Source organism: Triticum urartu, chromosome 4A (assembly GCF_056163025.1).
Source record: "Triticum urartu cultivar PI428250 chromosome 4A, HENAU_Tu73, whole genome shotgun sequence".
NCBI lineage: Eukaryota > Viridiplantae > Streptophyta > Magnoliopsida > Poales > Poaceae > Triticum > Triticum urartu.
Genome location: NC_141876.1, coordinates 150,568,187 through 150,639,341, shown reverse-complemented (window position 1 = coordinate 150,639,341; position 71,155 = coordinate 150,568,187). Strand labels below are relative to the sequence as shown.

The following is a 71,155-nucleotide window of genomic DNA, read 5'->3' as shown; positions in this document are numbered from 1 at the left end:
ATAAAGGAGCTCTACAGGTGTCTCCAAAGGTACATGTTGGGTTGGCGTATTTCGAGATTAGGATTTGTCACTCCGATTGTCAGAGAGGTATCTCTGGGCCCTCTCGGTAATGCACATCACATAAGCCTTGCAAGCATTGCAACTAATGAGTTAGTTGTGAGATGATGTATTACGGAACGAGTAAAGAGACTTGCCGGTAACGAGATTGAACTAGGTATTAAGATACCGACGATCGAATCTCGGGCAAGTAACATACCGATGACAAAGGGAACAACGTATGTTGTTATGCGGTCTGACCGATAAAGATCTTCGTAGAATATGTAGGAGCCAATATGAGCATCCAGGTTCCGCTATTGGTTATTGACCGGAGACGTGTCTCGGTCATGTCTACATTGTTCTCGAACCCGTAGGGTCCGCACGCTTAAGGTTTCGATGACAGTTATATTATGAGTTTATGAGTTTTGATGTACCGAAGGTAGTTCGGAGTCCCGGATGTGATCACGGACATGACGAGGAGCCTCGAAATGGTCGAGACATAAAGATTGATATATTGGACGGCTATATTCGGACACCGGAAGTGTTCCGGGTGATTTCGGAGAAAACCGGAGAGCCGGAGGGTTACCGGAACCCCCCCGGGAGAAGTAATGGGCCATATGGGCCTTAGTGGAGAGAGAGAGGGGCAGCCAGAGGTGGGCTGCGCGCCTCCTCCCCCCTGGTCCGAATTGGACTAGGAGAGGGGGGCGGCGTCCCCCCTTTCCCTCTCCATCCGCACTTCTTTCCCCCTCCTAGTAGGAGTCCTACTCCTACTAGGAGGAGGACTCCTCCTTGGCGCGCCATAGAGGGCCGGCCGGACTCCTCCCCTTGGTCCTTTAGATACGGGGGCAGGGGGCACCCCTTGACACAAGTTGATCCACGTGATCATATTCTTAGCCATGTGCGGTGCCCCCTTCCACCATAGTCCTTGATAATATTGTAGCGGTGCTTAGGCGAAGCCCTGCGACGGTAGTGCATCAAGATCGTCACCACGCCGTCGTGCTGACGGAACTCTTCCCCGACACTTTGCTGGATCGGAGTCCGGGGATCGTCATCGAGCTGAACGTGTGCTAGAACTCGGAGGTGCCGTAGTTTCTGTGCTTGATCGGTCGGGCCGTGGAGACGTATGACTACATCAACCAAACGCTTCCGTTGTCGATCTACAAGGGTACGTAGATCACACTCTCCCCCTCTCGTTGCTATGCATCACCATGATCCTGCGTGTGCGTAGGAATTTTTTTGAAATTACTACGAAACCCAACAGTGGCATCCGAGCCTAGGTTTTATATGTTGATGTTATATGCATGAGTAGAACACAAGTGAGTTGTGGGCGATATAAGTCATACTGCTTACCAGCATGTCATACTTTGGTTCGGCGGTATTGTTGGACGAAGCGGCCCGGACCAACATTACGCGTACGCTTACGCGAGACCGGTTCTCCTGACGTGCTTTGCACATAGGTGGCTTGCGGGTGACAGTTTCTCCAACTTTAGTTGAACCGAGTGTGGCTATGCCCGGTCCTTGCGAAGGTTAAAACATCACCAACTTGACAAACTATCGTTGTGGTTTTGATGCGTAGGTAAGATTGGTTCTTGCTTAAGCCCATAGCAGCCACGTAAAACTTGCAACAACAAAGTAGAGGACGTCTAACTTGTTTTTGCAGGGCATGTTGTGATGTGATATGGTCAAGACATGATGCTAAATTTTATTGTATGAGATGATCATGTTTTGTAACCGAGTTATCGGCAACTGGCAGGAGCCATATGGTTGTCGCTTTATTGTATGCAATGCAATCGCGCTGTAATGCTTTACTTTATCACTAAGCGGTAGCGATAGTCGTGGAAGCATAAGATTGGCGAGACAACAACGATGCTACGATGGAGATCAAGGTGTCGCACCGGTGATGATGGTGATCACGACGGTGCTTCAAGGATGGATATCACAAGCACAAGATGGTGATGGCCATATCATATCACTTATATTGATTGCATGTGATGTTTATCTTTTATGCATCTTATCTTGCTTTGATTGACGGTAGCATTATAAGATGATCTCTCACTAAATTTCAAGATAAAAGTGTTCTCCCTGAGTATGCACCATTGCCAAAGTTCGTTGTGCCCAGACACCACGTGATGATCGGGTGTGATAAGCTCTACGTCCATCTACAACGGGTGCAAGCCAGTTTTGCACACGCAGAATACTCAGGTTATACTTGACGATCCAAGCATATACAGATATGGCCTCGGAACACGGAGACCGAAAGGTCGAGCGTGAATCATATAGCAGATATGATCAACATAGCGATGTTCACCAATGAAACTACTCCATCTCACATGATGATCGGACATGGTTTAGTTGATTTGGATCACGTAATCACTTAGAGGATTAGAGGGATGTCTATCTAAGTGGGAGTTCTTAAGTAATATGATTAATTGAACTTAAATTTATCATGAACTTAGTCCTGGTAGTATTTTTGCAAATTATGTTGTGGATCAATAGCTCGCGTTGTTGCTTCCCTGTGTTTATTTTGATATGTTCCTAGAGAAAATTGTGTTGAAAGATGTTAGTAGCAATGATGCGGATTGGATCTGTGATCTGAGGTTTATCCTCATTGCTGCATAGAAGAATTATGTCCTTGATGCACCGCTAGGTGACGGACCTATTGCAGGAGAAGATGCAGACGTTATGAACGTTTGGCTAGCTCAATATGATGACTACTTGATAGTTTAGTGCACCATGCTTAATGGCTTAGAATCGGGACTTCAAAGACGTTTTGAACGTCATGGAGCATATGAGATGTTCCAGGAGTTGAAGTTAATATTTCAAGCAAATACCCGAGTTGAGAGATACGAAGTCTCCAACAAGTTCTATAGCTAAAAGATGGAGGAGAATCGCTCAACTAGTGAGCATGTGCTCAGATTGTTTGAGTACTACAATTGCTTGAATCAAGTGGGAGTTAATCTTCCAGATAAGATAGTGATTGACAGAATTCTCTAGTCACCATCACCAAGTTAGTAGAACTTCGTGATGAACTATGATATGCAAGGGATAACGGAAACGATTCCCAAGCTCTTCGTAATGCGGAAATTGACGAAGGTAGAAATCGAGAAAAACATCAAGTGTTGATGGTAGACAAGACCACTAGTTTCAAGAAAAGGGCAGAGGGAAGAAGGGGAACTTCAAGAAGAACAGCAAGCAAGTTGCTGCTCAAGTGAAGAAGCCCAAGTCTGGTCCTAAGCCTGAGACTAAGTGTTTCTACTGCAAAGGGACTGGTCACTGGAAGCGGAACTACCCCAAGTGATTGGCAGATAAGAAGGATGGCAAAGTGAACGTAAGTATATTTGATATACATGTTATTGATGTGTACTTTACTAGTGTTTATAGAAACCCCTCAGTATTTGATACTAGTTCAGTTGCTAAGATTAGTAACTCGAAACAGGAGTTGCAGAATAAACAGAGACTAGTTAAGGGTGAAGTGACGATGTGTGTTGGAAGTGGTTCCAAGATTGATATGATCATCATCGCACACTCCCTATACTTTCGGGATTAGTGTTGAACCTGAATAAGTGTTATTTGGTGTTTGCGTTGAGCATGAATATGATTTGATCATGTTTATTGTAATACGGTTATTCATTTAAGTAAGAGAATAAATTGTTGTCTGTTTACATGAATAAAACCTTATATGGTTACACACCCAATGAAAATAGTTCGTTGGATCTCGATCGTAGTGATACACATAATCATAATATTGAAACCAAAAGATGCAAATTAATAATGATAGTGCAACTTATTTGTGGCACTGCCGTTTAGGTCATATTGGTGTAAAGCGCATGAAGAAACTCCATGCTAATGGGTTTTTGGAATCACTTGATTATGAATTAGTTGATGCTTGTGAACCATGCCTCATGGGCAAGATGACTAAAACGCCGTTCTCCGGAACTATGGAGCGAGCAACTGACTTATTGGAAATAATACATACTGATGTATGAGATCCGATGAGTGTTAAGGCTCGCGGCGGGTATCATTATTTTCTGACCTTCACAGATGATTTGAGCAGATGTGGGTATATCTACTTAATGAAACACAAGTCTGAAATATTTGAAAAGTTCAAAGAATTTCAGAGTGAAGTGGAGAATCATCGTAACAAGAAAATAAAAGTTTCTACGATATGATCGCAGAAGTAAAATATTTGAGTTACGAGTTTGGCCTTCAGTTAAAACAATGTGAAATAGTTTTACTACTCACGCCACCTGGAACACCACAGCATAATGGTGTGTCCGAACATTATAACCGTACTTTATTAGATATGGTGCGATCTATGATGTCTCTTATCAATCTACCACTATCGTTTTGGGGTTATGCATTAAAGACAACTGCATTCACGTTTAAAAGGGCACCATCTAAGTCCGTTGAGACGACACAATCTGAACTGTGGTTTGGCAAGAAACCAAAGTTGTCGTTTCTTAAAGTTTGTGTGATGCTTATATGAAAAAGTTTCATCCTGATAAGCTCAAACCCAAATCGGAGAAATATGTCTTCATAGGATACCCAAAGGAGACTGTTGGGTACCCTTCTATCACAAATCCGAAGGCAAGACTTTTGTTGCTAAATTCGGAGTTTTTCTAGAGAAGGAGTTTCTCTCGAAAGAAGTGAGTGGGAGGAAAGTAGAACTTGATGAGGTAACTGTACCTGCTCCCTTATTGGAAAGTAGTTCATCATAGAAATCTGTTCCTGTGACTACTACACCAATTAGTGAGGAAGCTAATGATGATGATCATGTAACTTCAGATCAAGTTACTACCGAATCTCGTAGGTAAACTAGAGTGAGATCCGCACCAGAGTGGTACAGTAATCCTGTTCTGGAAGTCATGTTACTAGACCATGACGAACTTGCGAACTATGAGGAAGCGATGATGAGCCCAGATTCCGCGAAATGGTTTGAGGCCATAAAATCTGAGATATGATCCATGTATGAGAACAAAGTATGGACTTTGATGGATTTGCCCGATGATCGGCAAGCCATAGAAAATAAATGGATCTTCAAGAGGAAGACGGACGCTGATAGTAGTGTTACTATCTACAAAGCTAGAATTGTCGCAAAAGGTTTTCGACAAGTTCAAGGTGTTGACTACGATGAGATTTTCTCACTCATAGTCTGTCCGAATCATGTTAGCAATTGCCGCATTTTATGAAATCTGGCAAATGGATAAACAAAACTGCATTCCTTAATGGATTTCTTAAAGAAGAGTTGTATATGATGCAACCAGAAGGTTTTGTCAATCCTAAAGGTGTTAACAAAATATGCAAGCTCCAACGATCCATCTATGGACTGGTGCAAGCATCTCGGAGTTGAAATATACGCTTTGATAAGTTGATCAAAGCATATAGTTTTATACAGACTTACGGTGAAGCCTGTATTTACAAGAAAGTGAGTGGGAGCACTACAACATTTCTGATAAGTATATGTGAACAACATATTGTTGATCGGAAATAATGTATAATTTTCTGGAAAGCATAAAGGAATATTTGAAAGGAGTTTTTCAAAGAAAGACCTCGGTAAAGCTGCTTACATATTGAGCATCAAGATCTATAGAGATAGATCAAGATGCTTGATAAGTTTTCTCAATGAGTACATACCTTGACAAAATCTTGAAGTAGTTCAAAATGGAACAGTCAAAGAAAGAGTTCTTGCCTGTGTTGCAAGGTGTGAAATTGAGTAAGACTCAAAGCCCGACCACGGCAGAAGATAGAAATAGAACGAAAGTCATTCCCTATGCCTCAACCATAGGTTCTATAAAGTATGGCATGCTGTGTACCAGATCTATTGTATACCCTACACTGTGTTAAGCAAGGGAGTACAATAGTGATCTAAGAGTAGATCACTGGACAGCGGTCAAAATTATCCTTAGTGGAATAAGGAAATATTTCTCAATTATGGAGGTGACAAAAAGGTTCGTCGTAAAAAGTTACGTCGATGCAAGTTTTGACACATATCTGGATGACTCTAAGTCTCGATCTAGATACATATTGAAAGTGGGAGCAATAAGCTAGAGTAGCTCCGTGCAGAGCATTGTTGACATAGAAATTCGCAAAATACTTACGGATCTGAATGTGACAGACCCGTTGACTAAAATTATCTCACAAGCAAAACATGATCACACCTTAGTACTCTTTGGGTGTTAATCACATAGCGATGTGAACTAGATTACTGACTCTAGTAAACCCTTTGGGTGTTGATCACATATCGATGTGAACTATGGGTGTTAATCACATGGTGATGTGAACTATTGCTGTTAAATCACATGGTGATGTGAACTAGATTATTGACTCTAGTGCAAGTGGGAGACTGAAGGAAATATGCCCTAGAGGCAATAATAAAGTTATTATTTATTTCCTTATATCATGATAAATGTTTATTATTCATGCTAGAATTGTATTAACCGGAAACATAATACTTGTGTGAATACATAGACAAACAAAGTGTCACTAGTATGCCTCTACTTGACTAGCTCGTTAATCGAAGATGGTTATGTTTCCTAACCATAAACAAAAGAGTTGTTATTTGATTAACGGGATCACATCATTAGGAGAATGATGTGATTGACATGACCCATTCCATTAGCTTAGCACCCGATCGTTTAGTATGTTGCTATTGCTTTCTTCATGACTTATACATGTTCCTATGACTATGAGATTATGCAACTCCCGTTTGCCGGAGGAACACTTTGTGTGCTACCAAACGTCACAACGTAACTGGGTGATTATAAAGGAGCTCTACAGGTGTCTCCAAAGGTACATGTTGGGTTGGCGTATTTCGAGATTAGGATTTGTCACTCCGATTGTCGGAGAGGTATCTCTGGGCCCTCTCGGTAATGCACATCACATAAGCCTTGCAAGCATTGCAACTAATGAGTTAGTTGTGAGATGATGTATTACGGAACGAGTAAAGAGACTTGCCGGTAACGAGATTGAACTAGGTATTAAGATACCGACGATCGAATCTCGGGCAAGTAACATACCGATGACAAAGGGAACAACGTATGTTGTTATGCGGTCTGACCGATAAAGATCTTCGTAGAATATGTAGGAGCCAATATGAGCATCCAGGTTCTGCTATTGGTTATTGACCGGAGACGTGTCTCGGTCATGTCTACATTGTTCTCGAACCCGTAGGGTCCGCACGCTTAAGGTTTCGATGACAGTTATATTATGAGTTTATGAGTTTTGATGTACCGAAGGTAGTTCGGAGTCCTGGATGTGATCACGGACATGACGAGGAGCCTCGAAATGGTCGAGACATAAAGATTGATATATTGGACGGCTATATTCGGACACCGGAAGTGTTCCGGGTGATTTCGGAGAAAATCGGAGAGCCGGAGGGTTACCGGAACCCCCCCGGGAGAAGTAATGGGCCATATGGGCCTTAGTGGAGAGAGAGAGGGGCAGCCAGAGGTGGGCTGCGCGTCTCCTCCCCCCTGGTCCGAATTGGACTAGGAGAGGGGGGCGGCGCCCCCCTTTCCCTCTCCCTCTGCACTTCTTTCCCCCTCCTAGTAGGAGTCCTACTCCTACTAGGAGGAGGACTCCTCCTTGGCGCGCCATAGAGGGCCGGCCGGCCTCCTCCCCTTGATCCTTTAGATACGGGGGCAGGGGGCACCCCTTGACACAAGTTGATCCACGTGATCATATTCTTAGCCGTGTGCGGTGCCCCCTTCCACCATAGTCCTTGATAATATTGTAGCGGTGCTTAGGCGAAGCCCTGCGACGGTAGTGCATCAAGATCGTCACCACGCCGTCGTGCTGACGGAACTCTTCCCCGACACTTTGCTGGATCGGAGTCCGGGGATCGTCATCGAGCTGAACGTGTGCTAGAACTCGGAGGTGCCGTAGTTTCTGTGCTTGATCGGTCGGGCCGTGGAGACGTATGACTACATCAACCAAACGCTTCCGTTGTCGATCTACAAGGGTACGTAGATCACACTCTCCCCCTCTCGTTGCTATGCATCACCATGATCCTGTGTGTGCGTAGGAATTTTTTTGAAATTACTACGAAACCCAACACTACCCACAAATATTGCGTGAGTGTTAGCAATTGTGAAAGACTAAAAGATGGTTGAGTATGTGGACTTGCTGAAAAGCTCTTATATTGACTCTTTCCTATGTTATGATAAATTGCAATTGCCTCAATGACTGAGATTAGAGTTTGTTGGTTCTCAATGAAGTTTATGATTCATACTTGAAATTGTGATTGAATTTTTACTTTAGCATAAGAGATCATATGACAATATATATGTATGTTGTTGTTCTAAGAATGATCATGATTCCCTCATGTCCGTATTTTATTTTTATCGACACCTCTATCTCTAAACCTGTGGACATATTTTTTGATTTCGGCTTTCGCTTGAGGACAAGCGAGGTCTAAGCTTGGGGGAGTTGATACGTCCATTTTGCATCATGCTGTTATATCGATATTTATTGCATTATGAGTTGTTATTACACATTATGTCACAATACTTATGCCTATTCTCTCTTATTTTACAAGGTTTACACGAAGAGGGAGAATGCCGGCAGCTGGGATTCTGGGCTGGAAAAGGAGCAAATATTAGAGACCTATTCTACACAGCTCCAAAAGTCCTGAAACTTCACGGAAGTTATTTCCAGAATATATAAAAAATACCGAGCACAAGAAGTACCAGAGGGGGGCCACCCACTAGCCACGAGGGTGGGGGCGCGCCCTACCCCCCTTGGCACGCCCCCTACCTCGTGGGCCCCCTGGTGGCCCTCCGATGCCCATCTTATGCTATATGGAGTCTTTCTAGAGGAAAAAAATCATAAGCAAGTTTTCGAGACGAGACTCCGATGCCACGAGGCGGAACCTTGGCGGAACCAATCTAGGGCTCCGGCGGAGCTGTTCTGCCGGGGAAACTTCCCTCCAGGAGGGGGAAATCATCACTAGCGATCCTCTCATCGGAAGGGGGTCAATCTCACCAACATCTTCACCAGCACCATCTCATCTCAAACCCTAGTTCATCTCTTGTATCCAATCTTTGTATCCAAACCTCAGATTGGTACCTGTGGGTTGCTAGTAGTGTTGATTACTCCGTGTAGTTGATGCTAGTTGGTTTACTTGGTGGAAGATCATATGTTCAGATCCATTATGCATATTAATACCCCTCTGATTATGAACATGAATATGCTTTTTGAGTAGTTATGTTTGTTCCTGAGGACATGGGAGAAGTCTTGCTATTAGTAGTCATGTGAATTTGGTATTCGTTTGATATTTTGATAAGATGTATGTTGTCATCCCTCTAGTGGTGTCATGTGAACATCGACTACATGACACTTCACCATTGTTTGGGCATAGAGGGGGGCATTGGGAAGTAATAAGTAGATGGTGGGTTGCTAGAGTGACAGAAGCTTAAACCCTAGTTTATGTGTTGCTTCGTAAGGGGCTGATTTGGATCCATATGTTTCATGCTATGGTTAGGTTTACCTTAATACTTCTGTTGTAGTTGCGGATGCATGCAATGGGGGTTAATCATAAGTGGGAGGCTTGTCCAAGTAATGACAGCACCCAAGCACCGGTCCACCCACATATCAAATTATCAAAGTACCGAACGCGAATCATATGATCGTGATGAAAACTAGCTTGACGATAATTCCCATGTGTCCTCGGGAGCGCTTTCCTTCATATAAGAGTTTGTCCAGGCTTGTCCTTTGCTACAAAAAGAATTGGGCCATCTTGCTGCACCTTATTTACTTTTATTACTTGCTACTCGTTACAAATTACCTTATCACGAAACTATCTGTTACCGATAATTTTAGTGCTTGTAGAGAATACCTTGCTGAAAACTGCTTATCATTTCCTTCTGCTCCTCGTTGGGTTCGACACTCTTACTTATCGAAAGGACTACGATAGATCCCCTATACTTGTGGGTCATCACCTAGACACTTCAACCACCGCCTTTACAAAATTCTTGGCATAAAAGATTCAAGTGCTCTCTCCCATTGGCAAGTTATTGTCAATGAAATATACCGGAACACCACATGTGTTAGGGGCACCCTTACCAGAGCAGCTGACAAGATTGACCTAGGCTAAGGCGGGCCCAACAGACAATGACAGTTGATCGAGCAAAACTGCAAGTGAGGTGGGGGCTATGGTGAGTCGAGCAACGGTGATTGGCTAGAGCAGGCCGGCGTGGTTGGAGTCTTCTTATAGGCCTAGCGCGTGTGTGAAGAGGATTATGAAATGTGTCATTGTAAACACTGACTAGAGCTAATTCCTCTAGTATCCTTACTCCTTCCTCACCTACCTCGTCCCCTTTCTTCCTCCCCATGAACTACTCCTTCTCGTACATCCATCGAGAGGCGAGGAACGTTACATTTGGTATCAAAGGTCTAGTGATCTTGCGATCTGGAGACTACATACCCCAATCCGCACTACCAGACGAAGCAGGCGGAGTAGGCGGTGGCAATGGAAGATGGGTGCATTGCTAACAAGGCGATACTGGAGGAGGTCAAAGCCTCTCTGGAGCTCTGGCGCCCAACGGTCACTCACATCCATAAATCAAGTGGACGCGCTGCATTGGCAAGTCGGGCACATCGCTCTCCATCCCTCTCTGGCGACGCCTCCGGATTCAATCCTGGAGGACCCCAATAGCCAACAAACGGTCGCTGGGAGGGGTTGGGAATTGTGAACGTTTTAGAGGAGAGCCTCCGACGGCTCATCGGGGTACGTTGGCCCTCTCTATGTGGCCATCTTTCAGCGGCATCCACTATAGTACGTGTGAGAACTTATCCATCTTGCGATGGTGCGGCCTCTTTCGATCCAAACGAGGAGGTTGTTGTTGGATATATGCCCTAGAGGCAATCATGTATGATGATATTTCCTATGTGTTTATGAATAAAGGTAGTCCTTGGACATTATCAATGATGTGTATCAACAAGTACATGACTTGTTTGTGGGACTATGCATTGTATGATGACTGTCCTAAAAGGTCCCTAGTCGGAAGGGTTGTGTAGACGCGCAGCCAACTAGACTAGCATATGACACGGTTGATGGCTTGGTCTCACTAGCCATGGAGCATTGGATGCTAACCGGATAATATGGACTTGGAAGGATCTGGTCGGATTCGACGTAGTCGGATCCGAGTCGAGATAAGGTCCGAGTCGGACAGACCCAACTATGAGATGCAGCGATATGTCATCTGTGAGTCTCTAGTACAACATATGTTCTATGTCCTAAGACCTGAGCTGACGCATGTACTCGGGATGGTGACAGACTTGCTTTGGGCCGACCAAACGCTACTCCATAACTGGGTAGTTATAAAGGTAGGTTTCGGGTTTGTCCAGAACCATGCTGCGAGACGTGGTCAAGCAAGATGGGATTTGCCCCTCCGATCAGGAGAGATATACTCTGGGCCCCTCGTGTGATCCGACCAGGATAAGCATGGCCATGCGACAAGGATTATGAGATAATCCGGTTTGTGGTCGGCATCACTGGAATGAGAAAGAGGTCGGGCTAGCACAAGGATGACAGACTCGCCTTGAGCTCGACAACATATATCGTGTGGCAAAAGGAATGGAAGTGTGATGTACAGGTTCGCTAACCAGCTTCATAGCCTGCTTGGTGTTCGACATGCCTTGCTAGAGGCCGCTACCAACCGTGCAGTTCGGAGGTGATCCGAACTGCGACCAAGCCGACTTGAACCTAAGGGGTCGCGCGCTTAAGGGAAGGAACCTATGAGGTCGGATCCGAGGACACTGGTCGGATGTGATCCGAACTGTATTCGGATTGTGGCCAAGTAGACTTATGGGCTTTAGGGTCCATGCGAGGCCAAGTGTTGAGCCCGTGACGGACGCCTATATGTAGTGGAGGTGCCGCACACTCACGGGGCTGATCGCTTCAGCGCTGTCACTAGGGTTTGCATGTGTTGCGAATAGACACCTCCACTGGCCGCCGGTTGTGTGATCGGACCTAGCAGTCCGCCGCACGACATTCCTCCTGCACGCGCGGATACCGTTAGAGGCGGTGCACTTGCGCCGCTCCAGCTAACCTGTATGTGGGAACCGACCACCGGTTGTATGAGGGAGATTGGACGAGGAGGAGACGATCCATGCGGACGCGCTACCCCAACTCTTCTTCCGCTGCACGACACTGCGCGTCTAGTGGTAACGAACTGTGTTCCATCTCCCGTAGCATGTTCTTGGTTGTTCTGCACGTAGGAAATTTTTAATTTGCAGTCGACGCACCCTACCGTAGATCCCAACAGTGGTATGAGAGCCTCTGCTATAGGATTTGGATTCAGATCGTATGCATATTAGATATGTGGAGGCAATAGATGAGATATGTTGTCATTGATAAGATTGGCTGTGTGCACGGTTGATGAGATCAACTGCACATGGGGATCGATGTGGCTGTGTTTTCTATTGATTGGGATCGATGAGGTCGTGACACGATCTACCCCTACCGGTCGGTTATCCGCCATCGGGGTTAACAGTGAAACGTAAATCCAAATCAGATTCGCGATTATCGATGAGATCGGTCAGATCAGAGAATTCGGCATGATCGGAGTTTAGATGTGATCTGTAATTTCCGAAAACGTCGAGCGCTGCCCGCACCCGCGAGGGGCGCTGCCCCTTCGAACCCCGCTCGCTAACCGGCTAGCGGGACCGCCGTGTGCGTAGCGCCTTGTATTTCGTACATGATCACTCAAACCGGTAGAATATGATTCTATGCATAACTTTATTTTGCAGGGGTTGATGTGAATAGTATGGCTCATGTGTATGTGATGCATGTGTGTAAATTATACATGGCTTGCGTGTCATGTTTGTCAGCCGGCAGGAGCCAAAGTGCTGTCATTATATTGTATAACGACTTGCGTGTCGACTTGTGACTCTATGTAAAATTCATTACTAGATGTAGTAGTTGGATAATAGAGATCAGGTTGGTGGCTTGGCGTCCCGGCGTGACAAACAAGATGGAGTTTCTAGATGGTCATCAGAGTTGGAGCCGACTTGGAAGAACATCCATGAAGGAGCCCTACTATTTCACAATATGTGTTTATTTGTGATCGTTATGCTTCCTTGTTTCCTATGCATGTTAGAATGGTAGAAACATCGCTCATGAATATCAAGCGAATTGCCATCCCCGATGTTGCACCTTCGCACGTCAAGTACGTCTAGTAGTGGGCTCATAAAATTGGGGTGCTGCTAGGTGTCCTTGAACTGAAGGGTTCATGTCGGACACGGACATACACTCATTAGGTTGACTTGACAAGGCTATCAAAACGGTTTTGGGACTTGTGGCAAAAGAGGTCGGGAGCCGGGGTATGAGATACCTTCCCGACCGACAGGAGTCGTATAGAGATACGATTAGCAAGGAGTTGCTTACCGGATAGGCATGTTGTCTAGCAGTGATGCTAAGGCTCACTAGTCGCATGTGCTAGTCGGATCCTGAATCACTGAGAGTTTGCGGAGGGATGCTGACTTCAGTGGGAGTATTTCTGTTTAAGGCTAGAATTAATCTACATAAACACATAGCTTAGTGATTGCATATTTTTCTGTTGTAGATCAATGGCACCACCTGCTCAACCCAACTTTGCATTGAAATCAATTCTGGAAAAGGATAAAATGAATGGAACAAACTTTACTACCTGGTATAGAAATTTGAGAATTGTTCTCAAGCATGATAAAAAAGGAACATGTTCTAGAGGATCCGCTTCCAGAGGAACCTGCCGATAATGCTAGTACCACAACCAAGAATGCCTACCAGAAACTCGTTGATGAATCAAATGAGATCAGTTGCCTCATGCTGGCTTGTATGGAGCCCGATTTGCAGCAGCATTTTGAAGACGTTGGGGCTTTCGATATGATCGAGAGTCTCAAGAGCATGTTTCAGGTGCAGGCTAGGACCGAAAGGTTCAACGTCTAGCGATCCTTGATGGATTGTAAGCTGAAGGAAGGTGATCCACTGAGCCCGAATGTGATCAAGATGATCGGATATGTGCAAGCTTTGGATCGGCTGGGCTTCCCGCTCTTGGATGAGCTGGCTACTGATGCAGTTCTGGGTTCTCTTCCACCCAGCTATGGGACGTTCATCTTGAACTATCATATGCATGGCATGGATAAGAAGCTCACTGAATTGCATGGGATGCTCAAAGTGGCAGAGCAGGATATTAAGAAAGGCACGCATCAAGTGTTGATGGTGCAGAAATCGGCTAAGTTCAAGAAGAGTTGGTCTAAGAAGAAGGCTAAGGCAAAGGGCACGAAGATGGTAACCTCCGCCGCTGCACCTAAGTCTGGACCGAACTCAAAGACCATTTGCTATCATTGCAAGGAAACTGGTCACTGGAAGAGGAACTGTAGCAAGTGGCTTGCAGACCATGGCAAGAAGGCCGGGAATGCTACTTTACGCAAAGGTACACTTGTTGCATATGTTATAGACATTTACCTTACTGACATACCTAGTAGCTCTTGGGTATTTGATACCAGATCGGTTGTTCATATTTGCAACTCGATGCAGGGGCTGGTAAGAACTAGGTGTGTGGCACAAGGGGAGATTAACATCAGGGTCGGCAACAAAGCAAGAGTTGCTGCGTTGGAGGTCGGCACGATGCAGCTCCAGCTTCCTTCTGGATTTATTTTGGAATTGAATAATTGATATTACATTCTTGCACTTAGTCGGAACATTATTTCTGCCTCATGCTTGATGAGTCAGGGTTATGAATTCAATTTAAAGGACAATGGTTGTTCGATTTATTTGAATGGTATGTTCCACGGCTATGCACCCATTCTTGATGGGTTATTTATATTGAATCTAGAACAGGAACCGGTCTATAACGTGAATGTCAAGAGGCATAAGCCCAATGAGATAAATCCGACATACTTCTGGCATTGCCGACTTGGACACATTAGTCTGAAACACATGAAGAAGCTCCATGATGATGGACTCCTAACTTCGACCAACTTTGGGTCGTTCGAGACATGTGAATCATGCTTGCTCGGCAAGATGACTAAGTCTCCTTTTGCAAAGAGTTGTGAGAGGGCATCCGAGCTATTGGAACTGATACACAGTGATGTGTGTGGACCGATGAGCACAACTGCCAGAGGTGGCTATCAGTACTTCGTGACTTTTACCGACGACTTGAGTAGATATGGATATATCTATTTGATGAGGCACAAGTCAGAGACTTTTGAAAAATTCGAAGAGTTTCAAAACAAAGTGGAGAATCAGCTCGGCAAGACTATAAAACTTCTACGATCTGATCGTGGAGGTGAGTACATGAGCCAGGAGTTTGATGATCATCTGAAAAGCAGAGGTATAGTACCTCAGCTCACACCTCCGGGTACGCCACAGATAAATGGTGTATCAGAACGAAGGAATCGCACCTTGTTGGACATGGTTCGATCTATGATGAGCAAGTCGGATTTACCCTTGTCATTCTGGGGATACGCTCTAGAAACTGCAGCTTTCACACTTAACAGGGTACCATCAAAATCCGTAGACAAGACACCACATGAGATGTGGACCGGGAAGAGTCCCAATTTGTCTTTTCTAAAGATTTGGGGTTGTGAAGCATTTGTCAAGAAACTTATGTCAGATAAGCTTACACCCAAGTCGGATAAATGCATATTCGTGGGATATCCGAGGGAATCCTTGGGATATAACTTCTACAACCGGGAAGATAACAAAGTGTTTGTTGCTCGGAATGGGGTTTTCCTTGAGAAAGAGTTTCTCAGTCGGGAGGCCAGTGGGAGGACGGTCCGACTCGAAGAAATTCGAGGACCACTCGGGGACGGCTCGGCTGGTGATGAGATCATACCGGAGTCAGTCAGGGAACCCGTAGTGGAAGCGGCACCGGAACCACGGAGGTCGGAAAGATTGCGCAGAGTGCGCGATGTATTGTTGCTAGAAAGCGACGAGCCGGCCACATATGCGGAAGCGATGGTGAGCCCAGATTCCGAGGCATGGCTGGAGGCCATGAGATCCGAGTTAAAGTCCATGGATGAGAATCAAGTTTGGGACTTGGTTGATCCGCCGCCTGGCGTAACGGCCATTGGTTGCAAATGGGTCTTTAAGAAAAAACCGATGTGGATGGAAATGTTCAGATCCACAAAGCTCGGCTTGTCGCTAAGGGTTATGGATAAGTTCAAGGAATTGACTACGATGAGACTTACTCGCCGGTAGCGATGCTGAAGTCGGTGAGGATCGTACTAGCTATAGCTACATATTTCGATTATGAGATATGGCAGATGGATGTCAAGACAGCCTTCCTTCATGGAAATTTAACCGAGGACGTGTATATGATACATCCCAAGGGTTTTGTCGATCCGACTAGCACTAGTAAGGTATGCAAGCTCAAGAGACCCATTTATGGGTTGAGGCAAGCATCTCGGAGCTGGAACATTCGTTTTGATGAGGTCGTCACTGGTTTCGGCTTCATCAAAAGCGAAGAGGACTCTTGTTTATACAAGAAGTTAAGTGGGAGCTCGATAGTGTTTTTGTCTTGTATGTGGATGACATACTACTGATCGGAAATGATATTTCAATGCTGAACTCGGTTAAGGAGTCATTGAATGGCAAGTTTTCGATGAAGGACCTTGGTGAGGCAATGTACATTTTAGGCATTAAGATCTATAGAGATAGATCAAGGAGGCTGCTCGGCTTAAGCCAGAGCACGTACATAGATAAAGTGTTGAAGCGGTTCAACATGAGTGAGGAAAAGAAAGGGTTCTTGCCACTCTCACATGGTATAAGGCTAAGCGAGACTCGGAGTCCTTCGACATCTGATGAGCGAAGCAGGATGAGTAGGATTCCATATGCCTCGGCAATCGGATCCATCATGTATGCCATGATATGTATGCGGCCCGATGTTGCTTTTGCAATAAGCCTAACAAGTAGATACCAGGCCAACCCAGGTGAGAGTCACTGGGCAGCGGTAAAGACTATTTTGAAGTACCTGAAAAGGACTAAAGAGATGTTCCTAGTTTATGGAGGTGAGGAAGAGCTCGTCGTAAGGGGTTACGCCGATGCTAGTTTCCAAACCGACAGAGATGATTGTCGATCACAGTCCAGATTCGTGTATGTCATGAACGGAGGAGCAGTGAGCTGGATGAGTTCCAAGCAAGATACGGTGGCCGATTCTACTATAGAAGCCGAATACATTGCGGCTTGTGAAGCTGCAAAGGAAGGTGTTTGGATCCGGAACTTTCTGGATGATCTTGGTATTTTCCCAGCCTCGGTAAAACCGTTGGACCTTTATTGTGATAATTCTGGTGCCATCGCACAAGCCAAGGAGCCGAGGAATCACCACAAGGTCAAACACATAGATCAGAAATATCACCTGAGACGAACGATCGTAAAGAGTGGTGACGTAGATTTATGCAAAATTCACACGGCTGCAAATGTTTCGGATCCGTTGACTAAGCCGCTTCCACAACCCAAGCATGAGGGACACGTTAGAGCTATGGGCATTCGATGTCTATTTGATTGACTCTAGTGCAAGTGGGAGACTGTTGGAGATATGACCTAGAGGCAATCATGTATGATGATATTTCCTATGTGTTTATGAATAAAGATAGTCCTTGGAAATTATCAATGATGTGTATCAGCAAGTACGTGACTTGTTTGTGGGACTACGCATTGTATGATGACTGTCCTAAAAGGTCCCTAGTCGAAAGGGTTGTGTGGACGCGCAGCCAACTAGACTAGCATATGACACGGTCGATGGCTTGGTCTCACTATTCATGGAGCATTGGATGCTAACCGGATAATATGGACTTGGAAGGATCTGGTCGAATTCGACGTAGTCGGATCCGAGTCGAGATAAGGTCCGAGTCAGACAGACCCAACTATGAGACGCAGCGATATGTCATCTGTGAGTCTCTAGTACAACATATGTTCTATGTCCCAAGACCTGAGCTGACGCGTGTACTCGGGATGGTGACAGACTTGCTTTGGGCCGACCAAACGCTACTCCGTAACTGGGTAGTTATAAAGGTAGGTTTCGGGTTTGTTGTAACGCCCCGTGACCGATGTGCCAGGTGTCTTCCAGTTATTCGTTGTTGTTGTGTTGTCATTGCTTGCATGTCATGCATTGCATATCATGTCATCATGTGCATTTCATTTGCATACGTGTTCGTCTCATGCATCCGAGCATTTTCCCCGTTGTATGTTTTGCAATCCGGCGCTCCTATGTCATCCGGTGTCCCTTTCTACCTCTTTTCGTGTGCGGGTGTTAAACATTTTTGGATTGGACCGAGACTTGCCATGCGGCCTTGGTTTACTACCGGTAGACCGCCTGTCAAGTTTCGTGCCATTTGGACTTCGTTTGACACTCTAACGGTTAACCGAGGGACCGAAAAGGCCTCGTGTGTGTTGCAGCCCAACACCCTTCCAAATTGGCCCAAAACCCACCTAAACCTCCTCCATCACCTCGGTCGTTCGATCACGATCGCGTGGCCGAAAACCCCACCTCATTTGGAGCTTCATAGCTCCCTCTACATCTATAAATATATCCCTCCATTTTATTTTCGGGTCTTTTTCCCCGAAACCCTAGATCTCTCCTCTCCGCGCCGCCGGACGAAAATCGGCCGGCCGGACACATCCGCCCCGCTCCCCCCGGCCAACCATCGCCCGCCAAATGTCACGCCGCCGTTCCTCCGCCGCCGCGGCCCGCGAGGCCCACGGCCGGCCCGCCCGCGCACGCGCCTGGCCCGAGCCGTGCCCCGCATGCCGTCCGACCCCGCCGCCACAACGCGCTTCGCCGCCGCCGCCTTCACCGACCTCCCGCCGGCGACGAGCTCCGCCGGAGCCGCTCCCGCCGTTTCGCCAGAGCGTCACGGCCATGCCCTCGCCGCGCCGCCGCCTGTGCCATCCGGAGCCGCCCTGCCTTGCCTCCGTCCGGTCTGGGTCGGCGCCGCCCAGATCCGGTGACCTCGACGCCGGATCCAGTGAGCTCCTCCTCTGCCCGGAGCTCCCGCCGCCACCCCTGCCTTCTCCGGTGCGGATCCGGCGAGATCCGCCGCCGCCTCGGTTCGTGCGCTGCCCAAACCCTAGATCTGGAGGTGGTATTTTTTGTCTAAGTCTCCAGTTTGCATTAATTTTTAGGCATCTTCATCATGTCATAACTCCCTCATCGTAGCTCCGGTTTGTGCGTGTAGCATATCAAAATGTTCGTCTCGACGAGTACATCATTTCACCTCACTGCATCATTTTCATTTGAACTCATATTGATGCCCAAAATGCTGTTGGAAGAGGGCTATGTGGTGAATTTGTCCGATCTGTTTCAGCAAATGGCATTTTGTCATTTTTGCCATGATTAATGTGTGCATGCTATGACCCTGAGCTCCATATGTGTTTTGTTATATGCCATGCCATCTTTACAGAGGTGCTTGCCATGTATTTTTGTGATCTTTGTGGTGACTAGCACAAGCTTTCAAAGTAGCGTAATCGGTAATGTTGATTTCAGGGACTTAGAATTTCACCAAGTCCTTGTCCTGTTTTTGTCGTTATGCCATATGTTCATGTTGTTTCCTAGTGATCCGTGCCTCTTTTCAGAATGATCAGTAAGGATGTTTTGTTAACATTGTGGTGCTCTATCCATCCATGTCTTTGTTTGCATTTATGGAGCACCCTAGCTTGAGTCAATCGAGTTCTACTTTTGCTATAAAATGTTCCTGGCAGATTGTTAACATGTTTAGCGATTTTGCCGAGGTTGTTGCTATTGATCCGTGGATGCTATGTTGTTGTTCTTGCCATTTCTAGCTTCTATGCCATGTATTCGTGATGGGTGTATGCTTAGTTTGTCATGCCATGCTCTGTAGTGAGTGCATCGAGCTCGTAAACATGCCTACTCGTTAACTATTTTGCATGCTCCAGTTTTTCACCAAGTCTGAGATCTATTTATGTTTTTGCCATGTTCACATGCTTGCAATTGTATTTTCTGATCCCTTTTGGCTCAAGGTCACTAAGGACTTTTGTTAAGTGCTTTGAGTAGCTCCATGCCATGCCTTGCTTTGCCATGTTAATTTCCTGTAGCATGTACTTTTCATGCTCTAAAGGGTGTTTCCTGATGATAAATTCCAGACTTGTGTTAATTTCACTAAGTCTGAAACCTGTTATCATTTGCACTTTTGCCATGCTTGTTTGAACCTGTTAATGGATGAATTAGCCATAGCTCAGTGTTCATCTTTTCTCAAGCATCATGAGTGGACCCCTGCCATGTATTTTGTTGTCTTGTTTGAGTGTTGTAGCTTATTTATCTTGATGCATTTAGATGGCTACTTGTTGTTTATCGCAGACTGGTGCCATATTTGTTTTGCTTGCCATTTCCAAACCGTGCACCCGATTCCGGTGATCTTTATATCGATTTCAACCGAAATCACATCACCTTTCCAGTGGCACTCTTGGATTTCCATGTTTAGGCCAGGTTCAATCATTCCTTTCCAAATCATGCATATGCATCACATACCACATCTCGCATATCATACCATGTCCATGTGTTGGTTGTTTACTATGTTGTGTGCTTTTTCTGGTGTTTGCTTCTTCGGGTTGGTTCCGATAACGTCGCGTTTGTGAGGACCCGTTCGACTACGTCCGTGTGTCTTCTTCATGGACTCGTTCTTCTTCCTTGCGGGATTTCAGGCAAGATGACCATACCCTCGAAATCACTTCTATCTTTGCTTGCTAGTTGCTCGCTCTTTTGCTATGCCTATGCTGCGATACCTACCACTTGCTTATCATGCCTCCCATATTGTTAAACCAAGCCTCTAACCCACCTTGTCCTAGCAAACTGTTGATTGTCTATGTTACCACTTTGCTCAGCCCCTCTTATAGCGTTGTTAGTTGCAGGTGAAGATTGGAGTTTGTTCCATGTTGGAACATGGATATTTTGTTGGGATATCACAATATCTATTATTTAATTAATGCATCTATATACTTGGTAAAGGGTGGAAGGCTCGGCCTTATTCCTGGTGTTTTGTTCCACTCTTGCCGCCCTAGTTTCCGTCATATCGGTGTTATGTTCCTGGATTTTGCGTTCCTTACGCGGTTGGGTTATAATGGGAACCCCTTGACAGTTCGCCTTGAATAAATCTCTTCCAACAAGGCCCAACATTGGTTTTACCATTCGCCACCTAGCCTTTTCTTTCCCTTGGGTTCTGCAGACTCAAGGGTCATCTTTATTTAAACCCCCGGGCCAGTGCTCCTCTGAGTGTTGGTCCAACCTGTCAGCTGCCGGTGGCCACCAGGGGCAACTCTGGGCTGGCCTACCGGAACCTTGGACAATCCGGTGTGCCCTGAGAAAGAGATATGTGCAGCTCCTATCGGGATTTGTCGGCACATTCGGGTGGCGTTGCTGGTCTTGTTTTACCATTGTCGAAATGTCTTGTAACCGGGATTCCGAGTCTGGTCGGGTCTTCCCGCTAGAAGGAATATCCTTCGTTGACCGTGAGAGCTTGTGATGGGCTAAGTTGGGACACCCCTGCAGGGTTTTGAACTTTCGAAAGCCGTGCCCATGGTTATGGGCAGATGGGAATTTGTTAATGTCCGTTGTAGAAAACCTGAAGTTGACCTTAATTAAAATACATCAACCGCTTGTGTAACCATGATGGTCTCTTTCCGGCGGAGTCCGGGAAGTGAACACGGTGTTGGAGTTATGTTTGACGTAGGTTGTTCTAGGATCACTTCTTGATCATAGTTGTTCGACCGTGCTTTTTCCTTCTCTTCTCGCTCTCATTTGCGTTGTTAGCCACCATATATGCTAGTCGCTTGCTGCAGCTCCACCTCATACCTTTACCTTTCCCATAAGCTTAAATAGTCTTGATTGCGAGGGTGTGAGATAGTTGAGTCCCCGTGACTCACAGATACTTCCTAAACCAGCTTGCAGGTGCCGTTGAACCGTGCAGATGACGCAACCAAGCTCAAGGAGGAGCTCGATGAAGATCTTGTCCTTTGTGTTGTTTCGTTATAGTTGATCAGTAGTGGAGCCCAGTTGGGGTTGATCGGGGACCGTGTCGCTTTTGGGGTAGTCTTCTTTTATTTTGGGTTCCGTAGTCGGGCCTTGATTGTATTTGGATGATGTAATGCTTTATTCATGTAATTGTGTGAAGTGGCGATTGTAAGCCAACTATGTATCTTTTTCCCTTATGTATTACATGGGTTGTGTGAAGATTACCTCACTTGCGACATTGCTTTCAATACGGTTATGCCTCTAAGTTGTGCTTCGACACGTGGGAGATATAGCTGCATCGAGGGCGTTACAAGTTGGTAATCAGAGCCTTCCCTGACCTTAGGAGCCCCCTGCTTGATCGAATCGCTGGCGTTATTGAGTCTAGAAAAATGTTTTGAGTCATTTAGGAATTATATATATCGGAGAGTTAGGACTTCTTTTTACTCCTCAGTCCCTTCGTCGCTCTGGTAAGGCATCCTGACGTAGAGTTTTGACTCTTCTTTTCTCAAATTTCACTAATTTTTTTTAGGATTACGCAGGTATCTTGGAATCGTTCCGATGGTTTTGTGACGAGAACATTGTTCTTGGTGCCTCCTGTCATTTAGGGGTTGTGGCAGTGTCCCGGGGAGTTGAGCTCCGAGGTGTTGTCGTCACAATTTTATCGTTGCAGTTCTGGAATACCTGAGATTAGTTTCGCCGACATCGAAAATCTCTTTTATGCAGTTGTTGGTGAGATAACCTCGACGCCACCCAGTACTGGGGCGGGAGTTCGGGAGTATTGCCATAACTCGTATAACGGATGCTTTTTGAAGGTTGAGGTAGACGATTTCCGAAGGTTTCTTGGTTATGTATTGAAGGATGGATACAGCTAGATGTAGGATTGCTAGCTTTGGGTGAGATATTATGCTTCCCCTGTATCCCCAACATCTGATTGCATAACCGGAAAGTTTCGGGAGTTTATAAGTGGGAATTCAAGTAGCTCCTAGGATTTCTTTCCGACAGATGTATGATATGAAATTGGGGTTCGACGTCTAGTGGTCCGCCTATTCACGGTTGGTTTTACAGTGGTATCGTTGTGTCTTAAAGAGTCCTTGGCTATGCCGACTCAAGGACGCTTCGTATGTCATGTGCACTGCCTTGTACATGATGGTGCTGTACGATCGAGCCCGTGTAGGCCCCACCATGAAAACTTCGGACGAAATCTCTATCATATGTTTGTTCCGGCTTATTCCGCAAGCCAATCCTTTGTTTTGTTTTGAGTTGTGGTATTTGAGTTGCTTCAATGTCAAGAGTTGATTCCATACTTTTCCTAAGTGGTGTTCTCATATTTCTATGTGAATACCAATCCTTCTTGATAATCGAGATTGTCATGCCAATCCTTTTCACCGGTGTGTTTCTCTTCAAGTGGATCCGATCATTTCAACATCCGCAAGTTCTAGTATCAGTTCTTCTCAACGATGTTTGTTTCATCCGTCTCCTAGTTGCCTTTGTTTTTTCCCGCCCACCCACCCTTTTTCTTCAAGGACTATGTTTTCTTAATCAAGTATCCATCTTATTGATGCGAAGTCTCTCCATTCTTCTTCCTTCATGTTCTTACCCGGTGATTCTCATGAAGATCCTAACGGAGCTTCTAGTCCATCATTCTTCGTTCTTCTTCTTTTCCGGTGGTTTCAAGTCATGCTTTGTTGATCATACCCTTTCCTCATTTTAATGCTTTCTCACGCCGGTACAATTCTTAATCGTTCACCTCTCGCTATTCTATTGTTCCGGAGTGTTCAAGATATCTCGAAGATTCGTGTTTCCACTCTGCTTTCATTCAAACTCTTTCGAGGATGTTATCTCTTTCAAGTCATTTAATTCAACCAGCGCAATCCTCTCTTTTAAATCATTTTGGTGTTTCTTTTGAGTGGGCCCTAACCCACAGGTCTTTTTCTAGGATCTTACCTGACTCTTCTATTTTACCGGAGCTTCTCAAATTCTTTCCAAAGTTTGACGTAAGAATGAACTGTCATCAGTCAAATATCTTCCTCCAAGATCTGTCAAATCCTTTTCATCATTGGCTCAACCTTTTCTATTTGTCATTCCAGAGTGCATCAACGATTCACGGTGGTGTTTCTCATCATCATTCTCTGCATTTGAAGACCGAAGAAGATTTTCTTTTAAATCTTGCTTCATTCTCTTCAAAGATTTGTGATTCTAGCTTGTTGCCATCCTCTCATAATTATTTCCGATCATGAGAATTCTTTTCACCCATCCGGAGCAACTCAAGAGTCTTCTCAATTTGTTATCCGGAGTCCATCAATTCAGGTTTATCCATTCTCAGCTTTCAACTATCATCCTTCTAGTTTTACCGGTGCATCGATCAAATATCCTCTAATCAGTGCATGATCTCTTCGTTCTCTCATATATAAATTCTCTCAAGCATCTTCATTCATTTGCTAATTCTTCCCGGTGTTTTCTTTATCTTCTCTTCGTTCATTTTTAATTCTAACGGTGGTTCATTCAAGAGTTCTCTTATTTATCAATTTATTCGATGTTCCAATCCTACCGGCGATTCGTTGAAGACATTCTCAAGCTTATGTTATATCTCTCTTAATCCTTTCTACGAGAATAAGTAATATGTCAAATCCGTTGTTTGTCATCAATTTAATTGGTGAAGGATAAGCATAATGTAATTCTTATTCTTGTTTCATCGAGTGAACTTAATTCCTTATTTTGGAGGCTCATAAAATTCTCGGTTTCATTTGTTTTCATTTTTCTTTTCCGGAGTTCCAAGCTTTTTCCCCATGATCTTGTCGCGAATCTCCTTCTAAATCATCGCTAGGATTCACCTTGTGCTTTCAACTTCTCATTCCTTTTGTTTGATCATCCTTCTATTACCTGAGTTCCTCATGGTGGTTCGTCAAGGATTTCTTTTCATTCTTCAATTGTTCTTCAAGATATCTCTCGAAGCTATGATCCGCCAAGATATACTTCAAGCATTCTTCATCTTGCAATCCGGAGTGCAATTCTTCCTACCGTATCATTGGAGGTGGTATTATGTCATTCTTGATAATTTGAGTTCATGTTTCATGATTCACATGTTGTTTTCTTCTCCATTCTTTTCTCTCAGTTACCTATCTTCTATTCTTTCGTTCCGGAGGCATTGTCATGTTGCTCTCTTCAACCCATCTTATGAATTTTGAGTGCCCGCTGCTCAAGTTCTTTCATGTTATCAAGCCTTGCATATCTTTCAACCGGAGTGTTGTTCGAATTTGTTCTTCCTTGTTCCTCTTTTCTAACGGAGTGTTTTTCAACTTCGCTCATCTTCGTTGTTTTCTTTTCTCAAAATGGCTTAAACTTTTCAAGGTTCTTTGGTCTCACTCATTCGTCAAATAAGCAACTTAGTTTTACCGCTTCTCTTTCTATTCCGTTGCCCCTCCGGTGCCATTCTAGATCTCGGGACGAGATCCTCTCGTAGTGCTGGAGTGTTGTAACGCCCCGTGACCGATGTGCCAGGTGTCTTCCAGTTATTCGCTGTTGTTGCCTTGTCATTGCTTGCGTGTCATGCATTGCATATCATGTCATCATGTGCATTTCATTTGCATACGTGTTCGTCTCATGCATCCGAGCATTTTCCCCGTTGTCCATTTTGCAATCCGGCGCTCCTATGTCATCCGGTGTCCCTTTCTACCTCTTTTCGTGTGCGGGTGTTAAACGTTTTCGGATTGGACCGAGACTTTCCATGTGGCCTTGGTTTACTACCAGTAGACCGCTTGTCAACTTTCGTGTCATTTGGACTTCGTTTGATACTCTAACGGTTAACCGAGGGACCGAAAAGGCCTCGTGTGTGTTGCAGCCCAACACCCTTCCAAAATGGCAACACACACGAGGCCTTTTCGGTCCCTCGGTTAACCGTTGGAGTATCAAACGAAGTTCAAATGACCCGAAACTTGACAGGCGGTCTACCGGTAGTAAACCAAGGCCGCATGACAAGTCTCGGTCCAATCCGGAAATGTTTAATCCCCACACACGAAAGAAAGTTAGAAATGGCCACCGGAGGAGAACGAAGCGCCGGAATGCAAAACGGACCACGGGGAAAATGCTCGAATGCATGAGATGAACATGTATGCAAATGCAATGCACGTGATGACATGATAAGAGATGCACGGAAAAGAAAACAACACACGGAGACAAAGACCCGAACCCGAGAAATAAATATAACTTAATGCCGGAAACGGCAAGAGTTGGATACAAATATGGAAAGTATATCTGGGGCGTTACAACACTCCACCACTACAAAAAGATCTCGTCCCGAGATCTAGGACTGAAAGAACTCCGGGTACTCAGAACGGAGGTGATCCTCGCGTTCCCATGTAGCTTCACGGTCGGAATGGTGAGACCACTTGACTTTGAGAAATTTGATTGACTTGTTGCGGGTCTTGCGTTCAGTCTCTTCAAGAATAGCAACTGGGTGCTCACGATAGGAGAGATCTTCTTGGAGCTCAATGTCCTCGAAGTTGACGGTGCGGTCAGGAGTCTTGAAGCACTTTCGAAGCTGAGAGACGTGGAACACATCATGAACATTTGCAAAGTTTGAAGGAAGCTCAAGTTGATAGGCGAGGTCGCCTCTCTTGCTGACAATCTTGAAAGGTCCCACGTATCTAGGGGCAAGCTTCCCTTTGATACCGAAGCGACGAGTACCTTTCATAGGAGAGACGCGGAGGTAAACATGATCTCCGATCTCGAAAGCCAAATCACGGTGCTTACTATCATAGTAGCTCTTCTGGCGGGATTGGGCTGCTTTGAGGTTATCACGAATGACTTTGCACATTTCTTCTGCTTCTGTGATTATGTCATTACCCAGCAGCTGACGTTCACCGGTTTCAGACCAGTTGAGAGGGGTACGACACTTCCTGCCATACAGAATTTCAAAAGGGGCCTTGCCCGAACTTGCTTGAAAACTGTTGTTATAGGAGAATTCAGCATAAGGAAGACAATCCTCCCATTTCATGCCGAAGGAGATCACACAAGCCCTGAGCATATCTTCAAGAATCTGGTTGACACGTTCGACTTGACCGCTTGTTTGAGGATGGAAAGCAGTGCTGAAGCGGATGTTGGTGCCCATGGCCTTCTGAAAAGAATCCCAAAACTTCGAGGTAAAGATACTACCACGGTCTGAAGAGATCACTTGAGGAATACCGTGCAGAGAGACAATGCGAGAGGTATAGAGTTCCGCCAATTGAGCTGCAGTGATCGACTCTTTGATAGGCAGAAAATGAGCCACTTTGGTGAGCTTGTCGATGACAACAAATATAGCATCATTGCCACGCTTGGACTTTGGAAACCCAGTCACGAAGTCCATTTCAATGTGGTCAAACTTCCATTCTGGAATGGCAAGCGGTTGGAGGAGACCTGCTGGCCTTTGGTGTTCTGCCTTCACTCTTCTGCAGACATCACATTCATTCACGAATTGAGCGATCTCGCGCTTCATTCGAGTCCACCAATAAGCTTGCTTGAGATCCTGATACATCTTCGTACTACCAGGGTGGATGGAGAGGAGAGAGTTGTGAGCCTCGTTCATGATCACTTTACGAAGTTCACCTTTGGGCACAACAATACGATCCTCGAAGAAGAGAGTGTCCTTGTCATCAAGGCGGTAGCACTTGTACTTGGACTGACTCTTTGCAATCCCAATCTTCACCTTTTTCACCATAGCATCAAGAAGCTGGGCTTGGCGAATCTGGTCTTCTAAGGTAGGAGAAACTTGAAGGTTGGCGAGGAAACCTTGAGGAACAACTTGCAGATTAAGCTTGCGGAAAGCTTCACAGAGCTCGGGTTGATAAGGCTTGAGAATCAGACTGTTGCAATATGCTTTTCTGCTCAAAGCGTCAGCAATCACATTGGCCTTGCCTGGAGTATACTCAATACTCGGGTTATACTCTTGAATCATTTCGACCCATCGAGTTTGCCTTAGGTTGAGATTAGGCTGAGTGAAGATGTACTTGAGACTCTTATGATCAGTGAAAATGTCCACTTTTCTTCCCAATAGAAGATGTCTCCAAGTTAAAAGAGCATGCACAACTGCCGCCAACTCGAGATCATGAGTGGGGTAGTTCTTCTCATTGGGCTTCAACTGGAGAGAGGTATAAGCAACAACTTTCTTCTCTTGCATCAAGACTGCACCGAGACCTTGGAGAGAGGCATCACAAAAGACCTCGTACGGCTTGGTTTCATCAGGCGGAGTCAGAACTGGAGCAGTGATCAACTTCTCTTTCAAAGTGTTGAAAGCAATATCACACTCCGGAGACCAAACGTACTTGATGTGCTTCTGAAGAAGATTTGAGAGAGGCTTCGCGATCTTGGAAAAGTTTTCAACGAATCTTCGGCAATAGCTTGCGAGTCCGAGAAAACTGCGGAGTTGCTTCACATTCTGAGGAGGTTCCCAATTCACAATTGCGGATACCTTCTCGGGATTCACGGAAATGCCCTTGGCAGAGATGATATGGCCAAGATAAAGAACCTCATCGAGCCAAAATTCACACTTGGAGAACTTGGCATAGAACCAATGTTCCCTGAGCTTGTCGAGAACCAAACGCAAGTGCTTGGCATGATCTTCCTTGTTCTTCGAGAAAACCAGAATGTCATCGAGATAGACCAAAACGAAGTCATTGGTGTAGGCGTTGAAGATGAAGTTCATCATGCGAGAAAACGTCGGAGGAGCGTTGGCGAGGCCAAAAGACATGACAGTGTATTCATATGAACCAAAGCTTGTTCTGAATGCTGTCTTGGGAATATCTTCCTCACGAATGCGAATCTGGTGATAACCCATACGAAGATCAAGCTTGGAGAATACTTGGGCACCTTTGAGTTGTTCGAACAGCTCATTGATGTTGGGAAGTGGGTATTTGTTCTTGATGGTCTTCTTATTCACTGGACGGTAATCAACACAAAGTCGGCTCGAACCATCCTTCTTCTTCACAAAAAGAACACCATAACCCCACGGAGAAGTACTAGGCCGGATGAGACCCAATCTTTCTTGCTCATCGAGTTGTTTCTTCAACTCCTTCAACTCTTCAGGGCCGAGCTTGTAGGGACATTTGCACACAGGTTCTGTACCGGGCTCAAGTTCAATAACAAATTCAACCGGCCGGTTTGGAGGCATCCCTGGGAGTTCTTCTGGAAAGACGTCTGGATATTCACAAACAACCGGAATCTGTGAAATAGCATCCAATTCACCCTTCTCATTGAGAGAAAACAACCGAATGGTATTATCCCGAGCGGCAAAGACAATGACATCCTCAGACGAATGAGTCAGTTGAATCTGCCTGGCTGCACAATCAAGCTGAGCTTTATGCTTAGAGAGCCAGTCCATCCTGAGAATAAGATCAATATCCGAGTCACCGAGAACCGTAGGAGAAGCAAGAAACTTGAACTCGCCCATCGTGATAGAAACATCCGGAACGATGGAGTTAGCCTGCATGCGCTTGCCGGGAGAGACAACTGCTAAAGGACTAGGCAAGACTTGTGAAACCAATTCATGCCTATTTGTAAACGGTCTCGAGATGAAGCAATGCGATGCACCAGTGTCAAAAAGAACTTTTGCAGGAATATCATTAACAGGAAGGTTACCCATGATCACATCTGACGAGTCCTCTGCCTGAGCTGCATTCATCAAATTGACCTTGGCGTGCTTAGGGTTATGCTTGACCACAGCTGTACTTGCCGATCTCACAGGAGGAGGAGGAGGAAGACGCCTCTGGTTGAAACACTTGTTGGCATAGTGACCCTTCTGTTGGCACTTGTTGCACGTGACCTCTGAAAGCGGACGGTGATACGGAGCACTCGATCTTGGAGCTTGAGACGAAGCCTTGTTCTGAAAGCCTGGGTTGGGTGGGTGGGAAGAACCACTGCCACCTTTGCTCTTCTGCTGATACGGCTGACGGAACGGAGGAGGAGGAAGCCAAAACTTCTGCTGCTTGGCCACTTGAGTAGAGGAAGACGGAGTAACATCTCTGGCACGCTTCCTGGAAGCATCACACCTCAACTGAGCAGCCTCTTGCTTCAGTGCCATGTTGTAGAACTCATCGTATCTCAAAGGCTCGAAGAGAACAAGAGCGAGCTGAATATCTTCTCTGAGACCACCCCTGAACTGATATAGCATGCTCTTCTCATCAGGCACGTCCTGCTTGGCAAAGCGGGCAAGTTTCTGGAACAATTTGTTGTAGTCATAGACAGACAAAGAGCCTTGCTTCAGATTGCGGAATTCCTCACGCTTGCTTTCAACCACGCTCTGCGGAATGTGATGAGCGCGGAAATCTTGACGGAAATCATCCCAAGTGATAACATGTCCACCTCTGGAATCCTTGTACTGCTGGAACCACTCTGCAGCCTGATCTTTGAGTTGGAAGGAAGCGAATTTCACAAAGTCCTCAGGCCTGACGTTACTGCACTCGAAATGCTTACTCAGATCCACAAGCCAATCGTCAGCATCGGTTGCCTCAACACAATTACTGAAAGTCTTTGGCCCGTTAGCAAGGAACTGGTTGAGTGTAGCAAAGTGACCCTGATTGCTGCCTTGATTCCCTTGACTGCCTTGATTGCGCTCTTGGAGAATTTGCATGATCAGCTGAGTGTTTGCATTGGTTGCGGCCATCACAGCTTGCCATGCCTCTGGAGGAGGTGGAGGTGGTGGCGGATCAGGATTCGGAGTCGTGCGCGTTGGAGGAGCCATCCTGAAGAGGTTGACCACCATTAGCACATGACAGATAAATATTGAAGCTGAATCCAACGGAATGAAAATTGCAACATAAAGTCTTCACATCCGAACAAAATGAACGAATGCATTTCTCTTGAAGTGGTCACATATTCCTAAATTGCGAAGCCACGAAGAATGAGGTATAAGGGGTACAACAACGAGGGATGGAATCATCATATGACGTCGAAGCAAAACGAATGCCACAACTCGAAATAAAACCAAGGGTTGGCTTGCGGAATAAGCCGGAACAAATACATGATAGAAATTTCGTCCGAAGTTTTCGTGGTGGGACCTACACGGGCTCGATTGTACAGCACCATCATGTACAAGGCAGTGCACATGACATACGAAGCGTCCCCGAGTCAGCATAGCCAAGGACTCTTTAAGACACAACGAGACCACTGTAAAATCGACCGTGAATAGGCGAACCACTAGATGTCGAACCCCAATTTCATATCATACATCTGTCGGAAAGATATCCTAAGGCTACTTGAATTCCCACCTATGAAATTCCCGAAATTTTCCCGGTTATGCAATCAGGTGTCGGGGATACAGGGGAAGCATAATATCTCACCCAAGCTAGCAAATCCTACATCCAGCTGTATCCATCCTTCAACACATAACCAAGAAACCTTCGGAAACCATCTATCTCAACCTTCGAAAAGCATCCGTTATACAAGTTATGGCGATACTCCCGAACTCCCGCCCCAGTACTGGGTGGCGTCGAGGTTATCTCACCAACGAACTGCATAAAAGAGATTTTCGATGTCGCGCACAAATCTCAAGTATACCAGAATTGCAACGATAAAATTATGACGACAACACCTCGGAGCTCAACTCCCCGGGACACTGCCACAACCCCTAAAGACAGGAGGCACCAAGAACAATGTTCTCGTCACAAAACCATCGGAACAAAACCAAGATACTCGCGTGATCCTAAAATTTTTTTTAGTGAAACTTGAGAAGAGAAGAGTCAAAACTCTACGTCAGGATGCCTTACCAGAGCGATGAGGAGACTGGGAAGTAAAAAGAATTCCTAACTCTCCGATATATAATTCCTAAGTGACTCAAAACATTTTTCTAGACACAACTCGACTGCTAAAAACGATCAAGCAATGGGGGCTCCTAAGGTCGGGGAAGGCTTTGATACCAACTTGTAACGCCCTCGATGCGGCTATATCTCCCACGTGTCGAGGCACGACTTAGAGGCATAACCGCATTGAAAGCAATGTCGCAAGTCAGGAAATCATCACACATCCCATGTACATAAATAATATAAAGGGGAGGTACATAGTTGGCTTACACTCGCCACGTCACATCAAAGTACATAAATAACATCCATCATACAAATCACTCATGGCCCGACTACGGTGCCAAAATAGAAAAGACCCCCAACATGCGACAAGGCCCTGAATCGATAACCCCAACTAGGCACCACTACTGATCGTCGGGAAAGGAAACATAATAACGCTGAGAGTCCTCGTCGAACTCCCACTTGAGCTCGTACTCGTCACCTGGAGCGGAATCACCTGGACCTGCATCTGGAATTATAGTTTTTGTGAGCCACAAGGACTCAGCAAACTCGTACCCTCGCGATCAAAACTATTTAAGCTTATAGGAAGGATAAGGCAAGTATGTGGAGCTGCAGCAAGCGACTAGCATATGTGGTGGCTAACTTATCCGCAAAAGAGAGCGAGAAGAGGAGGCAAAGCGCGAGCGAGAAACTAGAAGGAACAACCTGCGCAAGCATTACACCAACACCGTGTCCACTTCCCGGACTCCGCCGAGAAGAGGCCATCACGGCAACACACGCAGTTGATTCGTTTTAATTAATTAAGGTTTAAGTTATCTACAACCGGACATTAACAAATTCCCATCTGCCCATAACCGCGGGCACGGCTTTCGAAAGTTCAATCCCTGCAGGGGAGTTCCAACTTAGCCCATGACAAGCTCTCACGGTCAACGAAGGAAAAGACCTCCTCCCAAGACGTTCCGATCAGACTCGGTATCTCGGTAACTCAAGACACTTCGACAGGTTAAAACAAGACCAGCAACACCGCCCGAATGTGCCGACAAATCCCGATAGGAGCTGCACATATCTCTTTCTCAGGGCACACTCAGATTGTCCTAGGTACGGGTAGGCCAGCCCAGAGTTGCCCCTGGTGGCCACCGGTAGCTGACAGGTGGACCAACACTCAGAGGAGCACTGGCCCGGGGGGGGGGGGTTAAAATAAGATGACCCTTGAGTCTGCAGAACCCAAGGGAAAGAAAAGGCTGGGTGGCAAATGGTAAAACCAAGGTTGGGCATTGCTGGAAAAGCTTTAATCGAGGCGAAATATCAAGGGGTTCCCATTATAACCCAACCGCGTAAGGAACGCAAAATCCGGGAACATAACACCGATATGACGGAAACTAGGGCGGCAAGAGTGGAACAAAACACTAGGCGAGAGGCCGAGCCTTCCACCCTTTACCAAGTATATAGATGCATTAAGATAACATAGCAATATAGTGATATCCCAACAAGCAAATAAAAGATGTTCCAATAGGAACGGCTCCAATCTTCACCTGCAACTAGCAACGCTATAAGAGGGGCTGAGCAAAGCGGTAACATAGCCAATCAACGGTTTGCTAGGACAATGGTAGGTTAGAGGTTCAATCATGCAATTGGGAGGCTGACAAGCAAGTGGTAGGCATCATAGCAGTGGCAAAGCAAAAGGGCGAGCAAACTAGCATAGCAAAGATAGTAGTGATTTCGAGGGTATGATCATCTTGCCTGCACAGTTGTCAAAGCTGACTGGATCCTCACAAGCAAACTCAATGGGCTCCTCGGTAGCGAACTCGTCTCCCGGCTCTACCCAACAAGACAAACAAGCAACAAGGATACAATCAACCACGTGCAAGACCAAGCAATATGATGAAATGATGACATGCTATGCGGGATGCGATGCGGGATGCAAAATGCAAGATATGACAGGAAATGCATGAACCTGGCCTCAACTTGGAATTCCAAGGGTGCCACTGGATAGAGGGGATGAAATCGCTTGAAAACGATATAAAGATCATTGGAATCGGAGTTACGGTTTGGAAATGGCAAGCGTTTTAAGATATGACACCGGTCTGCGATTTACAGCAAGTAGGCATCTAAATGCAACGAAATGAACATGCTACAGCCACCAAACATGAAAACAAAATGCATGGCAGTGATGTACACAAGATGTTTAACAAAACACTAGCACTGAGCCATAGTCAAAATCATCCATTAAGAGGTTCAAACAAGCATGGCAAAAACGAATATGCAAAACAGATTCCAGACTTAGTGAAATTAACATTAGCCTGAAATTTCAGATCATGAAGCCCTCTTCGGAGCAGCAAAACAACATGATAGATGACCTGAACATGACAAGTAAGAACATGGAATGGAGCTACTCAACAAGCTTAACAAAACACCCAAAGTGACCTGGGGCCAAAAGGGTTCACAAAATACTCTACCGAGCTCACGAACATAGCTCGAACACAATCAGTTTTCAGACTTAGTGAAAACTGAGACATGCAGAAATTTAACTCACGAAGGCATGTAAACGAGCTCGATGCACTCACCATGGTGCAAGTCATAGCAAGGCAAGCATACATACATTAAGAAGGCACAAAATGCTAGCTACACATGGCAAGAACAAAGGCATAGCATGCATGGAACACTAACGGTAGCATCAGCAAAATCGCAAACAAGTTGACGATCTGCCCAGATTAACAACGAAGCAAAAGTTGAGCTCGATTGAGTCAACCTAGAGCACTCCACATATGCAAACAAAGACATGGATGGATAGAGCATAACATAAATATCAAAACTCCCTTACTGATCATCCTCAAAAGAGGCACAGATCACTAGGAAACAAGCTGGACATATAGCATCATGAACTAAAATATCCCAGACTTGGTGAAAATCACTAAGTCCCTGAAATCAGCAATCTCAGGTACCTCTCTTCACAAGCTTGCACAAGACAACTCACACATCCTAAAAATGCATGGGTGGCACCTCTGGAAAGAAGACAAAATTCTTAACAATTCATCCCAAAGGGGCACAGGCATATCGTGCACGAATTAAACATGGCAAAAATGACAAAAGTGCATGATGAACTAACGGATCTGCAATTTAACTCACGAAGCCTCCTTCTCACAGTATTTTGGGCATCAAGATGAACTCAAATGTAAATGATGCAATGTAATGAAATAATGTACATGTCGAGACGAAGATTTTGATATATTATACGCTCAAAACGGAGCTACGGTTGCGGAGATACGAGCAGTCAAAGAATGCATCATGAGCTAGGGTTTGGGGAAAAAGTCAACCGATGCCCAGATCCAGATCTGGATCGGCACGCTTCCCGAGGCGGCGCCGGAGTTACTGTAGCTCGCCGGAGAACGCGGGGGTCGCCGGTCGGGATGGAGGAAGAAGAAGCCGGGGCGAGGCCGGGCGGCGCCGGAGGAGGGGGCGGCGACCGCGGGCGGCGGCGCCCGGGGCGGCGGACGGTGGCGGGGAGCGGCCGGGCGGCGGGCGGCGAGGTCCGGCTCGGCGGCGGTGGCGGCCCGCGGCGGCGGCGCCCGCCTGAGCCGGGGAAGGCGGCGGCGCTGGTGGAGGCACAGGGGCGCGGGGCGCTCGGGCCGGGGGGGCTCCCCGCGGGCCTGGCGGGCCCGGCGGCGGCGATGTGGGCGCGGCCCACGTGGCGGCGCGCGATTTGCTGCGGCGGCGGGGCGGACAACGTCCAGCGCGGGCGGACACGTCCGGCCCAGCGCGGGGAAGGAGATCTGTTTTTTTTAGGAGGAAGACGAGATCCGAAATGGGGGGTGTTTAAATAGGCATAAGTGGAGCTAGGAGAGTCCAAATGAGGTGCGGTTTTCGGCCACGCGATCGTGATCGAACGCTCTAGGACATGGAGCAGAGTTTGGTGGGTTTTGGGACAAATTTGGGGGGTGTTGGGCTGCAACACACACGAGGCCTTTTCGGTCCCTCGGTTAACCGTTGGAGTATCAAACGAAATCCAAATGACCCGAAACTTGACAGGCGGTCTACCGGTAGTAAACCAAGGCCGCATGACAAGTCTCGGTCCAATCCGGAAATGTTTAATCCCCACACACGAAAGAAAGCTAGAAATGGCCACCGGAGGAGAACGAAGCGCCGGAATGCAAAACGGACAACGGGGAAAATGCTCGAATGCATGAGATGAACATGTATGCAAATGCAATGCACGTGATGACATGACAAGAGATGCACGGAAAAGAAAACAACACACGGAGACAAAGACCCGAACCCGAGAAATAAATATAACTTAATGCCGGAAACGGCAAGAGTTGGATACAAATATGGAAAGTATATCTGGGGCGTTACAGCCGCGGCCATGCCCTCGCCGCGCCGCCGCCTGTGCCATCCGGAGCCACCCTGCCTCGCCTCCGTCTGATCTGGGCCGGCGCCGCCCAGATCCGGTGACCTCGATGCCGTATCCGGCGAGCTCCTCCTCTGCCCGGAGCTCCCGCCGCCGCCCCTGCCTTCTCCGGCGCGGATCCGACGAGATCCGCCGCCGCCTCGGTTCGTGCGCTGCCTGAACCCTAGATCTGGAGGTGGTATTTTTCGTCTAAGTCCCCAGTTTGCATTAATTTTTAGGCATCTTCATCATATCATAACTCCCTCATCGTAGCTTCGATTTGTGCGTGTAGCATATCAAAATGTTCGTCTCGACGAGTACATCATTTCATCTCATTGCATTATTTTTATTTGAGCTCATCTTGATGCCCAAAATGCTGTTAGAAGAGGGCTATGTGGTGAATTTGTCCGATCTGTTTCAGCAAATGGCATTTTGTCATTTTTGCCATGATTAATGTGTGCATGCTATGACCCTGAGCTCCATATGTGTTTTGTTATATGCCATGCCATCTTTACAGAGGTGCTTGCCATGTATTTTTGTGATCTTTGTGGTGACTAGCACAAGCTTTCAAAGTAGCGTAATCGGTAATGTTGATTTCAGGGACTTAGAATTTCACCAAGTCCTTGTCCTGTTTTTGTCGTTATGCCATATGTTCATGTTGTTTCCTAGTGATCCGTGCCTCTTTTCAGAATGATCAGTAAGGATGTTTTGTTAACATTGTGGTGCTCTATCCATCCATGTCTTTGTTTGCATTTATGGAGCACCCTAGCTTGAGTAAATCGAGTTCTACTTTTGCTATAAAATGTTCCTGGCAGATTGTTAACATGTTTAGCAATTTTGCCGAGGTTGTTGCTATTGATCCGTGGATGCTATGTTGTTGTTTCTTGCCATTTCTAGCTTCTATGCCATGTATTCGTGATGGGTGTATGCTTAGTTTGTCATGCCATGCTCTGTAGTGAGTGCATCGAGCTCGTAAACATGCCTACTCATTAACTATTTGCATGCTCCAGTTTTTCACCAAGTCTGAGATCTGTTTATGTTTTTGCCATGTTCACATGCTTGCAATTGTATTTTCTGATCCCTTTTGGCTCAAGGTCACTAAGGACTTTTGTTAAGTGCTTTGAGTAGCTCCATGCCATGCCTTGCTTTGCCATGTTAATTTCCTGTAGCATGTACTTTTCATACTCTAAAGGGTGTTTCCTGATGATAAATTCCAGACTTGTGTTAATTTCACTAAATCTGAAACCTGTTATCATTTGCACTTTTGCCATGCTTGTTTGAACCTGTTAATGGATGAATTAGCCGTAACTCAGTGTTCATCTTTTCTCAAGCATCATGAGTGGACCCCTGCCATGTATTTTGTTGTCTTGTTTGAGTGTTGTAGCTTATTTATCTTGATGCATTTAGATGGCTACTTGCTGTTTATCGCAAACCGGTGCCATATTTGTTTTGCTTGCCATTTCCAAACCGTGCACCCCGATTCCGGTGATCTTTACATCGATTTCAACCGAAATCACCTCACCTTTCCAGTGGCACTCTTGGATTTCCATGTTTAGGCCAGGTTCAATCATTCCTTTCCAAATCATGCATATGCATCACATACCACATCTCGCATATCATACCATGTCCATGTGTTGGTTGTTTACTATGTTGTGTGCTTTTCCGGTGTTTGCTTCTTTGGGTTGGTTCCGATAACATCGCATTTGTGAGGACCCGTTCGACTACGTCCGTGTGTCTTCTTCATGGACTCGTTCTTCTTCCTTGCGGGATTTCAGGCAAGATGACCATACTCTCAAAATCACTTCTATCTTTGCTTGCTAGTTGCTCGCTCTTTTGCTATGCCTATGCTGCGATAACTACCACTTGCTTATCATGCCTTCCATATTGTTAAACCAAGCCTCTACCCACCTTGTCCTAGCAAACTGTTGATTGGCTATGTTACCGCTTTGCTCAGCCCCTCTTATAGTGTTGTTAGTTGCAGGTGAAGATTGGAGTTTGTTCCATGTTGGAACATGGATATTTTGTTGGGATATCACAATATCTCTTATTTAATTAATGCATCTATATACTTGGTAAAGGGTGGAAGGCTCGGCCTTATGCCCGGTGTTTTGTTCCACTCTTGCCGCCCTAGTTTCCGTCATATCGGTGTTATGTTCCTAGATTTTGCGTTCCTTACGCGGTTGGGTTATAATGGGAACCCCTTGACAGTTCGCCTTGAATAAAACCCTTCCAGCAAGGCCCAACATTGGTTTTACCATTCGCCACCTAGCCTTTTTTCCCATGGGTTCTGCAGACTCAAGGGTCATCTTTATTTAAACCCCCGGGCCAGTGCTCCTCTGAGTGTTGGTCCAACCTGTCAGCTGCCGGTGGCCATCAGGGGCAACTCTGGGCTGGCCTACCGGAACCTTGGACAATCCGGTGTGCCCTGAGAAAGAGATATGTGCAGCTCCTATCAGGATTTGTCTGCACATTCGGGTGGCTTTGCTGGTCTTGTTTTACCATTGTCAAAATGTCTTGTAACCGGGATTCCGAGTCTGATCGGGTCTTCCCGCTAGAAGGAATATCCTTCGTTGACCGTGAGAGCTTGTGATGGGCTAAGTTGGGACACCCCTGCAGGGTTTTGAACTTTCGAAAGTCGTGCCCGCGGTTATGGGCAGATGGAAATTTGTTAATGTCCGGTTATAGAAAACCTGAAGTTGACCTTAATTAAAATACATCAACCGCGTGTGTAACCGTGATGGTCTCTTTCCGGCGGAGTCCGGGAAGTGAACACGGTGTTGGAGTTATGTTTGACGTAGGTTGTTTTAGGATCACTTCTTGATCATAGTTGTTCGACCGTGCTTTTGCCTTCTCTTCTCGCTCTCATTTGCGTTGTTAGCTACCATATATGCTAGTCGCTTGCTGCAGCTCCACCTCATACCTTTACCTTTCCCATAAGCTTAAATAGTCTTGATCGCGAGGGTGTGAGATTTCTGAGTCCCCGTGACTCACAGATACTTCCTAAACCAGCTTGCAGGTGCCGTTGAACTGTCCAGATGACGCAACCAAGCTCAAGGAGGAGCTCAATGAAGATCTTGTCCTTTGTGTTGTTTCGTTATAGTTGATCAGTAGTGGAGCCCAGTTGGGGCCGATCGGGGACCGTGTCGCTTTTGGGGTAGTCTTCTTTTATTTTGGGTTCCGTAGTCGGGCCTTGATTGTATTTGGATGATGTAATGCTTTATTCATGTAATTGTGTGAAGTGGCGATTGTAAGCCAACTATGTATCTTTTTCCCTTATGTATTACATGGGTTGTGTGAAGATTACCTCACTTGCGACATTGCTTTCAATGCGGTTATGCCTCTAAGTCATGCTTCAACACATGGCAGATATAGCCGCATCGAGGGCGTTACATTTTTCCAGAACCATGCTGCGAGACGTGGTCGAGCAAGATGGGATTTGCCCCTCCGATCAGGAGAGATATACCCTGGGCCCCTCGTGTGATCCGACCAGGATAAGCATGGCCATGCGACAAGGATTATGAGATAATCCGGTTTGTGGTCGGTATCACTGGAATGAGAAAGAGGTCGGGCTAGCACAAGGATGACAGACTCGCCTTGAGCTCGACAACATATATCGTGTGGCAAAAGGAATGGAAGTGTGATGTACAGGTTTGCTAACCAGCTTCATAGTCTGCTTGGTGTTCGACATGCCTTGCTAGAGGCCGCTACCAACCGTGCAGTTCGGAGGTGATCCGAACTGCGACCAAGCTGACTTGAACCTAAGGGGCCGCGCGCTTAAGGGAAGGAACCTACGAGGTCGGATCCGAGGACACTGGTCGGATGTGATCCGAACTGTATTCGGATTGTGGCCGAGTAGACTTATGGGCTTTAGGGTCCGTGCGAGGCCCAAGTGTTGAGCCTGCGACGGACGCCTATATGTAGTGGAGGTGCCGCACATTCACGGGGCTGATCGCTTCGGCGTTGTCACTAGGGTTTGCATGTGTTGCGAATAGACACCTCCACTGTCGCCGGTTGTGTGATCGTACCTAGCAGTCCACCGCACGACGTTCCTGCTGCACGCGCGGATACCGTTAGAGGCGGTGCACTTGCGCCGCTCCGACGAACCTGTACGTGGGAACCGACCACCGGTTGTACGAGGGAGATCGGACGAGGAGGAGATGATCCACGCGGACGCGCTGCCCCAACTCTTCTTCCGCTGCACGGCACTGCGCGTCTAGTGGTAACGAACTGTGATCCATCTCCGTAGTATGTTCTTGGCTGTTTTGCGCGTAGGAAATTTTTAATTTGCAGTCGACGCACCCTACTGTAGATCCCAATAGTTGTGGCCTTCTTTGGAGATGGATTTGGTTGGATATACCATGGCGGGGTCCGTTGTTGCTTGGTGATGGCATTCCCAGCTGGTGACTGTAGAAGTGCATGCTCTAGACAATGCAACCAAAAAACCGATCTGATGAAAGATACTAGGCAATACATTTATACGTGAACACTCCCCCTCATGTGTCGCTCCCTCAGACCTAAACATGAACCGAAAGTGGGCTGCAATTTAATTGCGCCAGCCAGATCTTGAACTCAAGACCTCTTACGTCAACAGTGTCAGTCTTCCTCTCTCCTCAGAACCGGCATGTTCTTGTCCCCGGTGATTCGTTCACAGAGGAGGACCTCAGCATCTTCGGCTCCATGCCCCAGTGTTTATCTTCATTGTTCGTAGCGTGTGAGGCTTAGTTTGTTGTTGCCAACGCATTATATCTTACCGTTTTTTCCTTCTTTTTGCCTATGGGCGTCCTTGTAATTTTGGCCGGTTGATGCTTATGTTAATTCATTGTCGGGCTCGGTCGATGTTTTTTCTCTAAATAAAAATGATGACAATTTATATTGTGGGAGGGTGGGTGGCAATTTCTTTAGAAACACATGACATCTTCTCGGAAGAAGAAAATAATACTACAAAAAGGCAAGATTTACCATTGTTGAACCTATTTTATTTATTTATGTGGCCGTATGCATCATTTTGATGCAGAAGCCGGGGAGTCCCCTCTTTTCTAAAAAGACATAAATTTGTCATAAAAAACGTTCGCTTGCCATTAGACCTGGCCATGGACAGCCCGGCCCGGCCGGCCCGAAAAAGCCCGACCCGGCCCGGCCCGACGCTGCTCCCGGGCCGGGCTTGGGCCTAGATTTTGAGCCCAGTGGCCTGGCCAGGCCGGGCCCGGGCCCATCATTTTTGCAGTTTTTTGAAGGGGCCCGGCCCGAGGCCCGAGGCCCGGCGGGCTTTTGCATGTTCAGGCCGGGCTTGGGCCCAAAAACTAGGCCCGATGGCCGGGGCGGGCCGGGCTCAGTCCCAGGTTTTTTGGCTCGGGCTTGGCTAGGCCCGGCCCGAGGTTTGGCCAGGTATACTTGCCATCCCCTTGCCAACTGACGTTCGCCAAAAGATAAGTCTTTTTTTTTTGGTTTCTCTTTCCTCCATCTTGACAGATATTCTATGACAGATATTCTATGTGACACTGATAGCACCATTTTGCATGCCCCTAACTCGTGTTAAAGAAAATCTTCTTAGTTGGTCGTTTTGATATTAACATAAACACGTGAAGAATAGTAGTGGCGGTTCCAGTACATATAGCCAGCTTTTTTGTTGACAGAGAAGGTAGACGATAAATTAGGTAACTAGTACTATATAGATCGATGCGAGGAGCAATTAAGGAGGTAGCTAGCTACTAGTAGAGGTTGATGGAGGAGACGGCAAGGTAGGAGGCGATGAGCTCGTCGTCCTCCACGGCCAGCGCGCCCTGCATTGCCGGCCACCACTCCGGCGGCATGCTGCTGCTGCTGCTGGCGTCGTTGAGCAGAGACACGTCCGCCGTCGTGGTGGTCGTCGTCGGATCCTCCGGCTGATCTGCTGCTGCGTCGTCGTCGACGTTGCGCGCGAAGCGGCCCTTCACCCTCGGCCGGCTGTCCGCGAGCGTCTTCCGGCAAGCGTACTAAAAACCAAAACACAACACACAGAGTTGACACGACGACGAGTATACACGCACTCAACGTGGCATGCATCGTCGTACTAGCTACCGACCAGACGACGAGACTGCCAAAGATCAACGTACCGTGATCTTCTTCTGGAAGTTGCGTTGGTTGCGCTTGGTGCGGTACTTCTCGATGCGCTCCCGCCGCTCCTCCGCGCTGTACCGCCCCACCGGAGCCGGCCCCGGCCCCGGCCCCGGCAGAGCTTGCAGGTCTCCGGCGCTCATCACACGCTGCATCGACTGGGAGTAGTAGTGCTGCTGCTGCTGCTCTTGCAACATCAGCAGATCACCGTAGCTGCTGGACGCCATGGAGGGGAGCAAGGGACCATTGCCGCCGCCGCTGCCGCTGTTGCTATAACAAGGAGCTGAAGACGATGTGCTCCAGTGATACATCACCGACTGTCGTGGACTCGCGCCTGCGCTGTCGGTCTACTGGCTACTCTTCGTTGGGTGGTGTAACCGGCATGGAGATCCACCACTCTATATATGTGTGCGCCCAGTATGTACAGCCAGTGCTATTGCTCTGTACGTCTGGCGTCCTTAAGACGCAAGTCAACTCTGATTTGAAACGACCTACTACTACTACCTTGTGCGATGACACCATTCCAGTGACGATATAAAGTCGTGGCAAACACATACCATAATTCTATCTTTCCTGGAACAACAATACGTGGGTACTACACTACTGGAGACATGCAGATACAAGCTATACCAAAAACAAGCTGGCAAGCATACATGACCTCCCTCATGTTACGCGCAGACCAGCTCAATGCAGGAGGCACCATCACCAATACATGCAACTTTACTGACATTGGGGAATCTCAATCGATTGTGGATACACGGCACAAGCAGGATAAATAAAAGCTGGCAGTCACGACTCAATATAGCAAGAATGTGGGTTAAGGGCAGCACTGGAGGATGAGACTTGCCTCCTCCCCTCCCGTGTACGTGGCTTGATTTGATTGGAACAAAATAAGGCCCGGCCCCACCCCCTTAAAATCAGGGGAGAGATGATTATATTAGAAAGAAAAAAGAAAAAAAAGACAGCCGTTCGATGAGGTGGGAGCACGGGAAAGGAGCAGGCAAGCCCGATCCAGCACTGGAGACATGAGCAAGTTGGGGGCCATCTCCTACTCTTCCCACTCAAACCCTTAAAACCATATGCCTTTCTTTTCAGCACCTACACTACACATGCACTGTGCTCAACTTGCAATTGACTACACAGCAACAAACAGGCCCTGCCACTTTGCTCCGTTCAGCAAAACCGCGATTCCGTGGGGCTAGGCATGCCAAATATTTGGCTGCTTTTAACTTCCCAACATTCCTAATCATGTGTTAATCGGAACAATGGAAAGCATGGGACGCAAAGGTAAAGGTCTCGCGTGTTTATTTATGTCCAAAACTGCAAAAACTAAGATGCACATGAACCTCTCCCTCACTGGACTGATGACCATTGATCGACACGGAATGCAAGTGTGAAAGACAGTCCTTGATTAGACTTTGTCCCTCGAAAGTCTGCGCCACTACTATCATTACCTTCGAAAGTGAATCTCTCGAGACTACTTCAGTGGAGAAGAATCATTAACACTTTTGAAAATTCCAAGCTACAAGATAGACCCCCACAAGGATCTGTGTTGTTTCAAGCATCTAGTTGACACAAGTTTGATGCTACAGATCCAGGACGCTGTTTTCAGTTGGCTATTGGTTGGTAAGATCACTGGAAGTGTCCACAACCAATTGCAAGACTCCCTTCTCCTATAATGGTACATCCTCTGATGAATCCGTACAGTACCCCACTCAAGAGCCTGACGACACGAGCTAGTCAACCTTCAAGTGGCCTTAGCCAACCGACAAGATAAAGTCAAAGCGCACCAGGATATCATATTGCAAATAGATCCGCTTGCCTTTGGTATGTAGCAAAATTCTTGAAATGTATACTGCCAACAGTTGTTATGATTTTCTTCTAGATACAACCTGCAGAGATGTCAACACAAGAGTTACATTGCATCCAGATGAGTTAAATCATTGACGACTTGGTGTGTCGAGAGAGAAAAAACAAGAGGATCACAAGGGAGAAAGGAGCCTACACTGAGGCAGTGGCTGTTTGTCCATGAATATAGGATAACAAAAACAAGTGGGACTATTAGGATAAAGCGCAGTTATCGTAATTTTTACTTTCTGCTAGCAGGTCAACTGAAAAATAGTCACACCACCATTGAATGAGTTGGGATGCAATAATTGTTCAGTTTGTGTATAAAGAATATATAGAATGGGCAACAGACTAGATAGATAAGTAATTATTCCAAGTATTGGTATTAAGAGCCAAAAGGTTGTGCCAATGTAAATTTACTCAACAGATACGATATCATAAGATACATCACAATTGATATGTAATATGAAGGTCAGAAGGGACAACCAATGTGCTATTTCGAATGTCATATGATTTGGTAGAAACGAAACTAAGTTGACGAAGGCTGATAAGACTTCTCTTTGCAGTGGCATGCATGATACGGAGAAAAGATTTCTGTTCTGCTCCCACATCGCCCTTTGGGTGCATCTGTGGGGTGAAGCCTTTATAGCTGTCATGATCTCTAAAACTTTTCCAGGTCAAATCGTTTGAAACTACTACAGTAAATACATGACTCTGCTTCTAGCCGGTATAGTTGATTTTCAAAGAGAATGAAATACTCCCTCTGTTCACAAATATAAGATGTTTTGTATATTTCAATATGGACTACAATACAGACTGAAATGAGTGAACAAACACACTAAAACATGTCTATATACATCCGATTCAGGAAAAAGTTAGAATATCTTATATTTGTGAACAGAGGGAGTAGTATTTAGTCTTGTTGTCCTGGAAGCTATACTGATAAAATACAAAGCAGGAGCAAACATACGATATACGTTCACATCTGGGTGAACATATTTCCAAAAGATATTTGAGAATATCTTAACTGAATCATCTTAATATCTTATAATTGACTTGCCATATTTTGAGCAACAAGGGAGCAGAATTTTTAGTTTCCTAGGGCGTCGCGTACTCATGTGTAATTTTGCATGCATCAACATATGTGATAGAAAGATGACTTGTCCTCACAGTACATTATACATCTCATTTTAGTGCCAGTACATTTGATTGATCGGTTCCAAGGCAACAACGAGAAAAGACTGGCAAGATATCCCTTTTAGAGGCTGCCAACATTATTTTGACTGCGCTGGGCAATTCTAGTAAAGAGTATAGCAAGACCAAACAAATAAGTTAAAGCAACTTCGGGAAGCCAATAAAGCTTAATGTTCACCAAATCGGCACACTGGACATCAATGGTGATTATGCAGGGTGGTTTATTTCAATCTGAAAGAAGGAACCTGCACTAACTGAGGCATAACATGCAACCTTTGCAAGACTATGTCAAAGTTTGCGGTTTTGTATCTATGCCTACACTAGAAAACTACTTCGCTGATTATAGACCATCAAAACCATAATACAGTTCTATCTTGCAGCAATACTTATATCATTAGTGATGTCACACAGAATTAAGTGACGGCTATTGTATATCATGACACAGGTTGACAATGGCTTCAGCATTAGTAATATGCTCCTGAACAGCTGAACTCATACCTTACACATGATTCATAATTAACATTGATTAGCGTTAGCCAGCACATTTTAGGCAAACAATATGATATAAAGATTTGACCAGGCCTCTTACTTTGCATACTTTCTTCTTGAAAGACACAGGCTTAAGAAAACCCAAGAAAGGAATATACGAGGGGCCGTGCAACAATAGTTTTTGTCTTCGCTTTTCTGCAAAACCAATAAGACTTTAGATATGTATGGGATACTATACCGATAGTTTATATCTTCATACTAAAAACGAAGTACAATATTTTCAAAAAGGATTCCCACATTTTCAGAAATTACTTATCGTGGCCTTATTTTAAACACATATCAACAGCTTCAATTGCCCTTTGTATCATCTCATGAATAGCTTAGATAATAATGAACGAATGAGAAGAACTAACAGAAAAGGAAATGTTTGTATCACCAAAAAACAGTATTCTCTATTACGTGCTCAAGAGAGTAAAGTTGCAGTTAGTAAATGTCGATATGTTGCCAATTCAGACAAATTAATGATGAATAGTTCATATCACCTGATCTAGCTGTAGATATATCCACCTTATCTGCATAATCATAATTTAGTGGCCCCTCATCTATTTTAGCAACATCTTTCTCTAATGAAGCATTGGGTTTCTTTAAATTCTGTTCTTCCAATTCATTATTTTCCCAAGTTTCATCACTGGACCCCTTATCATAAACAACAGCAGCTGAACTGATCTCTTGACCACTGAGAGTATTTTCCACTGATATCATTCTTATTGCATTTCTGTAAACCGGTTCGACCTTATAACTGTCAGTACTTTTGATGTCTTCATCCACATTTTGCTCTACTTGATGAGCTGGCAGTACAATGTCTTCGCATAAATCAGTACTCAATGGAACTGTAAGATTTAATGGCGTCTCATCATCTCGCCCACCAGTTGAGCACCCCAATGATTCCGCAGCATCTCTGTGAGTCTTTGAGTCAACTGGAACATCATCAGGTTTGTCCAGGCACTTACCCTCGAGGCAAACATCAGAACATGAAACAATTTCATGATCCAGAGGTGCCTGTTCCTCCCTATCACCAGATGTGCGGATATACCCCTGATTTGCACAAGTATTAGTATGATCTACGATTTTACTAGGTTGGTCAGGATCCTTGTTCTCAAGACTAGTGTCAAAAAGCTCCATGCTCTGGGGAAGAGAAGAACATGGTAACTTAACATCGGAGGATAAAGGAGTACCGTCACCTGAAATGAGGTTTAATGTGCACAATTCTGTAGCATCTAATTCCATTGCATCCTCAACAAATTCAACATGCTCCTCAATGCATTTCTGGTCAACAGAAGAGGCAACACAAGCCTGCATACTGCCAGCCATAACAATTTCATTGTTTTCAGGGTTAACCATGATGGTGTGAACAGCGCCACTGTGAGCTTCGCTTCTGTTAGCCTGTAAGGTTTCCTCTTGAGTTTCAACTGGAATTTCACTATCATCAGTAGACTGCTCTAACCGGTCGGCAAAGAGAGACACATCAGCATCATGGCGTTTTTGACACAACACTTTGGCGGGAAAATTCGTGGGTGAAACAGGTAGTTCATCTTTGTTGGGAGAAGGTTCTAGATTTGTCTCCAAAGTTTGTCGATCACCTTTAAAAGATATAGGATCCAAACCAATCCAGTCACCAACCTTACACTTTGTTGAATTTAGTTGCTCATTTGGTAACAGTCTATCGATTCGAATTGTCTCTTTGTAGAAATGTTTCTTCCTCGTAGCCTTGGAAATAAGCAACCTGATAATGACATAATATTGCATTATGATTCATGGTGAAATGGGTGCCTTCCTAAATAGAAAGTTGTGCAAAGTAAAATGACACAACAGCTGGTAGGTTGCAAACGCAGACGTGGAGCTAAAGCTAAATAAACTACTCCCTCCCTTCTTAAATATAAGACCTTTTAGAGATTTCAATATGGATTACATACGGAGCAAAATGAGTGAATCTGCACTCTAAAATATGTCTATATACATCTGTATGTAGTCCGTATTGAAATATCTAAAAGGGCTTATATTTAGAAATGGAGGGAGTAGAAGTTGTTTTCCCACCAAAACCCAACGATCACCCTCTTGATAGGAATACAAAGGAGTTCTTGAAAACATAGAAAGAAAATGGGCAGAAATAAATAGGAGGAGAAAAAAGAAGAGACTTCTAAAGTCTAGACTAACTCATAATCCGTCAAATAAAGGATGCCAATGTTCATGAAATAGTTAACTGGTAACTCCTCGGCCACTGGCGCGTAGAGGATTAGTACGGAATCAGCCAGTAAGTCGGCCAGAAAATCAGTTAATCGACTACTTGGTGACCCACTGAGCAGGGATTAATCGGTCAGTTAACTGATTTATCGGCCGATATTTTTGAACAATAAAGAATGCTAAGATAAAAACATGCATTCATAGCAGTACGAGAAACTAGCCACATCAGCAAATCATTACATGGTTCAGGCCATGTGGAATAAGAAGTTTGAACCTCTCCAGGTAATAGATATATGACTCACCTGCAGTTTACGGACATAGCAGCTTTGGCTCGCTCCATAGAAAGACCAAGCAAAAATGCACATAAATTTATGACATCATAGGGGCCTCTAATTTCATTAGCATTATGAGCAGCACTTGAAATGATGAGATTCTTTCCTTTAGTCCAGTCCACCAACAGCTACAAACAGAAGAAAAATACTGTATATTAGCAAAAGAAACAAGTGAGCTGAGCTGAGGGCATGTTTAATGCAAGGGGGTTGAGATACAAAATTCTAAGCTAGGGTGCAGATGTCTCTGCAAACCAGTGGTGTTGAGCATAGTGAAGGTGAGAAGAATTTGTTAGACAAAACGAAACACAAGCAATATGCGCGTATGTTGCACTAGGTTGCAGATCATGGTGGTAATGAATAATACTATATCACTAAACACGATTATTAAATGATGTTTGAATTCAATGTGAAGGAACAATGAAAGCAGAGCAAGATAAGTAACCTTGGCTTCGGCCAGGACTTGTCTCCTTGAATTGACATCATCGATGAGGGGAGAGTATGCAATCTCAAAGTGTATCCCCCTCTGCGGTCAGATAGAGATATAGTTAGCTGAGCACACACATCGACATTGAACATTGGTTCGGTTAGAGTGGTGAAGGAGGTTGGTTACCTGTAGTGCAAGCTTGATCATTGGGAGCTTGAGACGGAATGGCAGTTTGTGAGAGAAGTCGATGGAGATGACATCAATCTCTGTGGCGGACTGGCAGAGGTGGTCGAGCGCGGCCTGGGTGAGAGGGCGCGCCGCGACGATGTCGTATGTGCGGAGGAGGCGGGCGGCGGAGGGGGCAAGCGCGGACGCGGCGGCGGCAGCGGAGTCGAGGGAGAGGGTGATGCGCGTGTACTGGCGGATGGGCTCGGAGGTAGGGGATCCATTGCGGGACCGGTGGAGGGAGGCGGAGGGGGGGAGCGGGAGGGAAGACAAGGCGGGGAAGGGAGCGGTGTGGCAGCGGTCGGCGTCGGCGAGTAGGCCGCGGTGCGGGTGATCGAGGGCGACGGCAGCGTAGCCTAGCTCGAGGGCTCGTGCGGCGGCGAGAAGGCGGGAGTTGGAGTTGGGGGAAGGGAGGAGGCTGAGGTCGAAGAAGAGGAGCGCCATGGATTCGCGCCGCCAACTCCGTCTGGTCCGTCCGTCCGTCCGGGAGAAGAAAGAGCACAGGCCAGCAGTGCCGGTTTCACATGATAAATTGCAGGCCCATGTTTAATTTAGACTTCATAAAGCCCATCTCAGCTCCACTTCAGGCCAGCCTTTCTACCTCATAAAGCCTACTCATTCAATCCCCTCCCCTCAACACGACTGAAGAAAAAATTATTTGTCAAAAATAAGACTGAAAAAAAAAATTGGCACCCCCAGCCGACGCACGGGGCCAGCCATGTGGTGCGCTCAGCTGACGCCACGTGTCGTGTTGGCCACATCCATGGGAGCATTTGTTTGGAAAACACTTTGTTCATCTGACTTATCTCATAAATCTTCACGAGTCCCTTTTGCTGGATTCTTCTTCATCTTTCTTTGCCTCCCATTCCCCAAATCTTCTCTCCCTCGCCTCCCTTTCTATCTCTGCTCACTTTCTACCTCCACACTTCGTCCAAATCAAGAGAACATCGGCTAGCCAGCGCAACCGGCGTTACATGACTCTTCCTCCTCTCTGTTGCTGCAAGATGGACTTGCTGCTCTAGGCCACGCTGCTCGCTGCCGGTGTCAAAGATGGGCGGCGCTCATATGTTGCATTCGAGCCACATCAACCTCCCCTAACTTGGAGAATCGTCATTGTTGTATCCCTCGTCGTAGCAACCGCATTGTTGCAAGCCTCCTCCCCGGAGCGGGGCGCCGTTGCAATCCGGTGACGGGAACCGATGCTGTGTTGAAGCATGCAGTTGTGTGTGTTGTTCGTGAGGATGGCATTGGATAATGGCGCTGTCAATGAGGATGGCAACGGCAAGCGTGCTCCGACGCTGCTTCAAGGAGACAACCGAGGGGAGCTGCTGCGATCATGCTACGAGGACTATCCCATGCTTCTGCAAGAGTACATGATATGAAGTTGGCAAGGGTTGTTGGATGCAAGCGGGCTATTATGAGGGTGTTGAGGAGCAGCCAACTATGGTGCACAGCCGACATGCAGGGATGGGAATGAACTAGGATGGTATACAATCAAAAAAGTGAGCTTACTATCACGGCCCCATGCTTTAGCAAGCGACTGATCAGGGTGCTAAAATCCCCCGATTGATTCCTAGCAGACGCCTTTTTGTTTTCTGCAATGTGTTTTTAGATATATATTTTTGTGTGTTTTTGGATTTTTCTTAGTTTCTTCTAGGTTTCTCTTGATTTTTAGTTTGATTTTGTTTCTTCGGGTTTTTTACATGTGTGATTTTCTGTGTGAAGTACATAGTGTGAAAGCATAATTGTGCTTTCCGGTAAAGTACAGTGATACTTTGGCGTCAAGCACACTTGTGCTTCTGCATGAAGTACAAACTATGTTTTCTGCTTCCTCAAAAAGTTGAAAATAACGACGTAGTGAGATATCTATGAATATTGCTCAAGTCAAGAAATATAGAAAGATTGTTAGGATAAAGAAACATCAAGAAAAAACAACAAACTCTTTGTTTGCGAAATGAAGAAAACATCAATCGACTATAGGATGGTACTAACTTTGTTACCTTAATTTTTTTCCTTACACACAATATTTTAATATTCAGACAATAAATTTATGAATATCTTTGATTTCAGTGCTTTCTAAAGCGGTTCATTGATAATTACCTCCGAACCCACATATATGCTCAAGAGGCAAGGAGGATATTCATACAACACTTACGGTACAATGTTGAAGTCTTCCTCAAGAGGGCGAAGGACGGGCGGGCAATCATCCATATGCGCTGGCCTAGAGTTGCGCACATTTTTAAGATCAACGAAGGCACAAAATTTACCTTCCGCTTCAAAAAAAATTCAGATGAGATTTATCTGCCTATTTACCATCTATAATGCCACTTTCGGTTCTGAATGTTAAATGTGAAATGATTATCGGGCGCATGTTTAATTTGGTGCTTGTGTACTGTGATACTAACTATATGGTGTATTGTGATGTTAATTATGAAATCCTAGTGGGCATATGATGTAGTGAAATATATTGTGTTGGATATCATGGTGAACATTTGTTAGATATGAAATATGAATTTACTTATTATAGGGAATAAATAACAGACTAATATACCTGTTCATTGAATTATTTTATTGCACATGGTTCCATACAAAGGTGTGTGGGCAATGAACACATCTGTAACACACATGATTGCTATAAATTAAGGCCTCCTTTGGTTCGTAAGAATTTTGTGGGAATCTCATAAGATAGGATTTGTATAGAAAAAATAATATTAGATCCCTTTGGTTTATAGAAATGAAATCTTATTCCTATGGAGGAATTCTTCCTATCCTCCACATTTCATAGGAAAATAAACATTAGCCTAGACTCAATGGAAAAAATCTTATGATGTGAACCAAAAGGCATCTTCTTTCATATTCCTATTCATATGATTTCAAATACATGTCATCTCATTTCCTATGACTTTCCTATTCCTATAATTTTTCTACCCTATGAACCAAAGAAGGCCTAAAGCGTGTAGGATGGACGAACAATCACACACAGTTATGTAGTAGACAACATGTGTGATGAACTAAGTAACCCACACGCTCCCCACGCCACATCATGTGCGATGAATGACCCTATCTAACACTATTGCATATGTCGGATCATGTGTGCTGTGTTTGGGACACATACATTTATATCTGGTAAATCATGTGTAATGAACTTTCCAATCCAACGTTATTGGGTGTTCTAATCGTGTGTGATAAGAGGTCCGAGCGTAGACGTTTCTACCCTTCAAATCATGTGAGATGTATGACAGACCTCACACGTGTATTGTTCTGGTTCATTGTTTGCAATAGCTCAACGGTCAACCCATCGCACATATTTAGGGCCAGTTCTTTTGGACGGCTTAAAAAATAAGCCGCTCCAAAAATTTGTTGAGACTTCTAAATTAATTATTTCATAACTAGTTTAGAAGCCCCAATAAATAAGAAAGGCGGCTTATGGAAAAAGCTGAGGAGGAGGCGGCTTATTTTTTAAGTTGCCAAAAGAACTGGCCCTTAGTACCAAGCCTATCGACCAATTGTGCATGGTTGTGCCTTAACGTGTGCGATGCACCCCCACCCACCTCCCTTTATCACACACCATGGCAAGGCGACGGTTCACAACTACGTGTGCGGTGACCTAATCTACAGTAGTGATTTAAGACAACCATGTGTGATGTATCCTAACTTTTAGCCTGACACTTCACACACGGCCACTGTTGCGATTAGAACATCACACACATTTCAGCCCTAACTGTGTGCAGTGGGGAGGGTGTGAATAGGTTGGTTTCGTAACAGCGATTACGAGACATGTCATCAAAGTCGTTGATGTACTTTGTGTTATAATCTACTACATGGGCGGTACACACCTTGATAGAACAGTATAAGATGGTGGTAGAATAGTCGATTCGGTTCGAGGCGATAAATTAATTAGGGCACGAAAAAGGTCGAGAGTGCGTGCGAATTATCAAGTTAGGTACGTGAGGCCATAGAGAAAGTGGATGCACGTTTTCTATTTGTCGAGATGAGACACGGGAAGCATATGTAAAACGAGATGGAATATGTTCGACACACACTCTTGCAATATCTCTGGCATTAAAGAAGGATATCAAATGGAATCCCACCAAAGGAGGAGCTGCACGTACGCAGTTAACTTGCTCCGTCCATTGAAAGCAAAAGGTGGCTAGCTAGCGATTCCGATCGAGAAGGAATTTCAGGAGATGCTTGCTGGGTGTGCTACCTCACCAAGGCTATAAGTTTAACATTAGCACATGGACAGGATGAACTAGCTAGCTACACCGTCGACCAGTCGAGCTATCCCCATGGGAGGTGGAAACAAGCAGTGCGGCAACGACACCAACAGCAGAGGCCTTGGGGGCTACTACCCAAGCGCCTACTCGTCTCCGCCCATCGCGTACCCTGCATACCCCCCTCCACAAGCCGGGCATGGATGCCCTCCTGCCTATTACCCTCCACAGCCACAGGGATATGGGCATGGCTATCCATCAGCAGGAGCATACGGGTGTCCACCCTCCAGCTATCCCCACCATCAAGGTGGCTATCACGGTTCGTATCTATCCATCGATCACCACCTACCTAACGTATACCTTGCTAGGCTACTCGATCCATGGATCTATCATGAATGGATATCGATCGTGCAGGTCACGGAGGATCTTTGCTTGTTGCCGGCGGTGCGGCGGCGGCGGCGGCCTATGGCGCGCATCACTTGAGCCATGGCCATCACGGCCACGGCGGATACTACCACCGTCCTGCGGGTTACCATCATCACTACGGCGGCAAGTTCAAGAAGCATGGACGCTACGGCTATGGGTATGGCGGCAAGTTCAAGCATGGCAAGCACATGCGTCTCTTTGGAGGGAAGCATGGCCTCTTTGGTGGAAAACACAAGTGGAAGTAGTTTCCTTATGGTTCTTCGAAGTGGATATGTCGAGAGGAGTGAACCGATATAATGTTGGGAATAAATCCGTCTATGTAATAATCAACTCCATGATCGATCCATAAATATAAGTTCTGCGCGCGTACGTATGTATGTGAATATCGGTTGCGATTTGCGACGTCGGTGATTAAATCTGTTGCATTTGCTTGGTCCGCACGTACAAATGACGAAAGAAACGCGCGCAGTCCACACCTTGTACGATCGATCTGTAACTACGTACCAGTTTAAACATGCAACCGCGCATCACCTATATATACGTACGTACTCCCATCCCATGCATCTCCTCTCTTGCTTTCGGACAAATTCGATCTTCATAATTAAGTTTGTCTTCTTTCTGCACGACGAGTCGAAGAGATCGATGATGACCAAGCTCAGCAGCAGCGGCGGCAACAACGTTGATGACGGCTACGACTACGAAGAAGAATACATCAAGAACGCGCGTGGGATGAAGCTCTTCACCTGCCGGTGGCTCCCCGCCAACGCCAGACCAATCAAGGCCCTCGTCTTCATGTGCCACGGTACGTACGCTAATCGATCGCTACCTTCATCGATGGAGCTGATTAATCTAGCTAGCTAGCACCATTACAACATCATTGATCGATCGACATATGCAGGTTACGCGGTGGAGTGCAGCGTGACGATGCGCGGCACCGGGGTGCGGCTGGCGCAGGCCGGCTACGCCGTCTACGGCATGGACTACGAGGGCCACGGCAAGTCGGACGGCCTCAGGGGCTACGTCCCCTCCTTCGACGTCCTCCTCGGCGACTGCGACGCCTACTTCACCGCCGCCGTCGCCGCCAACCAATCTCCTCAGCTGCCTCGGTTCCTGCTGGGCGAGTCCATGGGCGGCGCGGTGGCGCTGCTGCTCCACCGGGCGCGGCCGTCCTACTGGGCGGGGGCCGTGCTGGTGGCGCCCATGTGCAAGATCACGGAGGAGATGAAGCCGCACCCGGCGGTGATCAAGGTGCTGGAGGCCGTCACCAGGTTCATCCCGACGTGGAAGGTGGTGCCCACCAGGAACGTCATCGGCGCCGCCTACCGGACGCAGGCCAAGCGCGACGAGATCCGCCGCAACCCCTACTGCTACAAGGGGCGGCCGCGGCTCAAGACGGCGCACGAGCTCCTCCGGGCCAGCCTCCGCGTCGAGAGCGAGGTGCTCACGCAGGTGACGCTGCCCTTCCTGGTCGTGCACGGGGGAGGCGACAGGGTCACGGACCCCTCCGTCAGCCAGCTCCTCTGCCGGGAGGCGCCCAGCACGGACAAGACGCTCAAGCTCTACCCGGGCATGTGGCACGCCCTCACCTCCGGCGAGCTGCCGGAGAACATCGACAAGGTCTTCTTCGACATCATCGCATGGCTCGATCACAGGTCCGGTCCGCCCGCGCCCGAGAGGGACGACTGACGCCTCGTGCGCAGCAACCATCATCCATAGGAACTTCTTTTCTTTTCTTTTTGATTGATTCATGATGACAGTGATCCATGAACATTAATTATCAATTATTGTACACTCCAGTTATACATACTACTCCATATATTTAGGGCTACTACTCTCTACATGTGCGTACGTGGAATGAGTTGATTTTTATTACTGCAACTCTAATTTCTCCACAGCCTCCCCACTTCTCTGGTGGAGATCACCAAAGGCCGCAGCCTCCCCTAATAATTCAATAACAAATCAATCAACTGTCGAAGCAACATGCCACAAATCAGCTAACAACAAGAAGCAACAAGACATAAACCAGCCAAACAGAACCTGAATGTGATTAAGCTTCAGAAATTTTCATCTCAAATAGACCAATTCCCTCCCTCCTGCTATATTGCAAATGAAGGAATGGCACCTCACATGTTCCCCTCCATTTTCATCACCCAATGCTACCTTCTACCATGCCAGTTTAGCATAAAGATCGTTATCCAATTAATATAGGTCAGGACCATATATCACTACAGAAAAACAAGAACACACGCAATGCAATGCCAGATCCATTTAGCTGATTTGCATTGCAGCCGAGTGGTACTTGTCCAAGTCGGCGTCGAGATCTGCAGCAGAAAGTTCCAGGATGCGACCCCCTCCCTTCCCTCGCTCACGGTCCGTACGCCCTCGGCCACGACCACCGAACCCACCTCCGCTGCGACCACTGAAGCCACCTCCACCACGAGACCATCCTCGACCGCTAACACCCATTCCAGGTCCACTGCAAAATTTATTACTGATTTGTCACTTGCTCAAAATATTCAGAGTAATACACAGTTGAAATTCTTGATTTAGACGGCAATGAAGTTTTAACATAATGATAACTACCTATGGCTGCTTCAAAAGGGAGTCAATTCAGCTCCCATCTATGTTGGCAAATTTTGCATTCTCTTATTTCTATGATGTTGAGGTCCTACTGTACAATATAAATAGTTTCTGCATAGCACCTGGGGTAGATGCTACAAACCTTTTGGAAGGAAAACTGAAGTTTCCAGGAGATGGAGCCAAAGCGAAAATAGCAGGTATGGGTGCAGGTGCCTCAATGTTTGTCCCAATGACTTCAATTTTCATAGGTTTGCCATCAAGATGCACGTTGTTATACTTCTTAAGAGCAGCTACGGCAGATGATCTTGCCGAAAATACGACCTCTGCAGTTCCCTGGAAAAATGGAGATCCAGTAATGGAGATGAATCATGAGTTCATGACCATTCAAACAAAATACAAGGTGAAGAAAGTGCATGTGCAAACCTTTGATCTTCCACTCTTGTCATAGTTAATGGAGTAGCGCTGGATTTCACCCATCTCAGAAAACAGTTCCTGAGCAAAGTAAACAGGACATTGTAGAGAAACTTTAGGAGAAGGAGACGATAAACAGAGAGAAGTTAGCGATTGCTCTGAAGGCCTAAAGATAAATAACTCTCAGCTAACAGCTACAGTAAAGGACGGTGAAAGAAAGCAAATTTCTATACATAAGCTAGAACCAGTGCATGATTGTGTCAGTGAAGAATGCAAGCCATTACAAAAAAGGAACTGCGGATGACGGAATTGCCTACGAACTCGTTGAAATCTCTTGAGTTGAATGTATGGGGAGTTTGTTAGGGACAGCAAATCAAGGAAAAGTGCAGTTTTTAGGGATTATTAACTATAGCAGAGAAGACTGCAATTAGGATAGGAGCGTTAGCGACCTTGATATCCTCGTTGGAGACGTTGTAGTCGAGGTTGGAGATGTAGAGCTTGGTGGGCGGGTCCAAGGCAGACGGCGCCGTCACCATGGCCATCGGCTGGGCAACATATCCGAAAGCCGGCGGCACCTGTGCTCCCCACGACCATGAGAGAGGAAAGAAGATTTGAGTGAGCTGTTGCTGGAGGCTACTTAATCACGAGGAAGAAGGGGGGGAGGAGGAGGAATGGACCTGTTGCGGGAGGCTGAGTTGGTGGTAGGGCGCGGCGACGGCGCGGGTGGCGGCGCGGCTGCGGAAGCGGCGGCGTGGGTGCGCGGATCCTCCCGAGGCGGCGGACGCTGGGTTGTGGCGGCCACGGCGGTGATGGTGCTTGTTCTTGGTGATGATGTCGTCGAGCGACATGTCGAGGGTGTCAGCCATGCCACGAACCCTCAGGATTCGCACGGCGGCGGCGGAGGAACAGAAGAGGAGGCGCGGTTGGGTACTCGGGCTGTTGGGGTTGGGTGTGTGGAGACGACAGCTGGAGGGAGAGAGAGAGAGAGAGAGAGAAGTGAAGTTTGTGCCGGGCTGGGTTGGGCCGATTGTTCAATCTGGCTATTGTGTATGTAGTAAGTACATGCGTATATTGGATCCACTCAAGTACGGCATGTATAGTTTAGGAGGTTGTCTCAAAAAAAAATGTATTAGTTTAGGAGGAAGGTTATATTCCTTTAGGACGGTATGGAGCAAGGAGGAAGGTTATAATTGAAGATATTTTTGAAATCCCGATATCCACCAATGGTTTCATCAACACATTTATATAAGATGTTTAGATTGTAGACAAGCCCTCCAATACAACCGTCATTGTCACTCCAGTTAGAACAAATCATTTTTTTCTTTGCGGAGAGTAAGACCAAATCATTGGCTTCACCCTCTGAAAATTTGTGTAAGATCTATGTTGATGCGACATTTACGAGGAGTGGTTCAATTGGAGTTGTCGCGGAGATCATCTTGGGTCTTATCTGGTGCATTTGCAATTATTTTTGATCCAACAACGCTTGAAGCACTAGCAGTTACGAAGGTTCTAGACCTGGTGGATGATCTATACGAGAGGCGGATCCATGTGGCATTAGATTGCAAGGTTGTTATTAATGATATCAACCAAGGAAGCGCAACAATCTATTGTGCTATTATCAGATTAATCAATGAGCAGTCCGGGTTTTTTTTAATAGTTGCATTTCCAGTCATGAGTTTACGAGCTCAATGTCGAGGCTCACAATTTAGCGAAGTATGCTCTCTCTTTAAGGGCTAGTCGTCATGTTTGGTTAGGCCAACACGTTGATCTTACTTTCATTCTTGTAAAAGTTATGATGAGTTAATAAAAAGCTTCGCGAGATTGTCTCAAAAAAATGCATCGTTAATTCGCTATAGTATTATGTTATGTGTGTATTGCGTGTATGCTACCCTAGGAGAATAGGGTTTAATGTACTTTTCTGACTCCCATCGGCGTCGAGATTACTCTATCTTTGAGCCGACAACCAACCCCCTTCTTGATAGCACTTTGCCTGCCTAATCCTCTCACGATGGCGGGGTCCTTCATGGGATCTGAAGGAGAGGTGAAGGAAAAGGCAAGGGCATGGCTAGAATCAATCCGGAAGAAGATACGAAGAGGATGAAGTTGAAGGACGCTGCTACATGACGTGTTTGTCGGCGAGGAGGAGATCATTGACCTCTCTGAAGTGGCGAGATGGTTGACCGTAGCAAAGGTGAATACACACAAGTGTTGGGGAACGTTGCAGAAAACAAAAATTTTCCTACGGTTTCACCAAGATCCATCTATGAGTTCATCTAGCAACGAGTGATCGGATGCATCTACATACCTTTGTAGATCGCGAGCGGAAGCGTTCAAAGAACGGGGATGAGGTAGTCGAACACGACGTGATCCAAATCACCGGAGATCCTAGCACCGAACGGACGGCACCTCCGTGTTCAACACACGTACGGTCAGCGTAACGTCTCCTCCTTCTTGATCCAGCAAGGGGGAAGGAGAGGTTGAGGAAGATGGCTCCGGCAGCAGCACGACGGCGTGGTGGTGATGGAGCTGCAGTACTCCGTCAGGGCTTCGCCAAGCGCTATGGAGGAGGAGGGGGTGTTGGAGAGGGAGAAGGAGGCAACCAAAGGCATCGATGAAAAGCCCTCCTTCCCCCACTATATATAGGAGGGCCTAGGGGGGGCGCCGGCCCTAGGAGATCCAATCTCCTAGGGGGGGCGGCGGCCAAGGGAGGTTTCCCTCCCCCCCAAGGCACCTAGGAGGTGCCTTCCCCTCCTAGGACTCTTCCCCCTTGAAACCCTAGGCGCATGGGCCTCTTGGGGCTGGTGCCCTTGGCCCATGTAGGCCAAGGCGCACCCCCTACAGCCCATGTGCCCCCCCGGGACAGGTGGCCCCACCCGGTGGACCCCCGGGACCCTTCCGGTGGTCCCGGCACAATACCGATGACCCCGAAACTTGTCCCGATGGCCGAAACAGGACTTCCCATATATAAATCTTTACCTCCGGACCATTCCGGAACTCCTCGTGACGTCCTGGATCTCATCCGGGACTCCGAACAACATTCGGGTTACTGCATATACATATCCCTACAACCCTAGCGTCACCGAACCTTAAGTGTGTAGACCCTACGGGTTCGGGAGATATGTAGACATGACCGAGACGACTCTCCGGTCAATAACCAACAGCGGGATCTGGATACCCATGTTGGCTCCCACATACTCCACGATGATCTCATCGGATGAACCACGATGTCGAGGATTCAAGCAACCCCGTATGCAATTCCCTTTGTCCATCGGTATGTTACTTGCCCGAGATTCGATCGTCGGTATCCCAATACCTCGTTCAATCTCGTTACCGGCAAGTCACTTTACTCGTACTGTAATGCATGATCTCGTGACCAGACACTTGGTCACTTTGAGCTCATTATGATGATGCATTACCGAGTGGGCCCAGTGATACCTCTCCATCATACGGAGTGACAAATCCCAGTCTTGATCCATGTCAACCCAACAGACACTTTCGGAGATACCCGTAGTATACCTTTATAGTCACCCAGTTACGTTGTGACGTTTGGTATACCCAAAGCACTCCTAGGGTATCCGGGAGTTACACGATCTCATGGTCTAAGGAAAGGATACTTGACATTGGAAAACTCTAGCAAACGAACTATACGATCTTTAAGCTATGTTTAGGATTGGGTCTTGTCCATCACATCATTCTCCTAATGATGTGATCCCGTTATCAATGACATCCAATGTCCATAGTCAGGAAACCATGACTATCTGTTGATCAATGAGCTAGTCAACTAGAGGCTTACTAGGGACATGTTGGTGTCTACTATTCACACATGTATTACGATTTCCGGATAATACAATTATAGCATGAATAAAGACAATTATCATGAACAAAGAAATATAATAATAATGCTTTTATTATTGCCTCTAGGGCATATTTCCAACAGTCTCCCACTTGCACTAGAGTCAATAATCTAGTTACATTGTGATGAATCGAACACCCATGGAATTCTGGTGTTGATCATGTTTTGCCCTAGGGAGAGGTTTAGTCAACGGATCTGCTACATTCAGGTCCGTATGTACTTTACAAATCTCTATGTCTCCATCTTGAACATTTTCACGAATGGAGTTGAAGCGACGCTTGATGTGCCTTGTCTTCTTGTGAAACCTGGGCTCCTTGGCAAGTGCAATAGCTCCAGTGTTGTCACAAAAGAGTTTGATTGGCCCCGACGCATTGGGTATGACTCCTAGGTCGGTGATGAACTCCTTCACCCATATTGCTTCATGTGCTGCCTCTGAGGCTGCCATGTACTCCGCTTCACATGTAGATCCCGCCACGACGCTCCGCTTGCAACTGCACCAGCTTACTGCCCCACCATTCAAAATATACACGTATCCGGTCTGTGACTTAGAGTCATCCAGATCTGTGTCGAAGCTAGCGTCGACGTAACCCTTTACGATGAGCTCTTCGTCACCTCCATAAACGAGAAACATTTCCTTAGTCCTTTTCAGGTACTTCAGGATATTCTTGACCGCTGTCCAGTGTTCCTTGCCGGGATTACTTTGGTACCTTCCTACCAAACTTACGGCAAGGTTTACATCAGGTCTGGTACACAGCATGGCATACATAATAGAACCTATGGCTGAGGCATAGGGGATGACACTCATCTCTTCTATATCTTCTGCCGTGGTCGGACATTGAGCTGAGCTCAATTTCATACCTTGCAACACAGGCAAGAACCCCTTCTTGGACTGATCCATATTGAACTTCTTCAATATCTTATCAAGGTATGTGCTTTGTGAAAGACCTATGAGGCGTCTTGATCTATCTCTGTAGATCTTGATGCCTAATATATAAGCAGCTTCACCAAGGTCCTTCATTGAAAAACTTTTATTCAAGTAGGCCTTAATGCTGTCCAAGAGTTCTATATCATTTCCCATCAAAAGTATGTCATCTACATATAATATGAGAAATGCTACAGAGCTCCCACTCACTTTCTTGTAAACGCAGGCTTCTCCATAAGTCTGCGTAAACCCAAACGCTTTGATCATCTCATCAAAGCGAATGTTCCAACTCCGAGATGCTTGCACCGGCCCATAAATCGAGCGTTGGAGCTTGCACACCTTGTTAGCATTCTTAGGATCGACAAAACCTTCCGGCTGCATCATATACAATTCTTCCTTAAGGAAACCATTAAGGAATGCCGTTTTGACGTCCATTTGCCATATCTCATAATCGTAGAATGCGGCAATTGCTAACATGATTCGGACGGACTTTAGCTTCGCTACCGGTGAGAAAGTCTCATCGTAGTCAACCCCTTGAACTTGTCGATAACCCTTAGCGACAAGCCGAGCTTTATAGATGGTCACATTACCATCCGCGTCTGTCTTCTTCTTAAAGATCCATTTATTTTCTATGGCTCGCCGTTCAACGGGCAAGTCAGTCAAAGTCCATACTTCGTTTTCATACATGGATCCTATCTCGTATTTCAACGGAGCCCTATTTAAAGTGAATGCGACAGTCTCTAAAGCATAGCCCCAAAAGGATAGCGGTAAATCGGTAAGAGACATCATAGATCGCACCATATCTAATAGAGTGCGATTACGACGTTCGGACACACCATTATGCTGAGGTGTTCCAGGGGCGTGAGTTGTGAAACTATTCCACATTTTCTTAAGTGTGTGCCAAATTCGTGACTCAAGTATTCTCCTCCACGATCTGATCGCAGAAACTTGATTTTCCTGTCACGTTGATTCTCAACTTCACTCTGAAATTCCTTGAACTTTTCAAAGGTTTCAGACTTGTGTTTCATTAAGTAGACATACCCATATCTACTCAAGTCATCAGTGAGGGTGAGAACATAACGATAGCCACCACGAGCCTCAACACTCATTGGACCGCACACATCAGTATGTATGATTTCCAATAAGTTGGTTGCTCGCTCCATTGTTCCTGAGAACGGAGTCTTGGTCATTTTACCCATGAGGCATGGTTCGCACGTGTCAAATGATTCATAATCAAGAGACTCTAAAAGTCCATCTGCATGGAGCTTCTTCATGCGTTTGACACCTATGTGACCAAGGCGGCAGTGCCACAAGTATGTGGGACTATCATTATCAACCCTACATCTTTTGGTACTCACACTATGAATATGTGTGGCAATACGCTCGAGATTCATTAAGAATAAACCATTCACCATAGGAGCATGACCATAAAACATATCTCTCATATAAATGGAACAACCATTATTCTCGGATTTAAATGAGTAGCCATCTCGAATTAAACGAGATCCCGATACAATGTTCATGCTCAAAGCTGGCACTAAATAACAATTATTGAGGTTTAAAACTAATCCCGTAGGTAAATGTAGAGGCAGCGTGCCGACGGCGATCACATCGACCTTGGAACCATTCCCGACGCGCATCGTCACCTCGTCCTTCGCCAGTCTCCGCTTATTCCGCAGCTCCTGCTTTTGTTTTACCGGCCTTCTTGTCCGCTAAGTATTTGGGGCAGTTCCGCTTCCAGTGACCCCTTTCCTTGCAATAAAAGCACTCAGTCTCGGGCTTGGGTCCATTCTTTGGCTTCTTCCCAGCAGCTTTCTTGCCAGGCATGGCAACTTCCTTGCCGTACTTCTTGGAGTTCCTTTTACCCTTGCCCTTCTTGAACTTAGTGGTTTTATTGACCATCAACACTTGATGTTCCTTCTTGACTTCTACCTCTGCTGATTTCAGCATAGCAAATACTTTAGGAATGGTCTTTTCCATCCCCTGCATATTGAAGTTCATCACAAAGCTCTTATAGCTTGGTGGAAGCGACTGGAGGATTCTGTCAATGACCACGTCATCCGGGAGATTAACCCCCAGCTGAGTCAAGCGGTTATGTAACCCAGATATAGTGAGTATGTGCTCACTGACAGAACTATTTTCCTCCATCTTACAGCTGAAGAACTTGTCGGAGACCTCATATCTCTCGATTCGGGCATGAGCTTGAAAAACCATTTTCAGCTCTTCGAACATCTCATATGCTCCATGTCTCTCAAAACGCTTTTGGAGCCCCGGCTCTAAGCTGTAAAGCATGCCGCACTGAACGAGGGAGTAGTCATTAGCACGTGTCTGCCAAGCGTTCATAACGTCTTGGTTCTGTGGGACGGGTGGATCACCTAGCGGTGCTTGTAGGACATAATCTTTCTTGGCAGCTATGAGGATGATCCTCAGGTTCCGGACCCAGTCCGTATAGTTGCTGCCATCGTCTTTCAGCTTGGTTTTCTCTAGGAACGCGTTGAAGTTGAGGACTACGTTGGCCATTTGATCTACAAGACATATTGCAAAGATTTTAGACTAAGTTCATGATAATTAAGTTCATCTAATCAAATTATAATGAACTCCCACTTAGATAGACATCCCTCTTCTAGTCATCTAAGTATAACATGATCCGAGTTAGCTAGGCCGTGTCCGATCATCACGTGAGACGGACTAGTCAACGTCGGTGAACATCTTCATGTTGATCGTATCTTCTATACGACTCATGCTCGACCTTTCGGTCTTCTGTGTTCCGAGGCCATGTCTATACACATGCTAGGCTCGTCAAGTCAACCTAAGTGTATTGCGTGTGTAAATCTGTCTTACACCCGTTGTATGTGAACGTTAGAATCTATCACACCCGATCATCACGTGGTGCTTCGAAACAATGAACTGTCGCAACGGTGCACAGTTAGGGGGAACACTTTCTTGAAATTATTATGAGGGATCATCTTATTTACTACCGTCGTTCTAAGCAAACAAGATGAAAAACATGATAAACATCACATGCAATCAAATAATAATAGTGACATGATATGGCCATATCACATAGCTCCTTTGATCTCCATCTTGGGGCTCCATGATCATCTTGTCACCGGCATGACACCATGATCTCCATCATCATGATCTCCATCATTGTGTCTCCATGAAGTTGCTCGCCAACTATTACTTCTACTACTATGGCTAACGCGTTTAGCAATAAAGTAAAGTAATTTACATGGCGTTTCTTAATGACACGCAGGTCATACAAAAAATAAAGACAACTCCTATGGCTCCTGCCGGTTGTCATACTCATCGACATGCAAGTCGTGATTCCTATTACAATAGCATGAACATCTCATACATCACATATATGTCATTCATCATTCATCACAACTTTGGCCATATCATATCACAAAGCACTTGCTGCAAAAACAAGTTAGACGTCCTCTAATTGTTGTTGCAAGTTTTACGTGGCTGAAGTAGGGTTCTAGCAAGAACGTTTTCTTACCTACGTGAAAGCCACAACGTGATTTGTCAACTTCTATTTACCCTTCATAAGGACCCTGTTCATCGAATCCGCTCCAACTAAAGTAGGAGAGACAGACACCCGCCAGCCACCTTATGCAACTTGTGCATGTTGGTCGGTGGAACCGGTCTCACGTAAGCGTATGTGTAAGGTTGGTCCGGGCCGCTTCATCCCACAATACCGTTGAAGCAAGATAAGACTAGTAACGGCAAGAAAGTTGACAACATCTACGCCCACAACAAATTGTGTTCTACTCGCGCAAGAAGAACTACGCATAGACCTAGCTCATGATGCCACTGTTGGGGAACGTTGCAGAAAACAAAAATTTTCCTATGGTTTCACCAAGATCCATCTATGAGTTCATCTAGCAACGAGTGATCGGATGCATCTACATACCTTTGTAGATCGCGAGCGGAAGCATTCAAAGAACGGGGATGAGGTAGTCGAACACGACGTGATCCAAATCACCGGAGATCCTAGCACCGAACGGACGGCACCTCCGTGTTCAACACACGTACGGTCAGCGTAACGTCTCCTCCTTCTTGATCCAGCAAGGGGGAAGGAGAGGTTGAGGAAGATGGCTCCGGCAGCAGCACGACGGCGTGGTGGTGATGGAGCTGCAGTACTCCGTCAGGGCTTCGCCAAGCGCTATGGAGGAGGAGGGGGTGTTGGAGAGGGAGAAGGAGGCAACCAAAGGCATCGATGAAAATCCCTCCTTCCCCCACTATACATAGGAGGGCCTAGGGGGGGCGCCGGCCCTAGGAGATCCAATCTCCTAGGGGGGCGGCGTCCAAGGGAGGTTTCCCTCCCCCCCAAGGCACCTAGGAGGTGCCTTCCCCTCCTAGGACTCTTCCCCCTTGAAACCCTAGGCACACGGGCCTCTTGGGGCTGGTGCCCTTGGCCCATGTAGGCCAAGGCGCACCCCCTACAGCCCATGTGGCCCCCCGGGACAGGTGGCCCCACCCGGTGGACCCCCGGGACCCTTCCGGTGGTCCCGGCACAATACCGATGACCCCGAAACTTGTCCCGATGGCCGAAACAGGACTTCCCATATATAAATCTTTACCTCCGGACCATTCCGGAACTCCTTGTGACGTCCTGGGTCTCATCCGGGACTCCGAACAACATTCAGGTTACTGCATATACATATCCCTACAACCCTAGCGTCACCGAACCTTAAGTGTGTAGACCCTACGGGTTCGGGAGATATGTAGACATGACCGAGACGACTCTCCGGTCAATAACCAACAGCGGGATCTGGATACCCATGTTGGCTCCCACATAATCCACGATGATCTCATCGGATGAACCACGATGTCGAGGATTCAAGCAACCCCGTATGCAATTCCCTTTGTCCATCGGTATGTTACTTGCCCGAGATTCGATCGTCGGTATCCCAATACCTCGTTCAATCTCGTTACCGGCAAGTCACTTTACTCGTACCGTAATGCATGATCCTGTGACCAGACACTTGGTCACATTGAGCTCATTATGATGATGCATTACCGAGTGGGCCCAGTGATACCTCTCCGTCATACGGAGTGACAAATCCCAGTCTTGATCCATGTCAACCCAACAGACACTTTCGGAGATACCCGTAGTATACCTTTATAGTCACCCAGTTACGTTGTGACGTTTGGTATACCCAAAGCACTCCTACAGTATTCGGGAGTTACACGATCTCATGGTCTAAGGAAAGGATACTTGACATTGGAAAACTCTAGCAAACGAACTATACGATCTTTAAGCTATGTTTAGGATTGGGTCTTGTCCATCACATCATTCTCCTAATATGTGATCCCGTTATCAATGACATCCAATGTCCATAGTCAGGAAACCATGACTATCTGTTGATCAATGAGCTAGTCAACTAGAGGCTTACTAGGGACATGTTGGTGTCTATTATTCACACATGTATTACGATTTCCGGATAATACAATTATAGCATGAATAAAGACAATTATCATGAACAAAGAAATATAATAATAATGCTTTTATTATTGCCTCTAGGGCATATTTCCAACAACAAGTTCTTCAATCCAGATTCTTTCAAGGACACAATGGGTTATGCTTGGAACCTGACGCACAAACCAGAAATTAGGGAGGATAGCGATGATCTCTTCATGATCCAGTGCTTCTGTCTGGGAGATTGGAACAAGATCATGCAACACGGACTGTGGATTTTTCGTGGTTTGGTGGTAATGATTGAGGAGTATGATGGAAATGGCAGACCGGGTTCAGTTACTCTAGAATTTATAATTGTATGGACACAAATTCATGATATCCCATATCTCTACCGGTCCCAACGCATAGGAGACCAGCTAGCACAGAGAATTGGCTAGGTCAAGAGTGTAGAGTTGAACCTAGCTAGGGGTTATGAAGGAAACGATGTCCGAGTCAGGGCCAAGATTGAAGTATCAAATCCTCTGACCCGATTTACACGGCTGAATGTCAATGGCAAGGAGATAATTTTTCTGTTGGTAAAATATGAAAAACTTGGCTACTTATGTCTGTGGCATCCTAGGCCACATAACATGGAAGAGTGTGGAGATGGATTCCATGGGACAGAAAAGAGATAGAGTATGGCGACTGGTTGATGGCACGGAGTAGATCCTTTCCGAGCGGGCAAGGCAACAACCAAGGTGGTTTCACTGCACGTGCAAGGGGCAAGCCTTTTAGATGGATGCGGGGCAGAGGTCGTGGTGATGGCTGATACGTCTCCATCGTATCTACTTTTACAAACACTTTTGACCTTGTTTTGGACTCTAACTTGCATGATTTGAATGGAACTAACCCGGACTGACGCTGTTTTTAGCAGAATTGCCATGGTGTTATTTTTGTGCAGAAATAGAAATTCTCGGAATGACCTGAAACTTCACTAAGAATATTTTTGGAATTTATAAAAAGTACTGGAGAAAGAATCAACACTAGGGGGCCCACACCCTGTCCACGAGGGTGGGGGCGCGCCCCCTATCTCGTGGGCCCCCTGAGGCTCCACCGACCTCAACTCCAACTCTATATATTCATGTTCGGGGAGAAAAAAATAAAGGAGAAGGATTCATCACGTTTTACGATACGGAGCCACCGCCAAGCCCTAATCTCTCTCGAGAGGGCTGATCTGGAGTCCGTTCGAGGCTCCGGAGAGGGGAATCCGTCGCCATTGTCATCATCAACCTTCCTCCATCACCAATTTCATGATGCCCACCTCCGTGCGTGAGTAATTCCATCGTAGGCTTGCTGGACAATGATGGGTTGGATGAGATTTATCATGTAATCGAGTTAGTTTTGTTAGGGTTTGATCCCTAGTATCCATTATGTTCTGAGATTGATGTTGCTATGACTTTGCTATTGTAACGCCCTCGATGCGGCTATATCTCCTACGTGTCGAAGCACGACTTAGAGGCATAACCGCATTGAAAGCAATGTCGCAAGTAAGGTAATCTTCACAACAACCCATGTAAATAGATAATAAGGGGAAAGGTACATAGTTGGCTTACACGCCACGTCACACAAAGTACATAAATAGCATTACAATCATCCAATACACTCATGGTCCGACTACGGTACCAAAATAAAAGATCAACCCCAACATGCGACACGGCCCTGATCGCCCCAACTGGGCACCACTACTGATCAACAGGGAAAGACACATAGTAACGGCATGAGTCTTCGTCGAACTCCTACTTGAGCTCAAGCGCATCATTTGGAACGGAGTCATCGGTTCCTGCATCTGGTTTGGAAGTAATCTGTGAGCCACAGGGACTCAGCAATCTCGCACCCTCGCGATCAAGACTATTTAAGCTTATAGGTAAGGCAAGGTAATATGTAGAGCTGCAGCAAGGACTAGCATATATGGTGGCTAACCTGTTTGCAAAAGAGAGCGAGAAGAGAAGGCGAAGCGCAAACGAAGAATTATAGAACAACCTACGGCAAACATTACTCCAACACCGTGTTCACTTCCCGGACTCCGCCGAGAAGAGACCATCACGGTTACACACGCAGTTGATTCATTTTAATTAAGTTAAGGTTCATGTTATCTACAATCGTACATTAACAAATTCGCATCTGCCCATAACCGCGGGCATGGCTTTCGAAAGTTCAAATCCCTGCAGGGGAGTCCCAACTTAGACCATCACAAGCTCTCACGGTCAACGAAGGATAAACCTTCTCCCGAGACATTCCGATCAGACTCGGCATCCCGGTTCTACAAGACAACTTCGACAAAGATAAAACAAGTCCAGCAACACCACCCAAATGTGCCAACCAATCCCGATAGGAGCTGCACATATCTCGTTCTCAGGGCACACTCAGATGAGCTCTCCATACAACTAAAACCAAACCTCGAGTTTCCCCGAGGGGGTGCTGCACAGGACTCTAGTTTGGACCAACACTCAGAGGAGCACTGGCCCGGGGGGGGGGGGGGTTAAATAAAGATGACCCTCGGGCTCCGGAAACCCAAGGGAAAAAGAGGCTAGGTGGCAAATGGTAAAACCAAGGTTGGGCATTGCTGGAGGAGTTTTATTCAAGGCGAACTATCAAGGGGTTCCCATTATCACCCAACCGCGTAAGGAACGCAAAATCCGGGAACATAACACCGATATGACGGAAACTAGGGCGGCAAGAGTGGAACAAAACACTAGGCAAAAAGGCCGAGCCTTCCACCCTTTACCAAGTATATAGATGCATTAAAAAATAACAAGATAATATAATGATATCCCAACAATAAACAATGTTCCAACAAGGAACGATCTCCAATCTTCACCTGCAACTAGCAACGCTATAAGAGGGGCTAAGCGAAGCGGTAACATAGCCAATCAACGGTTTGCTAGGACATGGTGGGTTAGAGGTTTGACATGGAAATTTGGGAGGCATGATAAGCAAGTGGTAGGCAACGTAGCATAGGCATAGCAAAAGAGTGAGCATCTAGCAAGCAAAGATAGAAGTGATTTTGAGGGTATGATCATCTTGCCTGCAAAGTTGTCAGAGTTGACTTGATCCTCGTAAGCAAACTCAACGGGCTCCTCGTTAGCGAACTCGTCTCCCGGCTCTACCGAAACAATACAAACAAGCAAAAGGAACATAATCAACCATGTGCAAAGCTCAAATAACATGATGCAAACATGGTATGCTATGCGGGATGTGATATGTGATGCATATGTAAGATTTGACAAGGAATGATTTAACCTGGCCTCATCTTGGAAATCCAAGAGTGCCACTGGAAAGGTGAGGTGATTTTGGTTGAAATCGATGTAAAGAACACCGGAATCGGATGCACGGTTTGAAAATGGCAAGCAAAACAAATATGGCAACGGTCTGCAATAAACAGCAAGTAGCCATCTAAATGCATCAAGATAAATATGCTACATCACTCAAACATGGCAACAAAATACATGGCAGGGATCCACTCATGATGCTTGACAAAAGATGAACACTGAGCTACGGCCAATTCATCCATTAACAGGTTCAAACAAGCATGGCAAAAGTGCAAATGGTAAACAGGTTTCAGACTTAGTGAAATTAACACAAGTCTGGAATTTCAGATCAGGTAGCACACTTTGGAGCATGAAAACTATATGCTACAGGAACTTAACATGGCAAAGCAAGGCATGACATGAAGCTACTCAAAGCACTTAACAAAACTCCCTTAGTGACCTTGAGCCAAAAGGGATCAGAAAATACAATTGCAAGCATGTGAACATGGCAAAAACATAATTAGATTACAGACTTAGTGAAAAACTGGAGCATGCAAATCTGTTAACGAGTAGGCATGTTCACGAGCTCGATGCACTCACTACAGAGCATGGCACGACAAACTAAGCATACACCCATCAAGAATACATATTATATAAACTAGACATGGCAAGAACAACAACATAGCATGCACGGACCAACAACAACGTCCTCGGCAAAATCGCTAACAAGTAAACAATCTGCCAGGATTCACGAAATAGAAAAAGTAGAGCTCGATTGACTCAAGCTAGGGTAGTCCATAAATTCAAACAAAGACATGGATGGATAGAGCACCACAATATTAACAAATCATCCTTACTGATTATCCTCAAAAGAGGCACGGATCACTAGGAAACAACATGAACATATGGCATATTGATAAAAATAGATCAAGGACTGAGAAATTCTAAGTCCCTGAAATCAGAATTAACGAATGCACTACTTTGCAAGCTTGTGCTAGTCACCACACATATCACAAAAATACATGGTAAGCACCTCTATAAAGATGACATG

At 46.1% G+C, this 71,155-nt stretch overlaps 5 protein-coding genes across 8 annotated transcripts; 2 read left to right on the top strand and 3 right to left on the bottom strand.

Moving 5' to 3' along the window:
• Positions 1–41,697: 41,697 nt before the first annotated feature.
• On the bottom strand, positions 41,698–43,389 carry LOC125553840 (uncharacterized). The gene is made up of 2 exons (XM_048717517.2): positions 42,230–43,389; positions 41,698–42,109 (listed from the first exon to the last, which is right to left on the bottom strand). The coding sequence occupies exons 1-2, from the start codon at positions 42,539–42,541 to the stop codon at positions 41,846–41,848; spliced, it is 576 nt and encodes a 191-aa protein (XP_048573474.2). The 5' UTR covers positions 42,542–43,389; the 3' UTR covers positions 41,698–41,845.
• A 322-nt stretch (positions 43,390–43,711) lies between these two features.
• Positions 43,712–49,505, bottom strand: GAF1 (Polymerase/histidinol phosphatase-like protein). 2 transcript variants are annotated; one of them, XM_087518032.1, is made up of 6 exons: positions 48,945–49,505; positions 48,777–48,857; positions 48,305–48,462; positions 46,304–47,544; positions 45,771–45,956; positions 43,712–44,122 (listed from the first exon to the last, which is right to left on the bottom strand). In XM_087518032.1, the coding sequence occupies exons 1-5, from the start codon at positions 49,425–49,427 to the stop codon at positions 45,805–45,807; spliced, it is 2,115 nt and encodes a 704-aa protein (XP_087374158.1). In that variant the 5' UTR covers positions 49,428–49,505; the 3' UTR covers positions 43,712–44,122; positions 45,771–45,804. The 2 variants fall into 2 exon arrangements, with proteins under 2 accessions (XP_087374158.1, XP_048570870.2); XM_048714913.2 differs by having other exon boundaries at positions 45,862–45,956; positions 48,945–49,504.
• A 3,717-nt stretch (positions 49,506–53,222) lies between these two features.
• On the top strand, positions 53,223–54,006 carry LOC125551643 (uncharacterized). The gene is made up of 2 exons (XM_048714914.2): positions 53,223–53,516; positions 53,612–54,006. The coding sequence occupies exons 1-2, from the start codon at positions 53,273–53,275 to the stop codon at positions 53,866–53,868; spliced, it is 501 nt and encodes a 166-aa protein (XP_048570871.2). The 5' UTR covers positions 53,223–53,272; the 3' UTR covers positions 53,869–54,006.
• Positions 54,007–54,033: 27 nt separating this feature from the next.
• Positions 54,034–55,451, top strand: LOC147975196 (caffeoylshikimate esterase-like). 3 transcript variants are annotated; one of them, XM_087518035.1, is made up of 3 exons: positions 54,034–54,164; positions 54,260–54,425; positions 54,522–55,451. In XM_087518035.1, the coding sequence occupies exons 1-3, from the start codon at positions 54,138–54,140 to the stop codon at positions 55,307–55,309; spliced, it is 981 nt and encodes a 326-aa protein (XP_087374161.1). In that variant the 5' UTR covers positions 54,034–54,137; the 3' UTR covers positions 55,310–55,451. The 3 variants fall into 3 exon arrangements, with proteins under 3 accessions (XP_087374161.1, XP_087374160.1, XP_087374159.1); XM_087518034.1 differs by having other exon boundaries at positions 54,230–54,425; XM_087518033.1 differs by having other exon boundaries at positions 54,063–54,425.
• A 190-nt stretch (positions 55,452–55,641) lies between these two features.
• LOC125551645 (THO complex subunit 4A) lies at positions 55,642–57,644 on the bottom strand. The gene is made up of 5 exons (XM_048714915.2): positions 57,292–57,644; positions 57,064–57,189; positions 56,627–56,695; positions 56,346–56,536; positions 55,642–56,099 (listed from the first exon to the last, which is right to left on the bottom strand). The coding sequence occupies exons 1-5, from the start codon at positions 57,478–57,480 to the stop codon at positions 55,892–55,894; spliced, it is 783 nt and encodes a 260-aa protein (XP_048570872.1). The 5' UTR covers positions 57,481–57,644; the 3' UTR covers positions 55,642–55,891.
• Positions 57,645–71,155: the final 13,511 nt, after the last annotated feature.

Excerpts from the sequence above, each read along its gene's own strand:
- LOC125553840 (XM_048717517.2), bottom strand. The coding sequence starts at position 42,541 with ATGTATCACTGGAGCACATCGTCTTCAGCTCCTTGTTATAGCAACAGC. Across the intron at positions 42,110-42,229 it reads ACTTCCAGAAGAAGATCACG|TACGCTTGCCGGAAGACGCT; the intron begins GTACGTTGATCT and ends TTTGGTTTTTAG.
- GAF1 (XM_087518032.1), bottom strand. The coding sequence starts at position 49,427 with ATGGCGCTCCTCTTCTTCGACCTCAGCCTCCTCCCTTCCCCCAACTCC. Across the intron at positions 48,858-48,944 it reads TGATCAAGCTTGCACTACAG|AGGGGGATACACTTTGAGAT; the intron begins GTAACCAACCTC and ends ATCTGACCGCAG. Across the intron at positions 45,957-46,303 it reads TATATCTACAGCTAGATCAG|AAAAGCGAAGACAAAAACTA; the intron begins GTGATATGAACT and ends TTGGTTTTGCAG.
- LOC125551643 (XM_048714914.2), top strand. The coding sequence starts at position 53,273 with ATGGGAGGTGGAAACAAGCAGTGCGGCAACGACACCAACAGCAGAGGC. Across the intron at positions 53,517-53,611 it reads CCATCAAGGTGGCTATCACG|GTCACGGAGGATCTTTGCTT; the intron begins GTTCGTATCTAT and ends TCGATCGTGCAG.
- LOC147975196 (XM_087518033.1), top strand. The coding sequence starts at position 54,071 with ATGACGAAAGAAACGCGCGCAGTCCACACCTTGTACGATCGATCTGTA. Across the intron at positions 54,426-54,521 it reads CCTCGTCTTCATGTGCCACG|GTTACGCGGTGGAGTGCAGC; the intron begins GTACGTACGCTA and ends CGACATATGCAG.
- LOC125551645 (XM_048714915.2), bottom strand. The coding sequence starts at position 57,480 with ATGGCTGACACCCTCGACATGTCGCTCGACGACATCATCACCAAGAAC. Across the intron at positions 57,190-57,291 it reads AACTCAGCCTCCCGCAACAG|GTGCCGCCGGCTTTCGGATA; the intron begins GTCCATTCCTCC and ends TGGGGAGCACAG. Across the intron at positions 56,100-56,345 it reads TTCAGTTTTCCTTCCAAAAG|TGGACCTGGAATGGGTGTTA; the intron begins GTTTGTAGCATC and ends TAAATTTTGCAG.